The sequence below is a fragment of the Hyla sarda genome, chromosome 8 (genome assembly GCF_029499605.1).
Source record: "Hyla sarda isolate aHylSar1 chromosome 8, aHylSar1.hap1, whole genome shotgun sequence".
Classification (NCBI taxonomy): domain Eukaryota; kingdom Metazoa; phylum Chordata; class Amphibia; order Anura; family Hylidae; genus Hyla; species Hyla sarda.
The window spans coordinates 8370700-8442788 of NC_079196.1; the positions used below are offsets into that span (position 1 = coordinate 8370700).

Sequence of the window (72089 nt, forward strand, 5' to 3'; positions counted from 1 at the left end):
TGGGACAGAAGGACTAGGCAGAGGCAAGGTCAGACGTAGCAGAAGGTCGGGGGCAGGCGGCAAGGTTCGTAGTCAGGATGGGTAGCAGAAGTTCAGGTACACAGGCTTTGGACACACTAAACGCTTTCACTGGCACAAGGCAACAAGATCCGGCAAGGGAGTGCATGGGAGGAGGTCAGATAAAGGCAGGGAGCAGGTGGAAGCCAATTAAGCTAATTGGGCCAGGCACCAATCATTGGTGCACTGGCCCTTTAAGTCTCAGAGAGCTGGCGCGCGCGCGCCCTAGAGAGCGGAGCCGCGCGCGCCAGCACATGACAGCAGGGGACCGGGACGGGTAAGTGACCTGGGATGCGATTCGCGAGCGGGCGCGTCCCGCTGTGCGAATCGCATCCCCAACAGCCAAGACAGTGCAGCGCTCCCGGTCAGCGGGACTGACCGGGGCGCTGCAGGGAGAAAGACGCCGTGAGCGCTCCGGGGAGGAGCGGGGACCCGGAGCGCTAGGCGTAACAGTACCCCCCCCCCCTTAGGTCTCCCCTTCTCTTTGTCCGGTAACTGCCTCCCCTGGGATGAGGACACCGGGAAAGAATGGAGGGTTTCCTCAACGGCAGGCAGTACAGCAGGAGTGGGAATGGGGAGGGAGGGCAGAGGGCGAGGCCTGGCACGGGGCAGTGTGACACCAGGACGGGGGCCATGGGGAGGCACAGAGGCTTGCCTGACGGGACTGGGAGGGGGGGAGAGGCACTTCCTGTGGCAGGCAGAGTCCCAGTTCCTGATCTCCCCGGTGGTCCAATCAATGGTGGGGGAATGAAGCCGGAGCCAAGGCAGACCGAGGAGGACCTCAGAGGTACAGTTGGGGAGAATGAAGAACTCAATCCTCTCAAGGTGGGGTCCAATAGACATGAGGAGGGGCTCTGTGCGGTAACGCACGGTGCAGTCCAATCTGGCTCCGTTGACCGCGGAAATGTAGAGCGGCTTGACGAGACGGGTCACCGGGATGCTGAATTTATTAACAAACGACTCCAAAATAAAATTTCCAGAGGCACCGGAGTCCAAGCAGGCCACAGCTGAGAGGGAGGAGTTGGCTGAAGAAGAAATCCGCACGGGTACCGTGAGACGTGGAGGAGCAGACTTGGAACCAAGAGACGCCACACCCACGTGAGCTGGGTGCGTGCGTGCGTTTCCCAGGCGTGGAGGACGGATAGGGCAATCCACCAAGAAATGCTCGGTACTGGCACAGTAAAGACAGAGATTTTCTTCTCTACGTCGATTCCTCTCTTCCTGGGTCAGGCGAGACCGATCCACTTGCATGGCCTCCTCGGCGGGAGGCCCAGGCGAAGACTGCAAAGGATGCTGTGGGAGAGGTGCCCAGAGATCTAAGTCTTTTTCCTGGCGGAGCTCTTGGTGTCGCTCAGAAAAACGCATGTCAATGTGGGTAGCCAAATGGATGAGTTCTTGGAGGTTGGCAGGAATCTCTCGTGCGGCCAGCACATCCTTGATGCGACTGGATAGGCCTTTTTTAAAGGTCGCGCAGAGAGCCTCATTATTCCAGGATAGTTCAGAAGCAAAAGTACGGAATTGTATGGCGTACTCGCCAACGGAAGAATTACCCTGGACCAGGTTCAACAGGGCAGTCTCGGCAGAAGAAGCTCGGGCTGGCTCCTCGAAGACACTCCGGAGTTCAGCGAAGAAGGCCTGGACTGTGGCTGTGGCAGGATCATTGCGGTCCCAGAGCGGTGTGGCCCAAGACAAGGCCTTTCCTGAAAGAAGGCTTACTACGAACGCCACCTTAGACCGTTCTGAAGGAAACAAGTCCGACAACATCTCCATATGCAGGGAACACTGAGACAAAAATCCACGGCAGAGTTTAGAGTCCCCATCAAATTTGTCCGGCAGGGACAAGCGGAGGTTAGGAGCGGCCACTCGCTGCGGAGGAGGTGCAGGAGCTGGCGGAGGAGATGGTTGCTGCTGTAGCAGAGGCAGAAGTTGCTGTAACATGGCGGTCAACTGCGACAGCTGCTGTCCTTGTTGGGCAATCTGCTGCGATTGCTGAGCGACCACCGTGGGAAGATCAGCGAGACTTGGCAGCGGCACCTCAGCGGGATCCATGGCCGGATCTACTGTCACGATTCGGCTTCCAGGTAGTGGATCCTCTGTGTCAGCGAGGGATTGGCGTGGACCGTGCTAGTGGACCGGTTCTAAGAGGCTACTGGTATTCACCAGAGCCCGCCGCAAAGCGGGATGGTCTTGCTGCGGCAGTAGCAACCAGGTCGTATCCACTAGCAACGGCTCTACCTCGCTGACTGCTGAGAAGGCGTGGGACAGAAGGACTAGGCAGAGGCAAGGTCAGACGTAGCAGAAGGTCGGGGGCAGGCGGCAAGGTTCGTAGTCAGGATGGGTAGCAGAAGTTCAGGTACACAGGCTTTGGACACACTAAACGCTTTCACTGGCACAAGGCAACAAGATCCGGCAAGGGAGTGCATGGGAGGAGATCAGATATAGTCTGGGAGCAGGTGGAAGCCAATTAAGCTAATTGGGCCAGGCACCAATCATTGGTGCACTGGCCCTTTAAGTCTCAGAGAGCTGGCGCGCGCGCGCCCTAGAGAGCGGAGCCGCGCGCGCCAGCACATGACAGCAGGGGACCGGGACGGGTAAGTGACCTGGGATGCGATTCGCGAGCGGGCGCGTCCCGCTGTGCGAATCGCATCCCCAACGGCCAAGACAGTGCAGCGCTCCCGGTCAGCGGGACTGACCGGGGCGCTGCAGGGAGAAAGACGCCGTGAGCGCTCCGGGGAGGAGCGGGGACCCGGAGCGCTAGGCGTAACAGGGTGTTTGGGGAGCAGTGTTTGTTATGGTTATGTTGTCTCCTCTATGGCTGTATGATGGGGTGCAGGGTGTTTGGGGGGGCAGTGTTTGTTATGTTGTCCCCTCTATGGCAGTATAATGGGGTGCAGGGTGTTTGGGGGGCAGTGTTTGTTGTGGTTATGTTGTCTCCTCTATGGCAGTATGATGGGGTGCAGGGTGTTTGGGGGGCAGTGTTTCTTGTGTTGTCTCCTCTATGGCAGTATGATGGGGTGCAGGGTGTTTAGGGGGCAGTGTTTGTTGTGTTGTCTCCTCTATGGCAGTATGATGGGGTGCAGGGTGTTTGGGGGGCAGTGTTTGTTGTGGTTATGTTGTCTCCTCTATGGCAGTATGATGGGGTGCAGGGTGTTTGGGGGGCAGTGTTTGTTGTGTTGTCTCCTCTATGGCAGTATGATGGGGTGCAGGGTGTTTGGGGGGCAGTGTTTGTTATGTTGTCTCCTCTATGGCAGTATGATGGGGTGCCGGGTGTTTGGGGAGCAGTGTTTGTTGTGTTGTCTCCTCTATGGCAGTATGATGGGGTGCAGGGTGTTTGGGGGGCAGTGATTGTTGTGGTTATGTTGTCTCCTCTATGGCAGTATGATGGGGTGCTGGGTGTTCGGGGGGCAGTGTTTTTTGTGGTTGTGTTCTCTCCTCTATGGCAGTATGATGGGGTGCAGGGTGTTTGGGGGGCAGTGTTTGTTGTGGTTGTGTTGTCTCCTCTATGGCAGTATGATGGGGTGCAGGGTGTTTGGGGAGCAGTGTTTGTTGTGTTGTCACCTCTATGGCAGTATGATGGGGTGCAGGGTGTTTGGGGAGCAGTGATTGTTGTGGTCTCCTCTATGGCAGTATGATGGGGTGCAGGGTGTTTGGGGGGCAGTGTTTGTTGTGGTTATGTTGTCTACTCTATGGCAGTATGATGGGGTGCAGGGTGTTTGGGGGGCAGTGTTTGTTGTGTTGTCTCCTCTATGGCAGTATGATGGGGTGCAGGGTGTTTGGGGGGCAGTGTTTGTTGTGTTGTCTCCTCTATGGCAGTATTGTGGGGTGCAGGGTGTTTGGGGGGCAGTGATTGTTGTGGTTATGTTGTCTCCTCTATGGCAGTATGATGGGGTGCAGGGTGTTTGGGGGGCAGTGTTTGTTGTGGTTATGTTGTCTCCTCTATGGCAGTATGATGGGGTGCAGGGTGTTTGGGGGCTAGTGATTGTTGTGGTCTCCTCTATGGCAGTATGATGGGGTGCAGGGTGTTTGGGGAGCAGTATTTGTTGTGGTTATGTTGTCTCCTCTATGGCAGTATGATGGGTTGCAGGGTGTTTGGGGGGCAGTGTTTGTTGTGGTCTCCTCTATGGCAGTATGATGGGGTGCAGGGTGTTTGGGGAGCAGTGTTTGTTGTGGTTATGTTGTCTCCTCTATGGCAGTATGATGGGGTGCAGGGTGTTTGGGGAGCAGTGATTGTTGTGGTTATGTTGTCTCCTCTATGGCAGTATGATGGGGTGCAGGGTGTTTGGGGGTAGTGATTGTTATGTTGTCTCCTCTATGGCAGTATGATGGGGTGCAGGGTGTTTGGGGGGCAGTGTTTGTTGTGGTTATGTTGTCTCCTCTATGGCAGTATGATGGGGTGCAGGGTGTTTGGGGGGCTGTGTTTGTTGTGGTTATGTTGTCTCCTCTATGGCAGTATGATGGGGTGTAGGGTGTTTGGGGGGCAGTGTTTGTTGTGGTTATGTTGTCTCCTCTATGGCAGTATGATGGGGTGCAGGGTGTTTGGGGGGCTGTGTTTGTTGTGGTTATGTTGTCTCCTCTATGGCAGTTTGATGGGGTGCAGGGTGTTTGGGGGGCTGTGTTTGTTGTGGTTATGTTGTCTCCTCTATGGCAGTATGATGGGGTGCAGGGTGTTTGGGGGGCAGTGTTTGTTATGTTGTCTCCTCTATGGCAGTATGATGGGGTGCTGGGTGTTTGGGGGGCAGTGTTTGTTGTGGTTATGTTGTCTCCTCTATGGCAGTATGATGGGGTGCAGGGTGTATGGGGGGCAGTGATTGTTGTGTTGTCTCCTCTATGGCTGTATGATGGGGTGCAGGGTGTTTGGGGGGCAGTGTTTGTTGTGTTGTCCCCTCTATGGCAGTATGATGGGGTGCAGGGTGTTTGGGGGGCAGTGTTTGTTGTGGTTATGTTGTCCCCTCTATAGCAGTATGATGGGGTGTAGGGTGTTTGGGGGGCAGTGTTTGTTGTGGTTATGTTGTCTCCTCTATGGCAGTATGATGGGGTGCAGGGTGTTTGGGGGGCTGTGTTTGTTGTGGTTATGTTGTCTCCTCTATGGCAGTATGATGGGGTGCAGGGTGTTTGGGGGGCAGTGTTTGTTGTGTTGTCTCCTCTATGGCAGTATGATGGGGTGCAGGGTGTTTGGGGGGCAGTGTTTGTTGTGTTCTCTCCTCTATGGCAGTATGATGGGGTGCAGGGTGTTTGGGGGGCAGTGTTTGTTGTGGTTATGTTGTCTCCTCTATGGCAGTATGATGGGGTGCAGGGTGTTTGGGGGGCTGTGTTTGTTGTGTTATGTTGTCTCCTCTATGGCAGTATGATGGGGTGCAGGGTGTTTGGGCGGCAGTGTTTGTTGTGTTATGTTGTCTCCTCTATGGCAGTATGATGGGGTGCAGGGTGTTTGGGGGGCAGTGTTGTAGTTATGTTGTACCCTCTATGGCAGTATGATGGGGTGCCGGGTGTTTGGGGGGCTGTGTTTGTTGTGTTATGTTGTCTCCTCTATGGCAGTATGATGGGGTGCTGGGTGTTTGGGCGGCAGTGTTTGTTGTGTTGTCTCCTCTATGGCAGTATGATGGGGTGCAGGGTGTTTGGGGGGCAGTGTTGTAGTTATGTTGTACCCTCTATGGCAGTATGATGGGGTGCAGGGTGTTTGGGGGACAGTGTTTGTCGTGGTTATGTTTTCTCCTCTATGGCAGTATAATGGGGTGCAGGTTGTTTGGGGAGCAGTGTTTGTTGTGGTTATATTGTCTCCTCTATGGCAGTATGATGGGGTGCAGGTTGTTTGGGGGGCAGTGTTTGTTGTGTTGTGTTGTCTCCTCTATGGCAGTATGATGGGGTGCAGGGTGTTTGGGGAGCAGTGTTTGTTGTGGTTCTGTTGTCTCCTCTATGGCAGTATGATGGGGTGCAGGGTGTTTGGGGAGCAGTGTTTGTTATGGTTATGTTGTCTCCTCTATGGCAGTATGATGGGGTGCAGGGTGTTTGGGGGGCTGTGTTTGTTGTGGTTATGTTGTCTCCTCTATGGCTGTATGATGGGGTGCAGGGTGTTTGGGGGGCAGTGTTTGTTATGTTGTCCCCTCTATGGCAGTATGATGGGGTGCAGGGTGTTTGGGGAGCAGTGTTTGTTGTGTTGTCTCCTCTATGGCAGTATGATGGGGTGCAGGGTGTTTGGGGAGCAGTGTTTGTTGTGGTTATGTTGTCTCCTCTATGGCAGTATGATGGGGTGCAGGGTGATTGGGGGGCAGTGTTTGTTGTGTTGTCTCCTCTATGGCAGTATGATGGGGTGCAGGGTGTTTGGGGGGCAGTGTTTGTTATGTTGTCTCCTCTATGGCAGTATGATGGGGTGCAGGGTGTTTGGGGGGCAGTGTTTGTTATGTTGTCTCCTCTATGGCAGTATGATGGGGTGCAGGGTGTTTGGGGGGCAGTGTTTGTTGTGTTGTCTCCTCTATGGCAGTATGATGGGGTGCAGGGTGTTTAGGGGGCAGTGTTTGTTGTGTTGTCTCCTCTATGGCAGTATGATGGGGTGCAGGGTGTTTGGGGGGCAGTGTTTGTTGTGGTTATGTTGTCTCCTCTATGGCAGTATGATGGGGTGCAGGGTGTTTGGGGGGCAGTGTTTGTTGTGTTGTCTCCTCTATGGCAGTATGATGGGGTGCAGGGTGTTTGGGGGGCAGTGTTTGTTATGTTGTCTCCTCTATGGCAGTATGATGGGGTGCAGGGTGTTTGGGGAGCAGTGTTTGTTGTGTTGTCTCCTCTATGGCAGTATGATGGGGTGCAGGGTGTTTGGGGGGCAGTGATTGTTGTGGTTATGTTGTCTCCTCTATGGCAGTATGATGGGGTGCTGGGTGTTTGGGGGGCAGTGTTTTTTGTGGTTGTGTTCTCTCCTCTATGGCAGTATGATGGGGTGTAGGGTGTTTGGGGAGCAGTGATTGTTGTGGTCTCCTCTATGGCAGTATGATGGGGTGCAGGGTGTTTGGGGGGCAGTGTTTGTTGTGGTCATGTTGTCTACTCTATGGCAGTATGATGGGGTGCAGGGTGTTTGGGGGGCAGTGTTTGTTGTGTTGTCTCCTCTATGGCAGTATGATGGGGTGCAGGGTGTTTGGGGGCAGTGTTTGTTGTGTTGTCTCCTCTATGGCAGTATTGTGGGGTGCAGGGTGTTTGGGGGGCAGTTATTGTTGTGGTTATGTTGTCTCCTCTATGGCAGTATGATGGGGTGCAGGGTGTTTGGGGGGCAGTGTTTGTTGTGGTTATGTTGTCTCCTCTATGGCAGTATGATGGGGTGCAGGGTGTTTGGGGGGCAGTGATTGTTGTGGTCTCCTCTATGGCAGTATGATGGGGTGCAGGGTGTTTGGGGGGCAGTGTTTGTTGTGTTGTCTCCTCTATGGCAGTATGATGGGGTGCAGGGTGTTTGGGGGGCAGTGTTTGTTGTGGTTATGTTGTCTCCTCTATGGCAGTATGATGGGGTGCAGGGTGTTTGGGGGGCAGTGTTTGTTGTGTTGTCTCCTCTATGGCAGTATGATGGGGTGCTGGGTGTTTGGGGGGCAGGGCTTGTTGTGTTGTCTCCTCTATGGCAGTATGATGGGGTGCAGGGTGTTTGGGGGGCAGTGTTTGTTGTGGTTATGTTGTCTCCTCTATGGCAGTATGATGGGGTGCAGGGTGTTTGGGGAGCAGTGTTTGTTGTGGTTCTGTTGTCTCCTCTATGGCAGTATGATGGGGTGCAGGGTGTTTGGGGAGCAGTGTTTGTTATGGTTATGTTGTCTCCTCTATGGCTGTATGATGGGGTGCAGGGTGTTTGGGGGGCAGTGTTTGTTATGTTGTCCCCTCTATGGCAGTATGATGGGGTGCAGGGTGCTTGGGGAGCAGTGTTTGTTGTGTTGTCTCCTCTACGGCAGTATGATGGGGTGCAGGGTGTTTGGGGAGCAGTGTTTGTTGTGGTTATGTTGTCTCCTCTATGGCAGTATGATGGGGTGCAGGGTGTTTGGGGGTCAGTGTTTGTTGTGTCGTCTCCTCTATGGCAATTTGATTGGGTGTAGGGTGTTTGGGGGGCAGTGTTTGTTATGTTGTCTCCTCTATGGCAGTATGATGGGGTGCAGGGTGTTTGGGGGGCAGTGTTTGTTGTGTTGTCTCCTCTATGGCAGTATGATGGGGTGCAGGGTGTTTAGGGGGCAGTGTTTGTTGTGTTGTCTCCTCTATGGCAGTATGATGGGGTGCAGGGTGTTTGGGGGGCAGTGTTTGTTGTGGTTATGTTGTCTCCTCTATGGCAGTATGATGGGGTGCAGGGTGTTTGGGGGGCAGTGTTTGTTGTGTTGTCTCCTCTATGGCAGTATGATGGGGTGCAGGGTGTTTGGGGGGCAGTGTTTGTTATGTTGTCTCCTCTATGGCAGTATGATGGGGTGCAGGGTGTTTGGGGAGCAGTGTTTGTTGTGTTGTCTCCTCTATGGCAGTATGATGGGGTGCAGGGTGTTTGGGGGGCAGTGATTGTTGTGGTTATGTTGTCTCCTCTATGGCAGTATGATGGGGTGCTGGGTGTTTGGGGGGCAGTGTTTTTTGTGGTTGTGTTCTCTCCTCTATGGCAGTATGATGGGGTGCAGGGTGTTTGGGGGGCAGTGACTGTTGTGATTATGTTGTCACCTCTATGGCAGTATGATGGGGTGCAGGGTGTTTGGGGAGCAGTGATTGTTGTGGTCTCCTCTATGGCAGTATGATGGGGTGCAGGGTGTTTGGGGGGCAGTGTTTGTTGTGGTCATGTTGTCTACTCTATGGCAGTATGATGGGGTGCAGGGTGTTTGGGGGGCAGTGTTTGTTGTGGTTATGTTGTCTCCTCTATGGCAGTATGATGGGGTGCAGGGTGTTTGGGGGGCAGTGTTTGTTGTGTTGTCTCCTCTATGGCAGTATTGTGGGGTGCAGGGTGTTTGGGGGGCAGTGATTGTTGTGGTTATGTTGTCTCCTCTATGGCAGTATGATGGGGTGCAGGGTGTTTGGGGGGCAGTGTTTGTTGTGGTTATGTTGTCTCCTCTATGGCAGTATGATGGGGTGCAGGGTGTTTGGGGGGCAGTGATTGTTGTGGTCTCCTCTATGGCAGTATGATGGGGTGCAGGGTGTTTGGGGAGCAGTGTTTGTTGTGGTTATGTTGTCTCCTCTATGGCAGTATGATGGGTTGCAGGGTGTTTGGGGGGGCAGTGTTTGTTGTGGTCTCCTCTATGGCAGTATGATGGGGTGCAGGGTGTTTGGGGAGCAGTGATTGTTGTGGTTATGTTGTCTCCTCTATGGCAGTATGATGGGGTGCAGGGTGTTTGGGGGTAGTGATTGTTATGTTTTTTTCCTCTATGGCAGTATGATGGGGTGCAGGGTGTTTGGGGGGCAGTGTTTGTTGTGGTTATGTTGTCTCCTCTATGGCAGTATGATGGGGTGCAGGGTGTTTGGGGGGGCAGTGTTTGTTGTGGTTATGTTGTCTCCTCTATGGCAGTATGATGGGGTGCAGGGTGTTTGGGGGGCAGTGTTTGTTGTGGTTTCCTCTATGGCAGTATGATAGGGTGCAGGGTGTTTGGGGGGCAGTGTTTGTTGTGTTGTCTCCTCTATGGCAGTATGATGGGGTGCAGGGTGTTTGGGGGGCAGTGTTTGTTGTGGTTATGTTGTCTCCTCTATGGCAGTATGATGGGGTGCAGGGTGTTTGGGGGGCAGTGTTTGTTGTGTTGTCTCCTCTATGGCAGTATGATGGGGTGCTGGGTGTTTGGGGGGCAGGGCTTGTTGTGTTGTCTCCTCTATGGCAGTATGATGGGGTGCAGGGTGTTTGGGGGGCAGTGTTTGTTGTGGTTATGTTGTCTCCTCTATGGCAGTATGATGGGGTGCAGGGTGTTTGGGGGGCAGTGTTTGTTGTGTTGTCTCCTCTATGGCAGTATGATGGGGTGCTGGGTGTTTGGGGGGCAGGGCTTGTTGTGTTGTCTCCTCTATGGCAGTATGATGGGGTGCAGGGTGTTTGGGGGGCAGTGTTTGTTGTGTTGTCTCCTCTATGGCAGTATGATGGGGTGCAGGGTGTTTGGGGGGCAGTGTTTGTTGTGTTGTCTCCTCTATGGCAGTATGATGGGGTGCAGGGTGTTTGGGGGGCAGTGTTTGTTGTGTTGTCTCCTCTATGGCAGTATGATGGGGTGCAGGGTGTTTGGGGAGCAGCGTTTATTGTGGTTATGTTGTCTCCTCTATGGCAGTATGATGGGGTGCAGGGTTTTTGGGGGGCAGTGTTTGTTGTGGTTATGTTGTCTCCTCTATGGCAGTATGATGGGGTGCAGGGTTTTTGGGGGGCAGTGTTTATTGTGGTTATGTTGTCTCCTCTATGGCAGTATAATGTGGTGCAGGGTGTTTGGGGGGCAGTGTTTGTTGGGGTTATGTTGTCTCCTCTATGGCAGTATGATGGGGTGCTGGGTGTTTGGGGGGCAGTGTTTGTTGTGGTTATATTGTCTCCTCTATGGCAGTATGATGGGGTGCAGGGTGTTTGGGGGGCAGTGTTTGTTGGGGTTATGTTTTCTCCTCTATGGCAGTATGATGGGGTGCTGGGTGTTTGGGGGGCAGTGTTTGTTGTGGTTATGTTGTCTCCTCTATGGCAGTATGATGGGGTGCAGGGTGTTTGGGGGGCAGTGTTTGTTGTGTTGTCTCCTCTATGGCAGTATGATGGGGTGCAGGGTGTTTGGGGGGCAGTGTTTGTTGTGGTTATGTTGTCTCCTCTATGGCAGTATGATGGGGTGCTGGGTGTTTGGGGGGCAGTGTTTGTTGTGGTTATGTTGTCTCCTCTATGGCAGTATGATGGGGTGCTGGGTGTTTGGGGGGCAGTGTTTTTTGTGGTTATGTTGTCTCCTCTATGGCTGTATGATGGGGTGCAGGGTGTTTGGGGGGGGGCAGTGTTTATTGTGGTTATGTTGTCTCCTCTATGGCAGTATGATGGGGTGCAGGGTTTTTGGGGGGCAGTGTTTGTTGTGGTTATGTTGTCACCTCTATGGCAGTATGATGGGGTGCAGGGTGTTTTGGGGGGAGCAGTGTTTGTTGTGGTGGTGTTGTCTCCTGTATGGCAGTATGATGGGGTGCAGGGTGTTTTGGGGGGAGCAGTGTTTGTTGTGGTGGTGTTGTCTCCTGTATGGCAGTATGATGGGGTGCAGGGTGTTTTGGGGGGAGCAGTGTTTGTTGTGGTTGTGTTGTCTCCTCTATAGCAGTATGATGGGGTGCTGGGTGTTTGGGGGGCAGTGTTTGTTGTGGTTATGTTGTCTCCTCTATGGCAGTATGATGGGGTGCAGGATGTTTGGGGGGCAGTGTTTGTTGTGTTGTCTCCTCTATGGCAGTATGATGGGGTGCAGGGTGTTTGGGGGGCAGTGTTTGTTCTGGTTATGTTGTCTCCTCTATGGCAGTATGATGGGGTGCAGGGTGTTTGGGGGGCAGTGTTTGTTCTGATTATGTTGTCTCCTCTATGGCAGTATGATGGGGTGCTGGGTGTTTGGGGGGCCGTGTTTGTTGTGGTTATGTTGTCTCCTCTATGGCAGTATGATGGGGTGCAGGGTGTTTGGGCGGCAGTGTTTGTTGTGTTGTCTCCTCTATGGCAGTATGATGGGGTGCAGGGTGTTTGGGGGGCAGTGTTGTAGTTATGTTGTACCCTCTATGGCAGTATGATGGGGTGCAGGGTGTTTGGGGGGCAGTGTTTGTTGTGGTTATGTTGTCCCCTCTATGGCAGTATGATGGGGTGCAGGGTGTTTGGGGGGCAGTGTTTGTTGTGTTGTCTCCTCTATGGCAGTATGATGGGGTGCAGGGTGTTTGGGGGGCAGTGTTTGTTGTGTTGTCTCCTCTATGGCAGTATGATGGGGTGCAGGGTGTTTGGGGGGCTGTGTTTGTTGTGGTTATGTTGTCCCCTCTATGGCAGTATGATGGGGTGCAGGGTGTTTGGGGGGCTGTGTTTGTTGTGGTTATGTTGTCTCCTCTATGGCGGTATGATGGGGTGCAGGGTGTTTGGGGGGCACTGTTTGTTATGTTGTCCCCTCTATGGCAGTATGAGGGGGTGCAGGGTGTTTGGGGGGCTTTGATTGTTGTGGTTATGTTGTCTCCTCTATGGCAGTATGATGGGGTGCTGGGTGTTTGGGGGGCAGTGTTTGTTGTGGTTATGTTGTCTCCTCTATGGCAGTATGATGGGGTGCAGGGTGTTTGGGGGGCTGTGTTTGTTGTGGTTATGCTGTCCCTTCTATGGCAGTATGATGGGGTGTAGGGTGTTTGGGGAGCAGTGTTTGTTGTGTTATGTTGTCTCCTCTATGGCAGTATGATGGGGTGCAGGGTGTTTGGGGGGCAGTGTTTGTTGTGTTGTCTCCTCTATGGCAGTATGATGGGGTGCAGGGTGTTTGGGGGGCAGTGATTGTTGTGGTTATGTTGTCTCCTCTATGGCAGTATGATGGGGTGCAGGGTGTTTGGGGGGCAGTGATTGTTGTGTTGTCTCCTCTATGGCAGTATGATGGGGTGCAGGGTGTTTGGGGGGCAGTGTTTGTTATGTTGTCTCCTCTATGGCAGTATGATGGGGTGCAGGGTGTTTGGGGGGCAGTGTTTGTTGTGGTTATGTTGTCCCCTCTATGGCAGTATGATGGGGTTGTCAGGCCCAAGGCCTGATTATTGAATCCTACATGTGTATTATAATTGTATCTGTGTGTAATGTATTATCCAAGACATGGGTGAGGGGTCATTCAGACTGTGTATCCTTTGTTTTTGTGTATTGCATTTTATTGGGGGTCTGGCTGTTTGGTATATCCTTTGAAGTCATGCACGCTGGTCCCATCATATAATCAAACAGATAAGGGGTCAGGAAGAGAGATGCCCCACCTGGTGGGATCAGAGGGGAGGGGGGGTGGAGTTTCCCTCCAAAGAAGCAGAGATAAGACTTAAAATGCTGGACTCAACTGTTGTTCAAGGCTGTGACAAAAGCTGACAAGAGCTGGACTCTCACTGACAAGGACAGCTATATAATCATGTTGTAAGAACTTCATCTTTTGTTTTCTGAACTTGTCTTGCCAAACTCTTTTATATATTTTTATACCTGTATGTCATTTGTTTCTGTATTTTTATATATATAGCACTGTGATACCTTTTATCAGATTAAATGTTTAATTAATCAGCTCTGGTCTTTGATCTCTAAATATAATAGCTCACCTTTCTGAAGGAAGCTCTGGTGAAACACGTTTATCTAAGGGTTAATTTGGTGACTTACTGGGACTAGTAGTGGATACCCAGAGGTCTGGCGGCTTTAACCCTTGCACCATCACACTCTCTCTAGTGTCTTAGCTGGACCGATAGGGTGTGATCGTGACAACTGGTGGCAGCGTTGGGATATATTTAGAGATTTTTAGTGCTTGCTGGATTTTACCTGTAAGGAAATCTTAGCAATAAAAAAGAAATTACATACATCTTCTTGTGTGTAAATTCCAAAGACAGAGCTTAGTGCTGGTTTAAAAGACATACAAAAAGAGTGCAAGACAGTTCTGTCCTCCCCATCTCCTGTTTTACCTCCTCTGTCTCATTTCGGAAATATGGAGGCATATCGCAAGCAGTCGAAGCCTGCATTGGAGCTAATGTGCCAAGAAAAGGAGATCCCTACTGCAGGAAAGAACAAGGAACAACTTATTGCTGATCTTGTGGAGTATTATGCTCGTGCAGAAGAGCTGAGTGACATGAGGCAAAGTCCTACAGCTGGAACTGCCATCCAAGGACTGATATCTCCTGGGGAATACAACATCAGGACAGTCGCCACATGAGGCCTTGGACTCTTATATGCGGACTGCCTTACAACACCTTGGGAATGTGGATGCCAATATGAAACTCCAACTGCTTCTCCAGTACCAAACTGCAGAGAGAGAGGCCCAGGCACGAGCCGCAGAAAGAGAGGCCTGGCACGAGCCGCAGAGAGAGAGGCGGCAGAGAGAGAGGCCCAGACACGAGCCGCAGAGAGAGAGGCGGCAGAGAGACAGGCCCAGGTACGAGCCGCAGAGAGAGAGGCGGCAGAAAGAGAGGCCCAGCGAAGGCATGAACTGGAGGTTCTGAGGCTGAGAGGGGATGCTTCATCCGCACGGAGTGATGTGCAGGATCAAGGAGACCACAAACCCTGCTTGGAACATTTCCCCATGTTGGAGAAAGATGGTGATCTGGATGTGTTCCTGAGGGGATTTGAAAAGGTTTACCGGCAGTTCCATCTACCTATGGAACAGTGGGGACGATATCTAACCCCAAGGCTGCGAGGGAAAGCTCTGGATGTGTTTTCTTCGCTTCCCTCTGAGAGTGACCAGGACTATGAGGCAATAAAATCTGTCCTGCTAAAAAGTTTTAATCTGACTCCAGAGGTTTATCGGAAAAGATTTAGGACTTTGCAACAAAGCGCCACAGAAAGCTGCACTGAACATGCAGGTCAGCTAAGGACTGCATTCAGGCAATGGACTGGGGGCCTACAAGTCACTACCTATGAGGCCCTGGAGGACTTGATGGTCCTAGATCAATTTCTCCAAACACGGAGCTTTGAACCCAGAGAGTGGATTTTGGACCGCAAGCCCAAGACAGCCATGGAAACAGCAGAACTAGGAGATGACTTTGCCAACAACCGGGCGCCAGCAGCAAGGCGTGCATCTGCACAAGCTGGAGCAAGTACCTGGAGGGGAGCCACACAACCACAAAGCACCACCAGGTCAGCCAGGAAAATCTTGCCATCATTCCCAAAAGCAACAGGAGCCACATTGGGTCAGGGGGACACCCGCCGATGTTACAGATGCAACAATATTGGCCACCTGAGTGCCACTTGTTCCAACAAAAAGAATTCTCCACCAGTAGCTGGAGGACACACAGCCTTTCTTCTGGTGTCCCGAGCGGTGGAGAAAAGAGCGGATAACCTGCAGAGTGTAACTGTGGGTGACCGGGTGACAGTGGGTTTGCGGGATTCTGGAGCCTCCTTTACCTTGGTGCGTCCTGAAGTGGTGGATACAGAGGACATCATCCCTGGAAGAACCATGGCTTTAAAAGGAATTGGAGGTGTGCGGCCTGCTGTGCCCATGGCCCGTGTGTACCTGGATTGGGGTACAGGCCAAGGTTTGTGGGAGGTGGGGGTCTCTGAGGACATCCCTGTTAATGTTCTGCTGGGGAATGATTTGGGTCGGATGCTCTGTCATTATGCTCCAGAGGACACTACCTGCACACCAGAGGGGCTAGGAGAGAGCCCTGTTCATTCTGAGGTACTGTGTGAGACTTTGGGAGACACTGCGAAATGTGATAACTGGGAGGGGGTGCAGGGGATTGATAATTGTTTACCTGTGACTGAACCAGTAATGTTTTCCAAAAGTAGAATGGGGTGTATTGTAAAATGTGTTGACAATGAATTGCCAATGCCAAAACCTAGTGGAGACGGGCTAGGGGGAGGGGTTGGTGTGCCCCTGGTGACATGTAAGGATGAGGGACCAGCAGTGAATATGTCCTACTCCTGTGAGCCCAAGGAGGAGGAGGGAAGGAGTGATAGCCCTGTGTATGATGCCTGTATTGTTATGTCTGGAACTTGGAGAGAGGAAGGTAAACCCCAGGGAGGCATACCAATGGTGGCAGTAGTAACGCGTCAGCAGCATGCCAGGGCTGCAGCTTTAAAAAGAAGGGAGGATGGTGATACAAGAGGCAAGCTGTGTGACATGCAAACCCCAGCAGAGGAAGGTGGAGATGCTAGCTCACCTGGGGGAAATGTGCTCCCTGATACCACGAGATGGGGGGAGGGAAATGAGCATTTCCGGGAAGCTCTGCGCAGTGACCCTTCCCTTGAAGGGCTGAGACAACGTGCTGAACATACAGGTGTTGACACAGATGGGCATCGGGTATATTGGGAAAATGATATCTTGTACTGGAAGTCCCTTTCCAAAGGCATGCTAGGGGCCCAGGAGAGAGAAAGGCAGTTAGTGGTTCCTAGGCAGTACAGGAAAAAGCTGCTGAGGTTGGCCCATGAGACCCCCCTGGCAGGACATTTGGGAGTGGCCAAGACAAAGTCCAGGTTGGCACACAATTTCTATTGGGCAGGTATGGGTACTGCTGTTGCAAATTACTGTAGATTCTGTCATGTCTGCCAGAGGGTGGGTAAGTCCGGGGATGTAACTTGTGTTCCCCTAGTACCCCTACCAGTCATATCTGTACCTTTTGAACGAGTGGCAGTGGATATTGTGGGGCCTCTGGCTATACCCAGCAGCACAGGGAAACCATTTATTCTCACTGTGGTGGATTATGCAACTAGGTACCCTGAGGCTGTTGCCTTAACCTCCGTCCCAGCAGATAAGGTGGCAGCTGCTCTGATCAGTATATTCTGCAGGGTGGGGTTCCCCAAAGAAATGCTCACTGATCAGGCACCAAGTTCATGTCCAATCTCATGCAAAGTCTCTGTAAGAAGGTGAATGTACAGCACTTGGTAGCTTCTGTGGTAGAGTATGTTCTGAAGTTCAGGGACAGGATGCCGACATTGACTGGGCTGTTACATGACAACCTCACAGCAGCACAGTCCAGGCAGAAGTACTGGTATGATCACAATGCAAGGGACCGGGTCTATGAAGTGGGACAGAAGGGAATGGTTCTGAACCCCATCAGGCAGAATAAGTAGCAGGCTGCCTGGGAGGGTCCCTTCCCCATTCTGCAGCGCCTAGAACCCACCACATATGTAGTTGCCCTTGATGAGAAAGGTCAGAGGCAGAGACAGTACCACATTAATATGGCATACTATGACCCTAAGAAGGTGGTACTCAGTGTATGCAGTGCACCAGAGGAAGGGTAGTGATCCCCTACTGGACCTAGTGGAGGAAGCTAAGAGCCAGGGATCCCTTCAGGATGTGGAGATCAATCCACAGCTCCTAGCTGCAAAGAAAAGGCAGCTAAATGAGGAAATAGGCCCCTTCAGTGCCATCTTTGCCTGGGAATGCAGGGCCTGTGGTGTCAAGAAAAGAAATAGACGGTTAAGGGAGACAGATCTATCTGCCTGGAGAGGCAAGATCTCTCTGTCTCCATCTTTTGAAGTCATGCATTCTGGTCCCATCATATAATCAAACAGATAAGGGGTCAGGAAGAGAGATGCCTCCCTGGTGAGATCAGAGGGGAGGGGGGGAATGGAGTTTCCCTCCAAAGAAGCAGAGATAAGACTTAAAATGCTGGACTCAACTGTTGTTCAAGGCTGTGGCAAAAGCTGACAAGAGCTGGACTCTCACTGACAAGGACAGCTATATCATCATGCTGTAAGAACTTCATCTTTTGTTTTCTGAACTTGTCTTGTCAAACTCTTTTATATATTTGTATACCTGTATGTCATTTGTTTCTGTACTTTTATATATATGTAGCACTGTGATACCTTTTATCAGATTAAATGTTTCATTAATCAGCTCTGGTCTTTGATCTCTAAATATAGGAGCTCACCTTTCTGAAGGAAGCTCTGGTGAAACACGTTTATCTAAGGTTTAATTTGGTGACTTGCTGGAACTAGTAGTGGATACCCAGAGGTCTGGCAGCTTTAACCCTTGCACCATCATACTCTCTCTAGCGTCTTAGCTGGACCGATAGGGTGTGATCGTGACAGGGGTGCTGAGTGTTTGGGGGGCAGTGTTTGTTGTGGTTATGTTGTCTCCTCTATGGCAGTATGATGGGGTGCAGGGTGTTTGGGGGGCAGTGTTTGTTGTGGTTATGTTGTCTCCTCTATGGCAGTATGATGGGGTGCAGGGTGTTTGGGGGGCAGTGTTTGTTGTGTTGTCTCCTCTATGGCAGTATGATGGGGTGCAGGGTGTTTGGGGGGCAGTGTTTGTTGTGTTGTCTCCTCTATGGCAGTATGATGGGGTGCAGGGTGTTTGGGGGGCAGTGTTTGTTGTGTTATGTTGTCTCCTCTATGGCAGTATGATGGGGTGCAGGGTGTTTGGGGGGCAGTGTTTGTTGTGTTGTCTCCTCTATGGCAGTATGATGGGGTGCAGGGTGTTTGGGGGGCAGTGATTGTTGTGTTGTCTCCTCTATGGCAGTATGATGGGGTGCAGGGTGTTTGGGGGGCAGTGTTTGTTGTGTTGTCTCCTCTATGGCAGTATGATGGGGTGCTGGGTGTTTGGGGGGCAGTGTTTGTTGTGGTTATGTTGTCTCCTCTATGGCAGTATGATGGGGTGCAGGGTGTTTGGGGGGCAGTGTTTGTTGTTTTGTCTCCTCTATGGCAGTATGATGGGGTGCAGGGTGTTTGGGGGGAAGTGTTTGTTGGGGTTATGTTGTCTCCTCTATGGCAGTATGATGGGGTGCAGGGTGTTTGGGGAGCAGTGTTTGTTGTGGTTATGTTGTCTCCTCTATGGCAGTATGATGGGGTGCAGGGTGTTTGGGGGGCAGTGTTTGTTATGTTGTCTCCTCTATGGCAGTATGATGGGGTGCTGGGTGTTTGGGGGGCAGTGTTTGTTGTGGTTATGTTGTCTCCTCTATGGCAGTATGATGGGGTGCAGGGTGTTTGGGGAGCAGTGTTTGTTGTGTTGTCTCCTCTATGGCAGTATGATGGGGTGCAGGGTGTTTGGGGGGCAGTGTTTGTTGTGTTGTCTCCTCTATGGCAGTATGATGAGGGTGCTGGGTGTTTGGGGGGCAGTGTTTGATGTGTTTATGTTGTCTCCTCTATGGCAGTATGATGGGGTGCAGGGTGTTTGGGGGCAGTGATTGTTGTGTTGTCTCCTCTATGGCAGTATGATGGGGTGCAGGGTGTTTGGGGGGCAGTGTTTGTTGTGTTGTCTCCTCTATGGCAGTATGATGGGGTGCAGGGTGTTTGGGGGGCAGTGTTTGTTGTGTTGTCTCCTCTATGGCAGTATGATGGGGTGCAGGGTGTTTGGGGGGCTGTGTTTTTGTGGTGTTGTTGTCTCCTCTATGGCAGTATGATGGGGTTCAGGATGTTTGGGGGGCAGTGTTTGTTGTGGTGTTGTTGTCTCCTCTATGGCAGTATGATGGGGTGCTGGTTGTTTGGGGGGCAGTGTTTATTGTGGTTGTGTTGTCTCCTCTATGGCAGTATGATGGGGTGCAGGGTGTTTGGGCGGCAGTGTTTGTTGTGTTGTCTCCTCTATGGCAGTATGATGGGGTGCAGGGTGTTTGGGGGGCAGTGTTTGTTGTGTTGTCTCCTCTATGGCAGTATGATGGGGTGCAGGGTGTTTGGGGAGCAGTGTTTGTTGTGGTTATGTTGTCTCCTCTATGGCAGTTTGATGGGGTGCAGGGTGTTTGGGCGGCAGTGTTTGTTGTGGTCTCCTCTATGGCAGTATGATGGGGTGCAGGGTGTTTGGGGGGCAGTGTTTGTTATGTTGTCCCCTCTATGGCAGTATGATGGGGTGCAGGGTGTTTGGGGGGCAGTGTTTGTTGTGTTGTCTCCTCTATGGCAGTATGATGGGGTGCAGGGTGTTTGGGGGCAGTGTTTGTTGTGTTGCCTCCTCTATGGCAGTATGATGGGGTGCAGGGTGTTTGGGGGCAGTGATTGTTGTGGTTATGTTGTCTCCTCTATGGCAGTATGATGGGGTGCCGGGTGTTTGGGGGCAGTGTTGTAGTTATGTTGTCTCCTCTATGGCAGTATGATGGGGTGCAGGGTGTTTGGGGGGCAGTGTTTGTTGTGTTGTCTCTATGGCAGTATGATGGGGTGCAGGATGTTTGGGGGGGCAGTGTTTGTTGTGTTGTCTCCTCTATGGCAGTATGATGGGGTGCAGGGTGTTTGGGGGACAGTGTTTGTTATGTTGTCTCCTCTATGGCAGTATGATAGGGTGCAGGGTGTTTGGGGGGCAGTGATTGTTGTGTTGTCCCCTCCATGGCAGTATGATGGAGTGCTGGGTGTTTGGGGGGCAGTGTTTGTTATGTTGTCTCCTCTATGGCAGTATGATGGTATGCAGGGTGTTTGGGGGGCAGTGTTTGTTGTGTTGTCTCCTCTATGGCAGTATGATGGGGTGCTGGGTGTTTGGGGGGCAGTGTTTGTTATGTTGTCTCCTCTATGGCAGTATGATGGGGTGCAGGGTGTTTGGGGGGCAGTGTTTGTTGTGGTTATGATGTCTCCTCTATGGCAGTATAATGGGGTGCTGGGTGTTCGGGGGGCAGTGTTTGTTATGTTGTCTCCTCTATGGCAGTATGATGGGGTGCAGGGTGTTTGGGGGGCAGTGTTTGTTGTGTTGTGTTGTCTCCTCTATGGCAGTATGATGGGGTGCAGGGTGTTTGGGGGGCAGTGTTTGTTGTGTTCTCTCCTCTATGGCAGTATGATGGGGTGCAGGGTGTTTGGGGGGCAGTGTTTGTTGTGGTTATGTTGTCTCCTCTATGGCAGTATGATGGGGTGCAGGGTGTTTGGGGGGCAGTGTTTGTTGTGTTGTCTCCTCTATGGCAGTATGATGGGGTGCAGGGTGTTTGGGGGGGCAGTGTTTGTTGTGGTTATGTTGTCTCCTCTATGGCAGTATAATGGGGTGCTGGGTGTTCGGGGGGCAGTGTTTGTTATGTTGTCTCCTCTATGGCAGTATGATGGGGTGCAGGGTGTTTGGGGGGCAGTGTTTGTTGTGTTGTCTCTATGGCAGTATGATGGGGTGCAGGGTGTTTGGGGGGGCAGTGTTTGTTGTGTTGTCTCCTCTATGGCAGTATGATGGGGTGCAGGGTGTTTGGGGGACAGTGTTTGTTATGTTGTCTCCTCTATGGCAGTATGATAGGGTGCAGGGTGTTTGGGGGCAGTGTTTGTTATGTTGTCTCCTCTATGGCAGTATGATGGGGTGCAGGATGTTTGGGGGGCAGTGTTTGTAGTGGTTATGATGTCTCCTCTATGGCAGTATGATGGGGTGCTGGGTGTTTGGGGGGCAGTGTTTGTTATGTTGTCTCCTCTATGGCAGTATGATGGGGTGCAGGATGTTTGGGGGGCAGTGTTTGTTGTGGTTATGTTGTCTCCTCTATGGCAGTATGATGGGGTGCAGGATGTTTGGGGGGCAGTGTTTGTTGTGGTTATGTTGTCTCCTCTATGGCAGTATGATGGGGTGCAGGGTGTTTGGGGAGCAGTGTTTGTTGTGGTTATGTTGTCTCCTCTATGGCAGTATGATGAGGTGCAGGGTGTTTGGGGGGCAGTGTTTGTTGTGTTGTCTCCTCTATGGCAGTATGATGGGGTGCAGGGTGTTTGGGGGGCAGTGTTTGTTGTGGTTATGTTGTCTCCTCTATGGCAGTATGATGGGGTGCAGGGTGTTTGGGGGGCAGTGTTTGTTGTGTTGTCTCCTCTATGGCAGTATGATGGGGTGCAGGGTGTTTGGGGGGGGCAGTGTTTGTTGTGGTTATGTTGTCTCCTCTATGGCAGTATGATGGGATGCAGGGTGTTTGGGGGGCAGTGTTTGTTATGTTGTCTCCTCTATGGCAGTATGATGGGGTGCAGGGTGTTTGGGGGGCAGTGTTTGTTGTGTTGCCTCCTCTATGGCAGTATGATGGGGTGCAGGGTGTTTGGGGGGCAGTGTTTGTTGTGTTGCCTACTCTATGGCAGTATGATGGGGTGCAGGGTGTTTGGGGGGCAGTGTTTGTTGTGTTGTCTCCTCTATGGCAGTATGATGGGGTGCAGGGTGTTTGGGGGGCAGTGTTTGATATGTTGTCTCCTCTATGGCAGTATGATGGGGTGCAGGGTGTTTGGGGGGCAGTGTTAGTTGTGTTGTCTCCTCTATGGCAGTATGATGGGGTGCAGGGTGTTTGGGGGGCAGTGTTTGTTGTGTTGTCTCCTCTATGGCAGTATGATGGGGTGCAGGGTGTTTGGGGGGCAGTGTTTGTTATGTTGTCTCCTCTATGGCAGTATGATGGGGTGCAGGGTGTTTGGGGGGCAGTGTTTGTTATGTTGTCTCCTCTATGGCAGTATGATGGGGTGCAGGGTGTTTGGGGGGCAGTGTTCGTTGTGTTGTCTCCTCTATGGCAGTATGATGGGGTGCAGGGTGTTTGGGGGGCAGTGTTTGTTGTGTTGTCTCCTCTATGGCAGTATGATGGGGTGCAGGGTGTTTGGGGGGCAGTGTTTGTTATGTTGTCTCCTCTATGGCAGTATGATGGGGTGCAGGGTGTTTGGGGGGCAGTGTTTGTTGTGTTGTCTCCTCTATGGCAGTATGATGGGGTGCAGGGTGTTTGGGGGGCAGTGTTTGTTGTGTTGTCTCCTCTATGGCAGTATGATGGGGTGCTGGGTGTTTGGGGGGCAGTGTTTGTTGTGTTGTCTCCTCTATGGCAGTATGATGGGGTGCAGGGTGTTTGGGGAGCAGTGTTTGTTGTGGTTATGTTGTCTCCTGTATGGCAGTATGATGGGGTGCAGGGTGTTTGGGGGGGCAGTGTTTGTTGTGTTGTGTTGTCTCCTCTATGGCAGTATGATGGGGTGCAGGGTGTTTGGGGGGAAGTGTTTGTTGTGGTTATGTTGTCTCCTCTATGGCAGTATGATGGGGTGCAGGATGTTTGGGGGGCAGTGATTGTTGTGTTGTCTCCTCTATGGCAGTATGATGGGGTGCAGGGTGTTTGGGGGGCAGTGTTTGTTATGTTGTCTTCTCTATGGCAGTATGATGGGGTGCAGGGTGTTTGGGGGGCAGTGTTTGTTATGTTGTCTTCTCTATGGCAGTATGATGGGGTGCAGGGTGTTTGGGGGGGCAGTGATTGTTGTGGTTATGTGTTCTCCTCTATGGCAGTATGATGGGGTGCAGGGTGTTTGGGGGGCAGTGTTTGTTGTGTTGTCCCCTCTATGGCAGTATGATGGGGTGCAGGGTGTTTGGGGGGCAGTGTTTGTTGTGGTTATGTTGTCTCCTCTATGGCAGTATGATGGGGTGCAGGGTGTTTGGGGAGCAGTGATTGTTGTGGTTATGTTGTCTCCTCTATGGCAGTATGATGGGGTGCAGGGTGTTTGGGGGGCAGTGTTTGTTGTGTTGTCTCCTCTATGGCAGTATGATGGGGTGCAGGGTGTTTGGGGGGCAGTGTTTGTTGTGTTGTCTCCTCTATGGCAGTATGATGGGGTGCAGGGTGTTTGGGGGGCAGTGTTTGTTGGGGTTATGTTGTCTACTCTATGGCAGTATGATGGGGTGCAGGGTGTTTGGGGGGCAGTGTTTGTTATGTTGTCTCCTCTATGGCAGTATGATGGGGTGCAGGGTGTTTGGGGGGGCAGTGATTGTTGTGGTTATGTTGTCTCCTCTATGGCAGTATGATGGGGTGCAGGGTGTTTGGGGGGCAATGATTGTTGTGGTTATGCTGTCTCCTCTATGGCAGTATGATGGGGTGCAGGGTGTTTGGGGGGCAGTGTTTGTTGTGTTGTCTCCTCTATGGCAGTATGATGGGGTGCAGGGTGTTTGGGGGGCAGTGTTTGTTGTGTTGTCTCCTCTATGGCAGTATGATGGGGTTCAGGGTGTTTGGGGGGCAGTGTTTGTTGTGTTGTCCCCTCTATGGCAGTATGATGGGGTGCAGGGTGTTTGGGGGGCAGTGTTTGTTGTGGTTATGTTGTCTCCTCTATGGCAGTATGATGGGGTGCTGGGTGTTTGGGGGGCAGTGTTTTTTGTGGTTGTGTTCTCTCTATGGCAGTATGATGGGGTGCAGGGTGTTTGGGGGGCAGTGTTTGTTGTGTTGTCTCCTCTATGGCAGTATGATGGGGTGCAGGGTGTTTGGGGGGCAGTGTTTGTTGTGGTCTCCTCTATGGCAGTATGATGGGGTGCAGGGTGTTTGGGGGGCAGTGATTGTTGTGTTGTCTCCTCTATGGCAGTATGATGGGGTGCAGGGTGTTTGGGGGGCAGTGTTTGTTGTGTTGTCTCCTCTATGGCAGTATGATGGGGTGCAGGGTGTTTGGGGGGGGCAGTGTTTGTTGTGGTTATGTTGTCTCCTCTATGGCAGTATGATGGGGTGCAGGGTGTTTGGGGGGCAGTGTTTGTTATGTTGTCTCCTCTATGGCAGTATGATGGGGTGCAGGGTGTTTGGGGGGCAGTGATTGTTGTGTTGTCTCCTCTATGGCAGTATGATGGGGTGCAGGGTGTTTGGGGAGCAGTGTTTGTTATGTTGTCTCCTCTATGGCAGTATGATGGGGTGCAGGGTGTTTGGGGGGCAGTGTTTGTTGTGGTCTCCTCTATGGCAGTATGATGGGGTGCAGGGTGTTTGGGGAGCAGTGTTTGTTGTGTTGTCTCCTCTATGGCAGTATGATGGGGTGCAGGGTGTTTGGGGGGCAGTGTTTGTTGTGTTGTCTCCTCTATGGCAGTATGATGGGGTGCAGGGTGTTTGGGGGGCAGTGTTTGTTGTGTTGTCTCCTCTATGGCAGTATGATGGGGTGCAGGGTGTTTGGGGGGGGGCAGTGTTTGTTGTGGTTATGTTGTCTCCTCTATGGCAGTATGATGGGGTGCAGGGTGTTTGGGGGGCAGTGATTGTTGTGTTGTCTGCTCTATGGCAGTATGATGGGGTGCAGGGTGTTTGGGGGGCAGTGTTTGTTGTGGTCTCCTCTATGGCAGTATGATGGGGTGCAGGGTGTTTGGGGGGCAGTGTTTGTTGTGTTGTCTCCTCTATGGCAGTATGATGGGGTTCAGGGTGTTTGGGGAGCAGTGTTTGTTGTGTTGTCTCCTCTATGGCAGTATGATGGTGTGCAGGGTGTTTGGGGGGCAGTGTTTGTTGTGGTTATGTTGTCTCCTCTATGGCAGTATGATGGGGTGCAGGGTGTTTGGGGGGCAGTGTTTGTTGTGTTGTCTCCTCTATGGCAGTATGATGGGGTGCAGGGTGTTTGGGGGGCAGTGTTTGTTGTGTTGTCTCCTCTATGGCAGTATGATGGGGTGCAGGGTGTTTGGGGGGCAGTGATTGTTGTGTTGTCTCCTCTATGGCAGTATGATGGGGTGCAGGGTGTTTGGGGGGCAGTGTTTGTTGTGGTTATGTTGTCTCCTCTATGGCAGTATGATGGGGTGCAGGGTGTTTGGGGGGCAGTGATTGTTGTGTTGTCTCCTCTATGGCAGTATGATGGGGTGCAGGGTGTTTGGGGGGCAGTGATTGTTGTGTTGTCTCCTCTATGGCAGTATGATGGGGTGCAGGGTGTTTGGGGGGCAGTGATTGTTCTGTTGTCTCCTCTATGGCAGTATGATGGGGTGCAGGGTGTTTGGGGGGCAGTGTTTGTTGTGTTGTCTCCTCTATGGCAGTATGATGGGGTGCAGGGTGTTTGGGGGGCAGTGTTTGTTGTGTTGTTTCCTCTATGGCAGTATGATGGGGTGCAGGGTGTTTGGGGGGCAGTGTTTGTTATGTTGTCCCCTCTATGGCAGTATGATGGGGTGCAGGGTGTTTGGGGAGCAGTGTTTGTTGTGGTTATGTTGTCTCCTCTATGGCAGTATGATGGGGTGCAGGGTGTTTGGGGGGCAGTGTTTGTTGTGTTGTCCCCTCTATGGCAGTATGATGGGGTGCAGGGTGTTTGGGGGGCAGTGTTTGTTATGTTGTCTCCTCTATGGCAGTATGATGGGGTGCAGGGTGTTTGGGGGGCAGTGTTTGTTATGTTGTCTCCTCTATGGCAGTATGATGGGGTGCAGGGTGTTTGGGGGGCAGTGTTTGTTGTGTTGTCTCCTCTATGGCAGTATGATGGGGTGCAGGGTGTTTGGGGGGCAGTGTTTGTTGTGTTGTCTCCTCTATGGCAGTATGATGGGGTGCAGGGTGTTTGGGGGGCAGTGTTTGTTGTGGTCTCCTCTATGGCAGTATGATGGGGTGCAGGGTGTTTGGGGGGCAGTGTTTGTTGTGTTGTCTCCTCTATGGCAGTATGATGGGGTGCAGGGTGTTTGGGGGGCAGTGTTTGTTGTGGTCTCCTCTATGGCAGTATGATGGGGTGCAGGGTGTTTGGGGAGCAGTGATTGTTGTGGTTATGTTGTCTCCTCTATGGCAGTATGATGGGGTGCAGGGTGTTTGGGGGGCAGTGTTTGTTGTGGTCTCCTCTATGGCAGTATGATGGGGTGCAGGGTGTTTGGGGGGCAGTGTTTGTTGTGTTGTCTCCTCTATGGCAGTATGATGGGGTGCAGGGTGTTTGGGGGGCAGTGTTTGTTGTGGTCTCCTCTATGGCAGTATGATGGGGTGCAGGGTGTTTGGGGGGCAGTGTTTGTTGTGGTCTCCTCTATGGCAGTATGATGGGGTGCAGGGTGTTTGGGGGGCAGTGTTTGTTGTGGTCTCCTCTATGGCAGTATGATGGGGTGCAGGGTGTTTGGGGGGCAGTGTTTGTTGTGTTGTCTCCTCTATGGCAGTATGATGGGGTGCAGGGTGTTTGGGGGGGCAGTGTCCTCCTCGGTGATGGCTCATACATAATCTGGGACTCTGCCTTATGTATTATAGGAATCTCCTGTCCATCACTCCCAGTTCAGCGCCATTGGGTTCATTGTATTATATGAGGCCTGCGGAGTGTAACCATCCATCACTACTCACAGCTGAGGGTTTGTTACAGTTGTATCCTGTGGGTGGTAAACGGCCTGGGCTTCAGACAGATACATTTTATGTGCACTGATACATTGTAACAAACACCTCATTCCCTTGGACATCACTGCTGGAGCCGAATCCGCTCAGGACTGATACGATGTGTATGAGGAGAAATCTCCTGACTGCAGGCCACCACTGCGCATGCGCACGTCCCGGCTCTGGGCGAGGTTTGTCCCTTCTGCCGTCCCGTAGCTTCGACTTGTGGAAAATTGTCCCAGCCGGGAAACTGTAGCGGCTGCAGGAAGCGGAGCCGCACCCGGAGAACAGGAGACCGAGCCGGGAGCGGCGGAGAGGAGACACCGGAGGTGAGGAGACAGACATGACTACTATAGCCTCCATACTGACCTCCCTCCCCGGCCTCCACACTGACCCATCTCCCCGGCCTCCATACTGCCCTCCCTCCCCGGCCTCCATACTGACCTCCCTCCCCGGCCTCCACACTGTCCCCCCTCCCCGGCCTCCATACTGACCTCCCTCCCCGGCCTCCACACTGCCCTCCCTCCCCGGCCTCCACACTAACCTCCCTCCCCGGCCTCCATACTGACCTCCCTCCCCGGCCTCCACACTGCCCTCCCTCCCCGGCCTCCACACTGACCTCCCTCCCCGGCCTCCATACTGACCTCCCTCCCCGGCCTCCACACTGACCTCCCTCCCCGGCCTCCACACTGCCCTCCCTCCCCGGCCTCCACACTGTCCCCCCTCCCCGGCCTCCACACTGACCCATCTCCCCGGCCTCCACACTGACCTCCCTCCCCGGCCTCCATACTGCCCTCCCTCCCCGGCCTCCATACTGACCTCCCTCCCCGGCCTCCACACTGCCCTCCCTCCCCGGCCTCCACACTGCCCTCCCTCCCCGGCCTCCACACTGCCCTCCCTCCCCGGCCTCCACACTGCCCTCCCTCCCCGGCCTCCACACTGCCCTCCCTCCCCGGCCTCCACACTGCCCTCCCTCCCCGGCCTCCACACTGTCCCCCCTCCCCGGCCTCCACACTGTCCCCCCTCCCCGGCCTCCACACTGTCCCCCCTCCCCGGCCTCCACACTGTCCCCTCTCCCCGGCCTCCGCACTGTCCCCTCTCCCCGGCCTCCGCACTTTCCTCCCTCCCCGGCCTCCGCACTGTCCTCCCTCCCCGGCCTCCGCACTGTCCCCCCTCCCCGGCCTCCGCACTGTCCTCCCCCCCCGGCCTCCGCACTGTCCTCCCCCCCCGGCCTCCGCACTGTCCTCCCCCCCCGGCCTCCGCACTGTCCTCCCCCCCCGGCCTCCGCACTGTCCCCCCCCCCCCCCCGGCCTCCGCACTGTCCCCCCCCCCCCCCCCTCGGCACTGTCCTGTCCTGTCCCCCCCCTCGGCGCTGTCCTGTCCCCCCCCCCCCCCTCCCCGGCCTCCACACTGTCCTGTCCCCCCCCCCCCCCTCCCCGGCCTCCACACTGTCCTGTCCCCCCCCCCCCCCCCCGGCCTCCGCACTGTCCTCCCCCCCCGGCCTCCGCACTGTCCTCCCCCCCCGGCCTCCGCACTGTCCTCCCCCCCCGGCCTCCGCACTGTCCTCCCCCCCCGGCCTCCGCACTGTCCTCCCCCCCCCGGCCTCCGCACTGTCCTCCCCCCCGGCCTCCGCACTGTCCTCCCCCCCGGCCTCCGCACTGTCCTCCCCCCCCCGGCCTCCGCACTGTCCTCCCCCCCGGCCTCCGCACTGTCCTCCCCCCCGGCCTCCGCACTGTCCTCCCCCCCCCCCCCCCCCGGCCTCCGCACTGTCCTCACCCCCCCCCCCCCCCGGCCTCCGCACTGTCCTCTCCCCCCCCCCCCCCGGCCTCCGCACTGTCCTCCCCCCCCCCCCCCGGCCTCCGCACTGTCCTCCCCCCCCCCCCCCGGCCTCCGCACTGTCCTCCTCCCCCCCGGCCTCCGCACTATCCTCCCCCCCCCCGGCCTCCGCACTATCCTCCCCCCCCCCCCGGCCTCCGCACTGTCCTCCCCCCCCCCCCCCGGCCTCCGCACTGTCCTCCCCCCCCCCCCCCGGCCTCCGCACTGTCCTCCCCCCCCCCCCGGCCTCCGCACTGTCCTCCCCCCCCCCCCCCCCGCCTCCGCACTGTCCTCCCCCCCCCCCCCCCCGGCCTCCGCACTGTCCTCCCCCCCCCCCCCGGCCTCCGCACTGTCCTCCCCCCCCCCCCCCGGCCTCCGCACTGTCCTCCCCCCCCCCCCCCGGCCTCCGCACTGTCCTCCCCCCCCCCCCCCCCGCCTCCGCACTGTCCTCCCCCCCCCCCCCCCCCCGGCCTCCGCACTGTCCTCCCCCCCCCCCCCCCCCGGCCTCCGCACTGTCCTCCCCCCCCCCCCCCGGCCTCCGCACTGTCCTCCCCCCCCCCCCGCCTCCGCACTGTCCTCCGCCCCCCCCCGGCCTCCGCACTGTCCTCCGCCCCCCCCCCGGCCTCCGCACTGTCCTCCCCCCCCCCCCCGGCCTCCGCACTGTCCTCCCCCCCCGGCCCTCCGCACTGTCCTCCCCCCCGGCCTCCGCACTGTCCCCTCTCCCCGGCCTCCGCACTGTCCTCCCCCCCCGGCCTCCGCACTGTCCTCCCCCCCCCGCCTCCGCACTGTCCTCCCCCCCCGGCCTCCGCACTGTCCTCCCCCCCCCCCGGCCTCCGCACTGTCCCCCCCCCCCCCCCCCCGCCTCCGCACTGTCCCCCCCCCCCCCCTCGGCACTGTCCTGTCCTGTCCCCCCCCTCGGCGCTGTCCTGTCCCCCCCCCCCCCCTCCCCGGCCTCCACACTGTCCTGTCCCCCCCCCCCCCCCCCGGCCTCCGCACTGTCCTCCCCCCCCCGGCCTCCGCACTGTCCTCCCCCCCCGGCCTCCGCACTGTCCTCCCCCCCCGGCCTCCGCACTGTCCTCCCCCCCCCGGCCTCCGCACTGTCCTCCCCCCCCCGGCCTCCGCACTGTCCTCCCCCCCGGCCTCCGCACTGTCCTCCCCCCCCCCCCCCCGGCCTCCGCACTGTCCTCCCCCCCCCCCCCCCCCGGCCTCCGCACTGTCCTCCCCCCCCCCCCCCCCCCCCCCGACCTCCGCACTGTCCTCCCCCCCCCCCCCCCCGGCCTCCGCACTGTCCTCCCCCCCCCCCCCCCCCGCCTCCGCACTGTCCTCCCCCCCCCCCCCCCCCCCGGCCTCCGCACTGTCCTCCCCCCCCCCCCCCCCGCACTGTCCTCCCCCCCCCCCCCCGGCCTCCGCACTGTCCTCCCCCCCCCCGGCCTCCGCACTATCCTCCCCCCCCCCGGCCTCCGCACTGTCCTCCCCCCCCCCCCCCCGGCCTCCGCACTGTCCTACCCCCCCCCCCCCCTGCCTCCGCACTGTCCTCCCCCCCCCCCCCCCGGCCTCCGCACTGTCCTCCCCCCCCCCCCCCCCCCGGCCTCCGCACTGTCCTCCCCCCCCCCCCCCCGGCCTCCGCACTGTCCTCCCCCCCCCCCCCCCCCGGCCTCCGCACTGTCCTCCCCCCCCCCCCCCGGCCTCCGCACTGCCCCCCCCGGCCTCCGCACTGTCCCTCCCCCCCCCCCCCGGCCTCCGCACTGTCCTCCCCCCCCCCCCGGCCTCCGCACTGTCCCCTCCCCCCCCCCCCGGCCTCCGCACTGTCCTCCCCCCCCGGCCTCCGCACTGTCCTCCCCCCCGGCCTCCGCACTGTCCACCCCCCCCCCCCCGCCTCCGCACTGTCCCCCCCCGGCCTCCGCACTGTCCTGTTTCCCCCCCCCCCCCCGGCCTCCGCACTGTCCTGTTCCCCCCCCCCCCCCCCCGGCCTCCGCACTGTCCGGTTCCCCCCACCCCCCCCGGCCTCCGTAATGTCCTCCCCCCCGGCCTCCGCACTGTCCCCCCCCCCCCCCCCGGCCTCCGCACTGTCCCCCCCCCCCCCCCCGGCCTCCGCACTGTCCCCCCCCCCCCCCCCCGGCCTCCGCACTGTCCCCCCCGGCCTCCGCACTGTCCTGTTCCCCCCCCCCCCCCCCCCCCGGCCTCCGCACTGTCCTGTTCCCCCCCCCCCTCCCCGGCCTCCACACTGTCCTCCCCCCTCCCCGGCCTCCACACTGTCCTCCCAGCGTCCCCCCTCACTCAGTTTCCTCTTGGCTTCTCCCAGATCCTTCCTGTAGACCACCAGATGTTGACCCCCCCCCACCAGATGTTGACTCTTCCCCCCCCCCCCCCACCAGATGTTGACTCCCCCCCCCCCCCACCAGATGTTGACTCCCCCCCCCCCCCCCACCAGATGTTGACTCCCCCCCCCCCCCCCCACCAGATGTTGACTCTTCCCCCCCACCAGATGTTGACTCTTCCCCCCCACCAGATGTTGACTCTTCCCCCCCACCAGATGTTGACTCTTCCCCCCCACCAGATGTTGACTCCCCCCCCCCCCCCACCAGATGTTGACCCCCCCCCCCAGATGTTGACTCCCCCAGAAATCTTGTCTCCTTAGCTGCTGGTGGCTTTACACTCCTAAGGCTGCCGCCTGGCATTGAGCGCGGTGACCTCAGTGTTAGCTGCTCAGCCATGGAGACCTCAGTCCACAAAGGCCGTACGGATGGTCACATGATCATTTACGCCAATGTTTCCCAACTAGAGGCCTCCAACTGCTGCAAAACTATTTAGCTGTCCGGGCATGCTGGGAATTGTAGTTTTGCAACACCTGGAGGCACTTTGGTTAGGAAACCCTTGTCTATAGACACTGCAGGACTGTATGTGGAGCTCTAAGCTCCTTTGGGGCTATAACATGGGGTTCACATACTTTTTGCCCTTTTTATTTGTTTGCACATCTAAAATATGTAAATGACTTCTCAAGCAGCTTTCAATTTGGAGATCGGATCATGAATAAAATGTTGCGATGCACAATGTTCTGCAGCTTCATGGAGAGAAAACAGTTGGAGTGGCGTGCATTGTGGCGTCGGCCCGCGTTGTGGCGTTGACGTGTGTTGTGGCGTCGGCGTGCGTTGTGGCGTTGACGTGCGTTGTGGCGTTGACGTGTGTTGTGGCGTTGTGGTGCTGGCGTGCGTTGTGGCGTTGACGTGTGTTGTGGCGTTGTGGCGTTGACGTGTGTTGTGGCGTTGTGGCGTTGTGGCGTTGTGGCGTCGGCGTGCGTTGTGGCGTCGGCGTGCGTTGTGGCGTCGGCGTGCGTTGTGGCGTTGGCGTGCGTTGTGGCGTCGGCGTGCATTGTGGCATTGGCGTGCGTTGTGGCGTCGGCCCGCGTCGTGGCGTCTCAGTGGATACAGAGTCCATGTCCTGAGATGTAGCTGCAGCTTCGGTTCCTCTGCTCCGGTGTCAGGTCCATTTCGAGGTTCACCCCAATCCTCTGCGCCTCCTCGCCCCGGCGCTGTTCTTTCCTTCGTCTTGGAGGACTCATGAAGGGCAGTCACACGGCTGAGTGACTCATGGAGTGGCCGGCGGCTGTGTCGGTGACTGTTCTACCAGCTGATACATCACCGCAGAGATCGCAGGCTGATCCAGCCCATGGGGCCCCAGCTGATATCAGAAGTATGGCCATGCTGAGAGTTGTAGTGCAGGGGAGCCACAGGTTGCTGATCTAAGCAGAATACATTCCTGTGCTTTACATATTGGACAAAAGCTTAAACCATAACTGATACATTGATGCAAACTCTCAGCACAGGAAAAAGGTTTGTGCCGCCTCTGGATATCACCAATAATGCGCCTCCTTCACTGACAGCCGGCAGAGATCTTGAAGAAGGCTGCAGAAGTAAAATGTAGTGAATGTAAAGTAGATTAGAAAGTTAGAGAATGTTTTACGTGACGATAAATAAGAATGATTTACATAGGACTGCTGAATGGTTGTAATGTCAGCGCTGAGCCAGGATCCGCCCACACAGCGATACAGATGCTAAATAAAGATAAGGTATTAATAATAATATGGAGGCACTCCCTGCCGCCTCCCTCACTTATTCCTGGGGAGATACGTCAGCCCGGCGTCTGCTCTCGGTATGTGGCGGGTGTATATTTGTGTGTATATTTGTGTGTATATTTGTGTGTATATTTGTGTGTATATTTGTGTGTATACTTTTTTGTCCCCCTCATATTTTGGGCCTTTATTTGTGTCTTGTTCAGTTGCAGCTCCTGTAGGATATGTCAGTGCGGGGGGCTCTTCTATTCTACATGTGACCCCATAGGTGGTTGTTCCCCAATCTGTGGCTCTCCGGCTTTTGCAAATGTACAAACCCCCCCCCCCCATCAGGTCTCCTGGCCTCTATACTGCCCCACATTTATACTGCCCCCCCCTCTGTGGCCTCCATACTGCCACCCTCTGTGGCCTCTATACTGTCCTCCTCCTCCCTCTGGCCTCTATACTGTCCTCCTCCTCCCTCTGGCCACTATACTTGTCCTCCTCCATCCCTCTGGCCTCTATACTGTCCTCCTCCTCCCTCTGGCCTCTATACTTGTCCTCCTCCTCCCTCTGGCCTCTATACTTGTCCTCCATCCCTATGGCCTCTATACTGTCCTCCATCCCTATGGCCTCTATACTGTCCTCCTCCGTCCCTCTGGCCACTATACTTGTCCTCCTCCTCCCTCTGGCCTCTATACTTGTCCTCCATCCCTATGGCCTCTATACTGTCCTCCTCCTCCCTCTGGCCACTATACTTGTCCTCCTCCTCCCTCTGGCCTCTATACTTGTCCTCCTCCTCCCTCTGGCCACTATACTTGTCCTCCTCCTCCCTCTGGCCTCTATACTTGTCCTCCTCCTCCCTCTGGCCTCTATACTTGTCCTCCTCCTCCCTCTGGCCACTATACTTGTCCTCCTCCTCCCTCTGGCCTCTATACTTGTCCTCCTCCTCCCTCTGGCCTCTATACATGATGGGAGTTGTAGTTTCCAGTGACACAGGTCTGGGATCACTGCTGTTGTTTAGCAGTCGGATGTGAACAGAGGTTTATAGAAGTGTCGCTCAGCTGCTTCAGTATTTGTAGTTTATTTTTAGGCCTCATATGTGATCAGATTGTTCAGTGGGTGAGAAGTGAATCTGGTTTTATCAGACTTGTGCCCCCCCCCCCCAGCGATGGTCTTTCCCACCCTTAGGGCTGTGTTCACACGTCACGTGTTATTCTGCTGTAACCAGTGGCTGAGCCTTATATTCCGGCCCGGACTCTTCTGGGTTTGTGGAAGCGTCGGATGTGGATTGTGGTCGGATCTAACAGCAGGAATATGAGGCTGGAGTCATACGGGGGAGAATTGCGCTGTTCTGTGCAGAATAATGCAGTGCAGCAGATTCTAGGGATCGACCAATTATCGGTTTGGCCGATATTATTGTCCGATAATCACTATTTTGGACATAACTTTACCGATATTCCTGTATAAGTTATCAGCCATTGGCCTGAAATGTGACAGATTATCGGTATTGTCCTTAAAAAATCGATATTGGTCGATCCCTAGCAGATACTGTGTGTTTTGCACCACCACAAAGGAAGCACCCAAATAAAGTGCAGCGCGTGAGTACGGCCCTACGGGGAGGGGCTGGGGTCGCCGTCCTAGTCACATGGTCATTCTGAAGCGCAGTGGAGCTGGTGAGTCTGGACAGGTCGTCCGTCCCTTATAGCTGGTGGTGGCCGTGTGTACGGGTTATATGGATGACCTGCTCCCCGTCAGCCGTGGGTTAGTCCAGGCCCAAATCCTAGGACTATGTGAGTATCTGGGGTCTCCTAGTAAAATGACGTCCCCTCCCATCTGCTGTAGGTCACAGTTCTCTCTAGTGACGTCTGTTCTGCTCCAGGAGCCATCGCTGGGTCTTGAGAAGATTCTCTTTATAAAAGTTTCACACGAGACGTGAAATAATTAGGACACGGCCCCCGGGGCTCCGAGGATTTATTGTCCTGTTTGTGGACTCTACAGTGAAGGTCTGATGGCTGATAACAGGGAGCAACAGATTGTAGGGTGAGCGGCCTTATACTCCTTGTATTGGTGACGGTCACATTGTCATCTGCCCTTTTATGATTCATTCGTCTTATAGGACATTTATAGAAACTGCAGTAAATGAGGTGTCGCCAATTAGTCCGAGATCCGATCTGTATACAAGCCAGCGATGGGCCATGAGATGGGCAGTGACGCCATATTAAGGGAGAGGGGGGTGGTGAGTGATGTCATATGGGGGGGGGGAGTGATGCCATATTGGGGGAGTGATGTCATTTTAAAGGGGGTCAGTGATGCCATATTGGGGGGGTTAGTGATGCCATATTGGGGGGGTTAGTGATGCCATATTGGGGGGGTTAGTGATGCCATATTGGGGGGGTTAGTGATGCCATATTGGGGGGGTTAGTGATGCCATATTGGGGGGGTTAGTGATGCCATATTGGGGGGGTTTGTGATGCCATATTGGGGGGGTTTGTGATGCCATATTGGGGGGGGTTAGTGATGCCATATTGGGGGGGGTTAGTGATGCCATATTGGGGGGGGTTAGTGATGCCATATTGGGGGGGGGTTAGTGATGCCATATTGGGGGGTTAGTGATGCCATATTGGGGGGTTAGTGATGCCATATTGGGGGGTTAGTGATGCCATATTGGGGGGTTAGTGATGCCATATTGGGGGGGGTCAGTGATGCCATTTTAATGGGGGGGGTCAGTGATGCCATTTTAATGGGGGGGGTCAGTGATGCTATATTAAGGGAGAGGGGGGGTGGTGATGCCATATTGTGGGGAGTGATGCTGTCTCTTTCCAGGCCCCAGTTTCTATTCATCTGAACCCTGAGTCTTCTTGATGTTCCTTGATGAGGATTATTATAAGAAGCGTTCCCGTCTTGGCAGCCATGTTGGATGATGTGGAGGCGCTGGCTGTGCGGGGCTCAATACACTTCGGTTCTGTTGTTTGTAGGGCTGAGCTTCCTGCGTCACGTATGATCATCATTCCTCTCCCTGTCACTCGCCGGCACGGATCCCTCCCTGACCCCACTACCACAGCTGGGACTCCTCTCTCCCGTCCTACAGACTCAGTGACGTCCAGAAAACCTCTTGGTTTATATTTCCAGCCGATTATATCCAGAGAAATCCTTGTTTCTTGCTGTGGCCTCGTGCCAGGAATAGACGCTTCTTACAACAATCTCCGGCTCCTGTATCAATGAGATCCGCCGCACCGAGAGTTCTGTAGGGTAAGGCGCTTCTCTCCGGGGGGGACAGTATCTCTATTTAAGGGGGAGGGTTTTTACTCAATTTGGGTTTAAGTTTGGGATAAAACACAGGTTGTATTGAGGGGTCTTAATATCTGCTGTATGGGGTACAGATGGGCCCCTTATTCTGTATGGGGGGCTGCTGGAGACGCGTCCACTGTTTAGGGCACTGCCAGGGCTGTGTCTTCTGTGTAGGGCGCTGTCGGGGGTTATATCTGCTGTATTAGTATCTGATTCATAGGACCCTTCTGTAGTTTCATGCATTCTCATTGTCGTGTCTTGTCCAGGTCTTTGGCGCACTACACTTACCAGCTGGGCAGTACATAGTATCCAGTGAAGCTGTGATAGTAACTACAATGAGTCCTTTATCTGGTCTTGCAGGACCTCGGTCCCTGTTGACGTCCTGGTGTCTGGTCCGGTTATTGTTGGCCCATAGACTTGGGTAACATTTGGGTGATACATATTGGATTGGATACATATTGGATTGGATACATATTGGATCTGTCGCCTTATGCAGCTGCATCGTGAAACTCTCACACTTTGCTGATGACTTGTAGCTACAATATATCTGTTTGTTCCATAAAGAGTTAAAGGGGTATTCCGCTGCTCAGCGTTTAAAACAAACAGTTCCGAACACTGGAGTCGGGAGCTCATGACGTCATAGCCATGCCCCGTCACGCCCCACTCCCTCAATGCAAGTCTATGGGAGGGGGCGTGACGGCTGTCACGCCCCCTTCCATAGACTTGCATTGAGGGGGTGGGGCGTGACATCATGAGGGGGCGGAGCTATGAGGCCACGAGCTCCCGGCTCCAGCGTTCGGAACTGTTTGTTTTAAACGCTGAGCAGCGGAATACCCCTTTAACTCTATTGAAAAAAGTCCCATGATCTCGCAATCCCGACCACGCTGTCGCCCAACGTGTTTATTTTCCTTAGTGACTTATGGGGAAGGTGACTACATCCCGCCGCTTCTGCTTTTTCTTTTATTTTTTAGCAGAAGTCCAGACTGCCGTCCCGCACTGAAGATAAATTACATTTTATATTTTATCCTTTCACGGTCTATTCACATGTACAATATCATGTGCAGATTTGATGCTGTGTTAAGTCCATTTAGTTTACATTAAAATCTGCAGCTTCAAATTCTGCAGCATGAAATATACGCAGGATACGGTACATTTACCATATTATATTGTAATGTACAGAAATGGCTTCAATTATAGAGGAGCTAAGAGTAACAGATCTTATACCATGTATACGACCGACTAAAAACCTGGAGGGACCCTGATCCTTACACTATAGGACTAAACATCTTACAACACTCCAGGCTCTGCTGCACTTGTTAGGTTGTTGATGTATAATAGACGGTACAAGAAGGATGAGCTGCCACTAAACATTTATAAATCAATGACTAATCCTGAGTTATATCCTGTATTATACCCCGGAGCTGTACTCACTATTCTGCTGGTGAGGTCACTGTGTACATACATTACATTACTTATCCTGTACTGATCCTGAGTTATATCCTGTATTATACTCCAGAGCTGTACTCACTATTCTGCTGGTGAGGTCACTGTGTACATACATTACATTACTGATCCTGTACTGATCCTGAGTTATATCCTGTATTATACCCCAGTGCTGTACTCACTATTCTGCTGGTGAGGTCACTGTATACATACATTATATTACTTATCCTGTACTGATCCTGAGTTATATCCTGTATCATACTCCAGAGCTGTACTCACTATTCTGCTGGTGAGGTCACTGTGTATATACATTATATTACTTATCCTGTACTGATCCTGAGTTATATCCTGTATTATACTCCAGAGCTGTACTCACTATTCTGCTGGTGAGGTCACTGTGTACATACATTACATTACTTATCATGTACTGATCCTGAGTTATATTCTGTATTATACTCCAGAGCTGTACTCACTATTCTGCTGGTGAGGTCACTGTGTACATACATTACATTACTTATCCTGTACTGATCCTGAGTTATATCCTGTATTATACTCCAGAGCTGCACTCACTATTCTGCTGGTGAGGTCACTGTGTACATACATTACATTACTTATCCTGTACTGATCCTGAGTTATATCCTGTATTATACTCCAGAGCTGTACTCACTATTCTGCTGGTGAGATCACTGTGTACATACATTACATTACTTATCCTGTACTGATCCTGAGTTATATCCTGTATTATACCCCGGAGCTGTACTCACTATTCTGCTGGTGAGGTCACTGTGTACATACATTACATTACTTATCCTGTACTGATCCTTAGTTATACCCTGTATTATATCCCAGAGCTGTACTTACTATTCTGCTGGTGAGGTCACTGTGTTCATACATTACATTACTTATCCTGTACTGATCCTGAGTTATATCCTGTATTATACTCCTGAGCTGCACTCACTATTCTGCTGGTGTACACACATTACAGCTCACATGTCATTTATATAGGACACTGCTGTGACTTCTTATCTGTGTCTGTCCTGGTCCTGCTCATTTTCTGTCCCATATTCCCCATTCTCTCCTATAAGCCGCCTCCTGCAGTTTGTTCTGTTCCCTATATATCCGTTATAGATGTCGGCTGGGAGACCCCAGTGTGTTGGGTCCCTGTTATAGGATTGGGAGGTCACATGTCAGTGCTGGGGGTGATGGTCCGGAGTTCTCATCAGGCCGGATGTTGGGAAGGGAAGTTTACACTATATCCATGAAGGCGAACAATGACAGGAAGCCGGAGCCCTCCTGTAGGATTTAAAGGGACAGTGTTCTGTTTATATCACTGCTGGAACGTTATAAGACCCCGTTCACACTGCAGAGATTCCACTTGCAGCAGCCTCTTATTCACTCAGTGGGAATTCTGCTGCTTAGTTCACATGTCAGAAGTTCCGTAACCACTAAATCTTCTATAGGAGATCATTGATGGGTTGTGGTTCGTCTATACCCCGCACTGTCACTTGTTATGGATGTCATATTGTTATCGTTAGCTATAACCTATTATAAAACGGGAGAAAGAGCGTAATAGAATTGTTCACAGCAGAAAAATAAAGACACTTGAAAAATGTATTTTTGAGGGATTCTACAGCTGCTCTACAGGCCCCTCCCCATGGACGCAGGCCCCTCCCTGTCGATGCAGGCCCCACCCCATATACAAGCCCCTCCCAATTGGCGCAGGCTCCTCATGGAAGCAGACCCCTTCCCCATATACAAGCCCCTCCCCATCGATGCAGGCCCCACCCCATATGCAAGCCCCTCCCCATCGATGCAGGCCCCACCCCATATACAAGCCCCTCCCAATTGACGCAGGCTCCTCATGGAAGCAGACCCCTTCCCCATATACAAGCCCCTCCCCATCAATGCAGGCCCCACCCCATATACTAGCCCCTCCCAATTGACGCAGGCTCCTCATGGACGCAGACCCCGTCCCCATATACAAGCCCCTCCCCATGGATGCAGGCCCCACCCCATATGCAAGCCCCTCCCAATTGACGCAGGCTCCTCATGGACGCAGACCCCGTCCCCATATACAAGACCCTCCCCATGGATGCAGACCCCTTCCCCATATACAAGCCCCTCCCCATTGATGCAGGCCGCTCCCCATATACAAGCCCCTCCCCATGGATGCAGGCCACTCTCCATATACAAGCCCCTCCCCATGGATGCAGGCCACTCTCCATATACAAGCCCCTCCCCATGGATGCAGGCCACTCTCCATATAGAAGCCCCTCCCCATGGATGCAGGCCACTCTCCATATACAAGCCCCTCCCCATGGATGCAGGCCACTCCCCATATACAAGCCCCTCCCATTGCCCTATGTGTAGCAGTTTACTTATAATTGGTAGAAGTGGATTTGTAATTACCTCCCACTCAAATTAGACGAAACATCTTAGGGTGCGTTCACACTTCCTCTGTCCCTGATTCCCCCCCCCCCCCCCGTTTCGCTTCCGTTGTTGCAGCTTGTAAACGGATTACAAACGGTTGTAAATTAATCCTATTTATGTCAATGGGATTTTTTTTTTACAATCCTTTCACATCCGTTTGCACCTGTCTGCGCTCCGTTTCAATTTGTTTTTTTCTTTTACGAGAGAAAAGACGGTGCATGTAGTAGTTTTTTTTTTCTCCCGTCAAAAAAGTTAAAAAAAAACGGAAGAAAAAAGGATGCAGTAAATTTATCATTGAAGCCTATGGAAAACGGATGAGCCTTTAAAGGGTTACTCCGCTGCCACAGCGTTCGGAATGTTTTGTTCCGAACGCTGGGGGCAGGCGGCAAGAGGTTGTGACGTCATGGCCAGGATCCTTTTGATGTCACACCACGCCCCCTCAATGCAAATCTATGGGAGGGGGCGTGGCATATGCCACGCCCCCTCCCATAGACTTGCATTGAGGGGGCGTGGCCGAGACGTCAGTGTTCCCCAGTCGATCAGACATCTTATCCACTATCCTTTGGAAAGGGAATCAGATATCTAGAGGCGGAGTACCCCTTTAATGTCATCTGTTTGAATCCGTTTTTTGATCCGTTTTTACTTCTGAGCATGCTCAGAACAAAAAAAAAAAAAGTGTGTGGGGGGGGGGGTGTTATTTACTGAACAATAACAGTTCCAAATGGATAACAACCGCTTGCACCAGTTATTGTCGTTTTTTTTTTTTGCGAGAGAAGAACGAGACGGGTCTAGACGGCCGTGTGAATGCAGCCTTAGCGGGAGTTGTCCGTATTCTCTCTCCTTAAATCAAGCAGAACTGCAGTGTAAAGCGACGATGAGAAAATGTGCAGATTTTCGTTGGTCTCTGATTACAGACAGAAATTGGCAAATTTTTCCGATATGTTTGTCCGAAAATAACTTCTATAGATGTCGGTGGCAAAAAATCAGCAAGTTCTTAGTTCCCGACCTCGGCCGCAGTGATGGAGGATTTGTTTCCCTGTAGGAGATGTCGGGATTCTCTCCGGGGACGTTCATAGGAAACAAATCTGAATCATTGTAACATTGAATGTATTTAGGAGCCGCAGAGCAGAAGCCGCGGTCAGGACGCGAAATTATCTGCCGCACCAGATCTGGAGTAAACATGGAAAGTTTTATTCAGTGTTTACAGGAGTCCAGACTCACACTCCAGCCGTAGGATTTACTATTGTCTGAACACTAAACAAAATGATCTCCTCCATAAATACTGCACCAAGAGAGGGGCCCCAGAGGGTACAGAACCATGTGACCTACCTGTCTACTCTATACTCCAGAGCTCACTATTCTGCTGGTGAGATCACTGTGTACATACATTACTTATCCTGTACTGATCCTGAGTTATATCCTGTATTATACTCCAGAGCTGTACTCACTATTCTGCTGGTGAGATCACTGTGTACATACATTACATTACTTATCCTGTACTGATCCTGAGATATATCCTGTATTATACTCCAGAGCTGTACTCACTATTCTGCTGGTGAGGTCACTGTGTACATACATTACATTACTTATCCTGTACTGATCCTGAGTTATATCCTGTATTATACTCCAGAGCTGTACTCACTATTCTGCTGGTGAGGTCACTGTGTACATACATTACATTATTTATCCTGTACTGATCCTGAGTTATATCCTGTATTATACCCCAGAGCTGTACTCACTATTCTGCTGGTGAGGTCACTGTGTACATACATTACTTTACTTATCCTGTACTGATCCTGACTTATATCCTGTATTATATATCAGAGCTGTACTCACTATTCTGCTGGTGAGGTCACTGTGTACATACATTACATTACTTATCCTGTACTGATCCTGAGTTATATCTTGTATTATACTCCAGAGCTGTACTCACTATTCTGCTGGTGAGGTCACTGTGTACATACATTACTTATCCTGTACTGATCCTGAGTTATATCCTGTATTATACTCCAGAGCTGTACTCACTATTCTGCTGGTGAGGTCACTGTGTACACACATTACTTATCCTGTACTGATCCTGAGTTATATCCTGTATTATACCCCAGAGCTGTACTCACTATTCTGCTGGTGAGGTCACTGTGTACATACATTACATTACTTATCCTGTACTGATCCTGAGTTATATCCTGTATTATACTCCAGAGCTGTACTCACTATTCTGCTGGTGAGGTCACTGTGTACATACATTACATTACTTATCCTGTACTGATCCTGAGTTATATCCTGTATTATACTCCAGAGCTGCGCTCACTATTCTGCTGGTGGAGTTGTTGTGTATAGTAGTATGGCCTTTCTCATACTGTAGTGTCTGGACCAGGTCTTGGTTTTTGGTCTCCCTCTTGGGATCCTAATTGAGGAGGTGTCTCTCTTTTTGTCTTGTAGTTCCTGAGGTTATAGAAGCCGCCAGTTGGTGCATGACTGCAGCCGCCAGAAACATCCAAGATGGCCGCCAACAAGAACAAAACCCAAAGTTCTCTGGTCCTACACAAAGTGATCATGGTTGGTAGTGGTGGAGTGGGCAAGTCTGCGCTGACCCTACAGTTCATGTACGATGAGGTGAGTGCTGGGGGTCACAGGGGATCAGACCTAATCTGATATCTGTGGGGGCTGATGATGTGTAACATCTGGAGAATGGAAAGTGTCCAGTGTAAGGTGATGGGAGAGATGTGCACATACTGTTCATACACAGAATGCCCCTTTATTAGAGCCCGGGGCCCTCTCAGGATGGAATACGACATTCGACCCCAGATATAGCATAACATACAGGAATCAGTTTTCTGGGGATCAGTCTCTGAATCCACATGAGATGGTAAATGCAGTGATCTGGGTGACGTGGAGTGAGGCCTGGTCATCAGGGTAGACCACCCTGTATGGGCCAACTGAATGGGGGCCAGGATCTGACGGCCAACTGTATGGGGGCCAGGATCTGACGGCCAACTGTATGGGGGCCAGGATCTGACGGCCAACTGTATGGGGGCCAGGATCTGACGGCCAACTGTATGGGGGCCAGGATCTGACGGCCAACTGTATGGGGGCCAGGATCTGACGGCCAACTGTATGGGGGCCAGGATCTGACGGCCAACTGTATGGGGGCCAGGATCTGACGGCCAACTGTATGGGGGCCAGGATCTGACGGCCAACTGTATGGGGGCCAGGATGTGACGGCCAACTGTATGGGGGCCAGGATGTGACGGCCAACTGTATGGGGGCCAGGATCTGACGTCCAACTGTATGGGGGCCAGGATGTGACGTCCAACTGTATGGGGGCCAGGATCTGACGGCCAACTGTATGGGGGCCAGGATCTGACGGCCAACTGTATGGGGGCCAGGATCTGACGGCCAACTGTATGGGGGCCAGGATCTGACGGCCAACTGTATGGGGGCCAGGATCTGACGGCCAACTGTATGGGGGCCAGGATCTGACGGCCAACTGTATGGGGGCCAGGATCTGACGGCCAACTGTATGGGGGCCAGGATCTGACGGCCAACTGTATGGGGGCCAGGATCTGACGGCCAACTGTATGGGGGCCAGGATCTGACGGCCAACTGTATGGGGGCCAGGATCTGACGGCCAACTGTATGGGGGCCAGGATCTGACGGCCAACTGTATGGGGGCCAGGATCTGACGGCCAACTGTATGGGGGCCAGGATCTGACGGCCAACTGTATGGGGGCCAGGATCTGACGGCCAACTGTATGGGGGCCAGGATCTGACGGCCAACTGTATGGGGGCCAGGATCTGACGGCCAACTGTATGGGGGCCAGGATCTGACGGCCAACTGTATGGGGGCCAGGATGTGACGGCCAACTGTATGGGGGCCAGGATGTGACGGCCAACTGTATGGGGGCCAGGATGTGACGGCCAACTGTATGGGGGCCAGGATGTGACGGCCAACTGTATGGGGGCCAGGATGTGACGGCCAACTGTATGGGGGCCAGGATGTGACGGCCAACTGTATGGGGGCCAGGATGTGACGGCCAACTGTATGGGGGCCAGGATGTGACGGCCAACTGTATGGGGGCCAGGATGTGACGGCCAACTGTATGGGGGCCAGGATGTGACGGCCAACTGTATGGGGGCCAGGATCTGACGGCCAACTGTATGGGGGCCAGGATCTGACGGCCAACTGTATGGGGGCCAGGATCTGACGGCCAACTGTATGGGGGCCAGGATCTGACGGCCAACTGTATGGGGGCCAGGATCTGACGGCCAACTGTATGGGGGCCAGGATCTGACGGCCAACTGTATGGGGGCCAGGATCTGACGGCCAACTGTATGGGGGCCAGGATCTGACGGCCAACTGTATGGGGGCCAGGATGTGACGGCCAACTGTATGGGGTTCTCTCATGTAATGGTGTGGAGAATATACTGGGGAAGGAGAGATCAAGGAAAATTATCACAAGGGATCAGAGGAGGAGAATACAACTATGCATAAATATATCAGGACAGTACAGAGATCTCTCCATGATCTATTTATACCCAGGACTGTATATATATAACAAGGAGGTGACCTAATAATATATATAATATATCAGGACAGTACAGAGATCTCTCCATGATCTATTTATACCCAGGACTGTATATATAACAAGGGGGTGACCTAATAATATATATAATATATCAGGACAGTACAGAGATCTCTCCATGATCTATTTATACCCAGGACTGTATATATAACAAGGAGTTGACCTAATAATATATATAATATATCAGGACCGTACAGAGATCTCTCCATGATCTATTTATACCCAGGACTGTATATATAACAAGGGGGTGACCTAATAATATATATAATATATCAGGACAGTACAGAGATCTCTCCATGATCTATTTATACCCAGGACTGTATATATAACAAGGAGGTGACCTAATAATATATATAGTATATCAGGACTGTACAGAGATCTCTCCATGATCTATTTATACCCAGGACTGTATATATAACAAGGGGGTGACCTAATAATATATATAATATATCAGGACAGTACAGAGATCTCTCCATGATCTTTTTATACCCAGGACTGTATATATAACAAGGAGGTGACCTAATAATATATATAATATATCAGGACAGTACAGAGATCTCTCCATGATCTATTTATACTCAGGACTGGATATATAACAAGGAGGTGACCTAATAATATATATAATATATCAGGACAGTACAGAGATCTCTCCATGTTCTTTTTATACCCAGGACTGTATATATAACAAGGAGGTGACCTAATAATATATATATAATATATCAGGACAGTACAGAGATCTCTCCATGATCTATTTATACCCAGGACTGTATATATAACAAGGAGGAGATCTAATAATATATATAATATATCAGGACAGTACAGAGATCTCTCCATGATCTATTTATACCCAGGACTGTATGTATAACAAGGGGGTGACCTAATAATATATATAATATATCAGGACAGTACAGAGATCTCTCCATGATCTTTTTATACCCAGGACTGTATATTTAACAAGGAGGTGACCTAATAATATATATATAATATATCAGGACAGTACAGAGATCTCTCCATGATCTATTTATACCCAGGACTGTATATATAACAAGGAGGTGACCTAATAATATATATATAATATATCAGGACAGTACAGAGATCTCTCCATGATCTATTTATACCCAGGACTGTATATATAACAAGGAGGTGACCTAATAATATATATATAATATATCAGGACAGTACAGAGATCTCTCCATGATCTATTTATACCCAGGACTGTATATATAACAAGGAGGAGATCTAATAATATATATAATATATCAGGACAGTACAGAGATCTCTCCATGATCTATTTATACCCAGGACTGTATATATATAACAAGGGGGCGTCCTCTACGTCTAGAGGAAAGAAGGTTTCTACACCAGCACAGACGGGGGTTCTTTACTGTAAGAGCAGTGAGACTGTGGAATTCTCTGCCGGAGGAGGTGTCATGGGGAACTCTGTAAAAGAATTTAAAATGGGTCTGGATGCATTTTTGCATTTTAATAACAACATTACTGGTTATGTATAATACATTTATAGGGACAGAAGGTTGATCCAGGGATTTATTCTGATGCCATATTTGGAGTCGGGAAGGAATTTTTACCTCTAATATGTGTTGTGTTTTTTTTTTTTTTTTTTTTTGCCTCCTCTGGATCAACTCAGTAGGGACTCATTAGGGTTATAGGTTGAACTTGATGGACTCTGCTCTTTTTTTCAACTTCATGAACTATATAATGCTGGTGTCTGACCGTGATGATCAGCTACATCATGGTGTGGTAGGGGTTAAAAATCTCAGGAACATTGATACATTGTAACAAGCTCTTCACCTGTGTATGAAACAGATGTAGTTAAAGAAATACTGTAGTTGAATATAACTTATCCCCTATCGGAAGGCTAGGGGATAAGTTACAGATTGTAGGGGTCCGACTGCTGGGACCCCCCCACGATCTCCTGTACGAGGTCAAAGCAGTCCACAGGAAAGGGGCGTTCTGTCGCTGCATGACGCGGCGGCCGACACCCCCCTCCATTTATCCCATAGAGATGAGATCTCCCCGTACAAGAGATCGTGGGGGGGGGGGGGGTCCCAGCGGTCGGACCCCTACAATCTATAACTTATCCCCTATACAAAGGATAAGTCATATTCCAGTACAGTATTCCTTTAACAGCTGCAAAAGTCACTCTCCTGCTCTGGACTCCAAGCTGACCGCTAACCAACACTGATACATTGTAACAAACCCTTTTTACAAAAATGACTCCATAAATAAGTGTCTTGTGTTTATAAAAAAAAAATAATAATTATATATATATATATGGGGATATTAGTGTTACTCTATAGGTTATATATTGTAACAAAGCCATCAGCATCTTATAATGTCACCTGGAAGGTTCTGTTCACTGACAGTAAGCAGATATCCTAATAATAGTGAACTGAAACCTGTTATGAATCCATTACTGAGGCGGTGGATGAAGATCCATGTAAGCCGTCCATTAGGAGCTCAGTATAAAGCAGTGGTCTCAAACTGGGGCTCTCCAGATGTTGCACAACTTCAACTTCTAGCATTCCCTGTAAGCCAAACACCTGTCTGCCTCCTCCAGAGGATCCACACTGGTCATGAAAGGTAAATAAAGGCTTCCCTTTTGCAAAACTTCAACTCCCGGCATGCTGGGAATTGAAGTTTTGGAACATCTGGAGGCCCACAGTTTGAGACCACTGGTATAAAGCGATCGCTGGGATCGATACCACAGATTTCCTCCTCATAGACATGGCTGACTCTCTCTGCTTTCTGTCTTTGCCTCAGTTTGTAGAGGATTACGAGCCCACGAAGGCCGACAGCTACAGGAAGAAGGTGGTGCTGGACGGGGAGGAGGTGCAGATAGACATACTGGACACAGCCGGCCAGGAGGACTACGCTGCCATACGGGACAACTACTTCCGCAGCGGAGAGGGCTTCCTGCTGGTCTTCTCTATCACAGAACAAGAGTCATTCATCGCCACCAGCGAGTTCAGGTCAGTACAGGATAAGTAATGTAATGTATGTACACAGTGATCTCACCAGCAGAATAGTGAGTACAGCTCTGGAGTATAATACAGGATATAACTCAGGATCAGTACAGGATAAGTAATGTAATGTATGTACACAGTGACCTCACCAGCAGAATAGTGAGTACAGCTCTGGAGTATAATACAGGATATAACTCGGGATCAGTACAGGATAAGTAATGTAATGTATGTACACAGTGACCTCACCAGCAGAATAGTGAGTACAGCTCTGGAGTATAATACAGGATATGATCAGTACAGGATAAGTAATGTAATGTATGTACACAGTGACCTCACCAGCAGAATAGTGAGTACAGCTCTGGGGTATAATACAGGATATAACTCAGGATCAGTACAGGATAAGTAATGTAATGTATATACACAGTGACCTCACCAGCAGAATAGTGAGTACAGTTCTGGAGTATAATACAGGATATAACTCAGGATCAGTACAGGATAAGTAATGTAATGTATGTACACAGTGACCTCACCAGCAGAATAGTGAGTACAGTTCTGGGGTATAATACAGGATATAACTCGGGATCAGTACAGGATAAGTAATGTATGTACACAGTGACCTCACCAGCAGAATAGTGAGCACAGCTCTGGAGTATAATACAGGATATAACTCAGGATCAGTACAGGATAAGTAATGTAATGTATGTACACAGTGACCTCACCAGCAGAATAGTGAGTACAGCTCTGGAATATAATACAGGATATAACTCAGGATCAGTACAGGATAAGTAATGTAATGTATGTACACAGTGACCTCACCAGCAGAATAGTGAGTACAGCTCTGGAATATAATACAGGATATAACTCAGGATCAGTACAGGATAAGTAATGTAATGTATGTACACAGTGATCTCACCAGCAGAATAGTGAGTGCAGCTCTGGGATATAATACAGGATACATATTTTACTGTGTGAATAGATAATTTAATAGTGTGTGTGTAGATATATATATATATATATATATATATATATATATATATATATATATATATATATATATATATTTGTATGTTTATTAATGATGATAGGTGACAGATGTATATTGAAGCCACTAGAATGTTGACTATTGCAGCAATGATAGATTTAGCTGATAGACAATGTATCAATACCTCTATTATTCCTGACTGTACGATGTTCTGATGTTTCATAGACCTTTGCGGGGGGGGGGGGGGGGGGGGTCAGACAGGGGTCAGACAGGGGTCAGGCATGGGTCAGGCAGGGGTTACCTGTAGCTGCGTTGACTACTTTGATGGTTCTTTTGCTATTGAGGAATGTAGTTTCCTTTGTGGAGACAAGAAGAGACAGGAGGGCGATACATGTACGGAACGTGCCGCAGCCTGCAGCGCCGGGGATCGCCCCACGTTTGGTGTCATGTAGCATCATGAGAGATAAATGAATAAAGTAACAAGCTGTGACAGGTGGTGAGAGGGACAATGGGGGGGATCACTGATCGTGAGAATGAGTGGCCACTCATCTGTATTCAAGTGAGTGGGGCCGGCTGCCGTCTCCTCACTATGGCTGAGGGTCCCAGCGATCATGTACCAATCCCCTTTAATGATGCCCATAAGGACCAGTCAGACTCCGGCTTTTATCTGGTTTGGTTTTTGTACATAACTGATAGTTGTTCATTTCGGAGATTATTTTTTTATACATTTTGTGTAGATTATGACCCGTCCAGGGCTGTTTCTTCCTTTGTGAGGCTCCGCTATGATTATAAGGTGCGGTATCCCATATTGTTCATAATATCTGACACCTTCTCGTCTACAGGGAGCAGATCCTGCGTGTGAAGGCAGAAGAAGACAAGATCCCTCTCCTGGTGGTGGGGAACAAGTCTGACCTCGAGGACCGGAGGCAGGTCGCCGTGGACATAGCCCGGAGCAAGGCAGAGGAATGGGGGGTGCAGTATGTGGAGACCTCCGCCAAAACCAGAGCCAACGTAGACAAGGTGAGAGACTCCCATCATCCACTGGTAGAGACAAGACCCCTGACTACCCTTCCCGGCAGCAATATTGTCTTTTATGGAGCTCATTCTGCTGTCATCAGGCCATGTGCAGGACTGTATCTTATTTCTCCAATACTGATCACGGCAACTGAAGTATGCAGAGGTCATACAGAGACTCATCAGATCCCCACGGTGCAATCGCGGGGGGTCCGATGAGTAAAGCTGGCTGTCAGCACTCCACCTGCTCTTTATCTCCTGGGATCTTCTCTTCTAGTCTGCCTTCTATCAGACCAGAGAAGTAGATCACAGATAACACTGATTGTTGATATGCCTATGCAAAACACTGATCAATATATGCAACCAGAAGATTGCTATAAAAAGTCCCCACCCAAAAAAAAAATAACAAAAAATTACCATATTCATTGGGTACAAAAAAAATTAAATAAACATATTTGGTATTGCCGCGTGCGGGAATTTCTGATCTATTAAATATAATGTTAATGATCATGTATGGTGAATGTAAAAAAAAAAAAAAAAAAAAAAAAGCCCAAAATTGCTGGCTTTTTATTTTATCACATCTATCCGCAAACGTGGTACCGAAAAAAAAATGATAATGCAAAAATAAAAGCTCCTGTGGCCTCAAGACTAAAATGGTTTTTTCCTTAAAGGAGTAGTCCACCGCGCACTTTTTTCATGTTATCCCGTCCGGGCTGCAAAATAAAAGAAAACGCACTCTCTCTTACCTGCCAACGAGCCCCCGGAGCTCCGGCACAGGTGTTTGGTCCCCGGGCTGTATTCTTCTTACTTCCTGTTAGCCCGGCACGTCACACGGAGCTTCAGCCTATCACTGGCCGCAGCGATGTCCCGCCTCTGCTGGTGATAGGCAGAAGCTCCGTGTGACGTGTTGGGCTAACAGGAAGTAAGAAGAATACAGCCCGGGGACCGAACACCTGTACCGGAGCTCCGGGGGCTCGTTGGCAGGTAAGAGAGAGTGCGTTTTCTTTTATTTTGCAGCCCGAACGGGATAACATGAAAAAAGTGTGCACCGGAGTACTACTTTAAAGGAATACTGTTGTGGAAAATAACTTCTCATAGGGGATAAGTTGTAGATCGGGGGGGGAGGTTGCTGTGACCCGACCACTGGGAACCCCATCGATCTCCTGTACGAGGCCCCGGCAGACTGCAGGATCGGAGCGTTCTGTCCCACGCATAACGCCCTATGGGATACATGGGGAAGGGGGGTGTAGGCAAACGTGTCATGCGGGGACAGACACGCCCCCTTTCTGTGGACTGCCAGAACCCCGCACAGGATATCACGGGGGGGGGTCGCAGCAGTCGGACCCCCCGCAATCTATAACTTAAAGATCCCATAAGTTATTTTCAACTACAGTATTCCTTCAAGGGGTTTACAACGTGAGTGCGTGGCAGTATAGCACTGGGTATATCCGTTTTCTCCCGACCTGGGGCTATTGCAAAACTACAACTCCCATTATGCACTGTGTTGCATTACAGATGTTGCAAAATTCCTATCAGGAGGATTTGCAACAACTGGAAAACCACTGCTTGGCAATGTTTTCCAACCAGTGTGCCTCCAGTTGTTGCAAAACTAAAACAGCAAAAGGTTTGTGTTTCCCAACCCATGTGCCTTCAGCTGTTGCAAAACTATAACTCCCAGCATGCCCGGACAGCCAACGGCTGTCCGGGCATGCTGGGAGTTATGGTTTTGCAACAGCTGGAGGAACCCTGGTTGGGAAACACTGCTTTAGATGATCGCTGATTCTCAACCAGTGTGCCTCCAGCTGTTGCAAAACTACAACTCCCTGCATGCCTGGACAGCAAAAGGTTTGTGTTTCCCAACTAGTGTGCCGTTTTCTGTTGCAAAACTACAACTCCCAGCATTCCCTGACAGTCATTGGCAACACCTGGGGGCACCCAGGTTGGGAATAATACTGGATTGTATAAATAAGCAGTGACCTCACTATTAGCAAGGCATGCTGGGAAGTCTAGTTCATTGTGGGAGGAGCTTATAGCACGCAGGCGTTATAGACTCCACCCCCTCACAGCTTTTGTTAAGACCGGGGCCTTTTTTTAAAATTTATTTTTATTTTTTTAGGTGTTTTTCGACCTCATGAGAGAAATCCGAGCTAAGAAAATGTCCGAGAACAAAGACAAGAACGGGAAGAAAAGCGGCAAAAGCAAGAAGAGCTTCAAACAACGATGTTGTCTACTGTGACCGCCGCCGCCGCCACGCGCTGAGGACACCACCTGTGAAGGGCTGCTCTAACCCCCAATCTCTGATTTATTATTTTTTTTTCTAATGCGACATTTTAGTATGTAATTCATTTAGCGCTCTAAAGACTATGCGGCGAGGCCGGCGCCGGTCTCATCTCCACCATATAAAACTCTGGGGTTTTACTTTCTCTTCCTATAAAATTTTTTTATTTTTTTTTTATTTTTTGCCAAAAGAGAACAAATATTTTTTTTTTTTTGTATCACATCAGAAAGTAAACATTATACTAAAAGAAAACATTTTTTATAGCGGCCGGTGATTTTAACAGAAAACTGCGGAGTGTGCGAATGCTCCGGCGCCACGTGATTAGTGCCACATCCCTGTCCATATCTGAGAACGGGGGAATTACAAGGTCAGTATTTACCCCACCATGAGACCGCAGAGCGCGTACGATCACTCCTATCCTTCATTGGCTGTTAATGTGTAACTATGAATTTGTTGCGGCAGGAGTAGGGACACGCGTAGCTCATCCGCAGCGTATTTTTATGGTTTGGATGCGTCAGCTCCCTGCCGTGCCGTGTGCCCTGCGTGTCTGCTCGTAGCAGCAAGTCGGGACACAGGGATCTGCAAGTCTGTAGTAAACTGCGCGTGTGTGTAGTCTACTCAGACATTGCAGTCGCTCCCTTGCTTGCTAAACTAGGCCGAGCTCGCGCGCGCGATGTTGGAAAGTAAACTGCGCATGCCCTTGCAGTTTATTGCAGACTAGCAGATCCCTGTGTGTCTGCTGAAAGCAGTGGATTGCTCCTATGAGAAGACATGCAGGACACGTAGGTGCAGCTTGGAGCTTACTCTAGGGCAGTGTTTCCCAACCAATGTGCCTCCAGCTGTTGCAAAACTACAACTCCCAGCATGCCCGGACAGCAAAAAGTTTGTGTTTCCCAATTAGGGTGCCTTCAGCTGTTGCAAAACTAAAACTCCCAGCATGCCCGGACAGCAAAAGGCTTGTGTTTCCCAACTAGGGTGCCTTCAGCTGTTGCAAAACTAAAACTCCCAGCATGCCTGGACAGCAAAGGGTTTTTGTTTCCCAACTAGGGTGCCTTCAGCTGTTGCAAAACTAAAACTCTCAGCATGCCTGGACAGCAAAAGGTTTTTGTTTCTCAACTAGGGTGCCTTCAGCTGTTGCAAAACTAAAACTCCCAGCATGCCCGGACAGCAAAAGGTTTGTGTTTCCCAACTAGGGTGCCTTCAGCTGTTGCAAAACTAAAACTCCCAGCATGCCCGGACAGCCAACGGCTGTCCGGGCGTGCTGGGAGTTATGGTTTTGCAACAGCTGGAGGCACCCTGGTTGGAAAACACTGCTTTAGGGGCAGTCATTGGCGCATCCGGAGCATATTTTACGTGTTATACCCTACACTCCCGGCAGGGTAGGGGACTTCCAGCTGTTCCGTAGACGTCTCGCTTTAGTAGCGGGCTGCGGTGCTGCCGGACGTTTCAACGTGTACACTTCCGCCGCAACAAAATTACGGTCACCTACGTACCAATGACCGCTTCCTCTGCACCCCGGTAACGCGTCACTCTTTATACATGCAGCATTAAGTTGTACTTGTTGTTTTTTTGTTTTTTGTTGTTTCTTTGGTTCAGTTGCCAAATTTCCTCTTGGTGCAATTCTCTCTGCACTTTACAAAAGCCACTAAAATTTTGCAATGAATAAAAAACATTTTTCACTCACGGACGTGCGAGGAGAGACAGAGATGTCCGCTCCTCCCCCGGGAGAAGCTTTACTGTTGGCATTGTAGAAGTCAAATGTGTTATTAAAGGGGTACCCTGTAGGAAAATTATTATTATTTTTTTTTTTTATAAACTGGTGCCAGAAAGTAAAACAGATTGGTAAATTACTTCTATTACAAAATCTTTACCCTTCCAGTACTTATTAGCAGCTGTATGCTACAGAGGAAATTCTTTTCTTTTTGAATTTCTTTTTTTTTTTTGTCTTGTCCACATTGCTCTCTGCTGACACCTGATGTCCGTACCGGGAACTGTGCAGAGCAGCATAGGTTTGCTATGGGAATTTTCTCCTGCTCTGGACATTTCCTGATACGGGCATCAGGTGTCAGCAGAGAGCACTGTGGACGAGACAGAAAAGAAGTTCAAAAAGAAAAGAATTTCCTCTGTAGCATACAGCTGCTAACAAGTACTGAAAGGGTAAATATTTTTAAATAGAAGTAATTTACCAATCTGTTTTACTTTCTGGCACCAGTTGATTTACAAAAAAAATAAATAAATAAATTCCACCGGAGTACCCCTTTAATACGCGACTGAGGCTGTGTTCAGACGGTGCGTTTTTCCAGAGATAAAATAGCGCTATTTTATGCCTCATGTACACAACTCATCAACAAAAAAAAAACAGAGAAAAATGTAACGGTGTGAACACAGCCGTAGGGCCTTTACCTTGTGTCTTTACTCCGGGTTGACCTGCTCCTGACCTTATTCTGGCTGCTGCCGTACGTTTTCGTAGATGCCTTTGCCCCCTCTTCATCTCTTTTGCAGTGTAGACCAGCAAGGTAGGTCCAACAGAATTCTGAATGCAGCTTTGGATGTGACTGGAGTAAAATACATAACACATGTCAAGATCAGTACAAATCAATGATTTTGCCAAGTCTTTGGGGGGTATTTATGAAGCACTTTACCCTTGTTTTCTGGGGTTAATTTGGCGCAAAAATTTGAAGCAGTGCGTTTTTTTTTCGCTTTTCCATTTACGCACATTCCTTTCCTTGGCGGCAGTGTGTGTGTTTTCAGTCAGGTATTTGCAGTGGTCATGAATTTATGAAAATGCGACTTTTTAAAAAGGCACAAAATTTGGCGCAAACCCTTTAAAAAGGCGCAAATCACCTCCATAAAAAATTTTTTAAAAAAAAAGACCTGGCATAGAAAACACACATTACAAAAATGTGTTGAAATGACTCATTAATATAAGCAGGCCACCTTGTTATTGAAATCTATATCTATATATATTTCCTATTAAAAATTAAAACAAAAAATAAATCTTTAAAAAAAAAAAAAAATTGGAAACATTTTTCAATATGGTTAGGATGGACATGTTTGGACAAGTCTGGATATTTGGTACAATTAAAGGGGTACTCCACTGGAAAAAATTTTTTTTTAATAAATCAACTGGTGCTGGAAAGTTAAACAGAATTGTAAATTACTTTTATAAAAAAAAATCTTAATCCTTCCAGTACTTATCAGCTGCTGTATGTTCCAGAGGAAGTTCTTTTCTTTTTGAATTTCCTTTGTGTCTGACCACAGTGCTCTCTGCTGACACCTCTGTCCATTTTAGGAACTGTCCAGAGCAGGAGAGGTTTCCTCTGGGGATTTTGTTCTTCTCTGGACAGTTCCTAAAATGGACAGAGGTGTCAGCAGAGAGCACTGTGGTCAGACAGAAAGGAAATTCTAAAAGAAAAGAACTTCCTCTGGAACATATACAGCAGCTGATAAGTACTGGAAGGATTAAGATTTTTAAATAGAAGTAATTTACAAATCTGTTTAACTTTCTGGCACCAGTTGATTTATATATATATAAAAAAATATATATAATAATAATTTTTTTCCATTGGAGTACCCCTTTAAGTTGAACACACAAGGAATCACCTCTGAAAGAGCTTCCTATAACACTCACCTGTAAGGTGGGTAAATTCACACATTTTTGAAATTGCACCAAATTTAAAGCCCGACTTGAGCCTTTTTGTAAATCTGATGCAGTGAGTTAAAAAGCCACCCACAAAAAAGAGTAAAAAAAAAAAAAACACCTACCACCGCCAATATTCGTAAATACCCCCCTTTATTTTCAGATGGATCTGTGTTGTGCAACAGTTTTGTCAGGGCATGGTGGGAGTTGTAGTCCTGCTAGGAAGGCAAAAGGCTGATAGTCTCCCCTATGGAGTCTCAGATCTGGAAAATTGTAACTGCAAATTATTAAGCACTAAAATCCACAATTTGGCGCAGAAATATGGTGGTATTTCTTCTCTATCTTGCAGGATTTTTACCTTTTTACTATACAAATAGGAAGATGATGAGGAAATGAAACTAGAAAGATGCAGAGCTGGTATTTACCCAACGTACCCAATTTTATTTCTACTACAACTCCCAGCATGCCCGAACAGCCGTTGGTTCTTTATGGAGGGTGTCCAAACCTGCGAGCCTCCAGCTGTTGCAAAACTACAACTCCCAGCATGCCCGGACAGCCAACGGCTGTCCGGGCATGCTGGGAGTTGTAGTTTTGCAACAGCTGCAGGTCAGCGGTTTAGAGACCAGTGCTGTAGACTGTGCAGAACTACATACAGTTGCAAGAAAAAGTAGGTGAACCCTTTTGGAATTATACGGATTTCTGCACAAATTGGTCATAAAATGTGAACTGATCTTCATTTAAGTCACAACTAGAGATGAGCGAACTTACAGTAAATTCGATTCGGCATGAACTTCTCGGCTCGGCAGTTGATGACCTATCCTGCATAAATTAGTTCAGCCTTCAGGTGCTCCGGTGGGCTGGAAAAGGTGGATACAGTCCTAGGAAAGAATCTCCTAGGACTGTATCCACCTTTTCCAGCCCACGGGAGCACCTGAAAGCAGAACTAATTTATGCAGGATAAGTCATCAACTGCCGAGCCGAGAAGTTCGTGACGAATCGAATTTACTGTAAGTTCGCTCATCTCTAGTCACAACAATAGAAAATCACAGTCTATTTAAACTAATAACACACACAGAAATTAATTCTGACCATGTTTTTATTGAACACACCATGTAAACATTCACAGTGCAGGTGGAAAAAGTAGGTGAACCCCTAGACCAGTGGTCTTCAACCTGCGGACCACCAGTTGTTGTGAAACTACAACTCCCAGCGTGCCCCGACAGCCAATGGCTGTCTGGGCATGCTGGGAGTTGTAGTTTTGCAACATCTGGAGGTCCGCAGGTTGGAGACCACTGCCCCAGACTAAAGGGAGTGAGGTGTCATCCAACTCATCTCAAATCATTCACATCAGGCTATGCTTCTTGTGAAAAGCAAACCCAGAACTGGTGGGTGTTTTCTTTATAGGGCAGGGCAGCTGTAACCAACGCCTCCAATCTCATCTCATTTGATTGGACTCCAGTTGGATGACACCTCCCCCCAATTAGCTCTTGGTGATGTCATTAGTTAAGTGGTTCACATACTTTTTCCACCTGCACTGTGAATGTTTACATTGTGTGTTCAAATCAAAATGGTGTGTTATTCGTTTAAGCAGACTGTGATTTTCTATTGTTGTGACTTAGACGACCAGATGACATTTTATGACCAATTTGTGCAGAAATCCGTATAATTCCAAAGGGGTTCACATACTTTTTCTTGCAACTGTAAATATGGCAACATCTGACTGCTCCTTGTATCTTCTGGGACTTGTAGTTCTTATGTAAAACAGTATACAGATGACAGTCGTGAGGTGTGAGGCCATAGACTTTGCCATTTGCAGTATGACGTCTGAGGTGCAGAGATAGTTACACCCCCCCCCCTTGCTGTCATTGAATAGAAACTTTTAAGCTTTTATTCCCACTTCGAGACCTGTGCAGACCTAACAGATCTCACAGCTGAGGGTTTGTTACACTTGCCTCCAGTCCGGACAACATTTCTGTGAACTAAATGCGTCGGCAGCACAAATCTCCTTCCTGTTCTGTAGTTCGTTACAGTGTGTCAGCGCAGGTAAAATATATCACGTTTGTTTAGTTCTCACAGGAATCCAGACTAAATACTGAAACGTACCCTCAGCTGTGAACAGCATTCACTCTCTCCGGGCGTATTTCGCTGTTTACTTCACTTATGTTTGTGTATCGTGCAGGTAAACTATAGAGGACTGGAGTCCTGAATGTTTAGACTGGATACTGTTGTAACAAACCCTCAGCTGTGAGAAAGTTTTGGGTTATTGGTTTAGTGCTCGCTGACAGCAAGCAGAGATCTTGAAAAACCCCTGAAACTGCCCAGTGGGAAAAATGACTGTCAGTGTCTTTAGAACAGGGGGCCTACAGCTGTTGCAAAACTACAACTCCCAGCATGCCCGGACAGCCGTTGGCTGTCCGGGCATGCTGGGAGTTGTAGTTTTGCAAAAGGGAAGCCTTTATTTACCTTTCATGATCAGTGTGGATCCTCTGGAGGAGGCAGACAGGTGTTTTGCTGTCGGGGCATGCTGGAAGTTGAAGTTTTGCAACATCTGGAGGGCCAGAGTTTTGAGACCACTGCTTTATACTGAACTCCTAATGGACAGCCTCAGTAATGGATTCATAACAGGTTTCAGTTCACTATGCTTAGGATCTCTGCTTACTGTCAGTGTACAGAACCTTCCATGCGGAGAGTTGTAGTCTTGCAACAGCTGGAGGCACCCTGCTTGGAATACACTGCTTTAGGGGGATGCTTTATCTCGTTTGCTGCAGTGTGAGACAGAAACCCCCACCTTAAGGAAATATTCTGAGGCTGGAACACATCTCACCCCCGAGAACACTAAATGGGACCCCGATAAGGGGCGACGATCTCCATTATACCAGTATTATAAAGTGCTTAGTCCGTCGGTGCCCATAGACATTGTGCCAATCTGTAAAGAATTCCTGACCGTATGATGTAGCTGAGCCAAGGGCCCGGCTCATGTCAGAGGGGCCACTGTGAGGAGCCTGCTTCCCCCTTATGTGAACGCTTTCCCATGTTTACCTTCTGACATGGCGGCGCGGCATTTCCTACGTGTTTGGGGGGAGGGGGAAGGGAATATTCCACTTTTTTTCCTCTTCCATGCTAATCGCACTGATTTGTATTTTTACTGTATAATAATAAATTGGTACATTTTATCTTCTGTGTCCTGGTCAGATGGCGCTGCCCCATTTCATCTCTGGATGTACACACATTCACTCACTGGGTGCTTTATTAGGTACACCTTTCTAGTCCCGAGTCGGACCCCCTCTATGTACAGTGGGGATCAAAAGTTTGGGCACCCCAGGTAAAAATGTGTATTAATGTGCATAAAGAAGCCAAGGAAAGATGGAAAAATCTCCAAAAGGCATCAAATTACAGATTAGACATTCTTATAATATGTCAACAAGAGTTACATTTTATTTCCATCATTTACACTTTCAAAATAACAGAAAACAAAAAATGGCGTCTGCAAAAGTTTGGGCACCCTGCAGAGTTAATATCTTGTACTGCCCCCTTTGGGAAGTATCACAGCTTGTAAACGCTTTTTGTAGCAGCCAAAAGTCTTTCAATTCTTGTTTGAGGTATCTTTGCTCATTCTTCCTTACAAAAGTCTTCCAGTTCTTTGAGATTGCTGGGCTGTCTGTCACGCACTGCTCTTTTAAGGTCTATCCATAAATTTTCAATTATGTTGAGGTCAGGAGATTGTGAAGGTCATGGGAAAACCTTCAGTTTACGCCTCTTGATGTAATCCCCGTGGATTTCGAGGTGTGTTTAGGATCATTATCCATTTGTAGAAGCCATCCTCTCTTTAACTTCAGCTTTTTCACAGATGGCATCAAGTTAGCATCCAAAATTTACTGAAATTTTATTGAATCCATTTTTCCTTCTACTCGTGAGATGTTCCCTGTGCCACTGGCTGCAATACAACCCCAAATCATGATTGATCATCCCCCATGCTTAACAGTTGGACAGAGGTTCTTTTCATTAAATTCTGTTCCCCTTCTTTTCCAAACGTACCTTTGCTCATTCCGGCCAAGAAGTTTAATTTTAACCTCATCGGTCCACAGAACTTGTTTCCGAAATGCATCAGGCTTGTCTATATGTTCATTTGCAAAGTTCAAACGCAGATTTTTGTGGTGAGGATGTAGAAGAGGTTTTCTTCTGAAGACTCTTCCATGAAGACCATATTTGTACAAGTATCTCTTTATAGTGGAATAGTGTACCACAACTCCAGTGTCTGCCAGATCTTTCTGGAGGGATTGTGCAATCAAACGTGGGTTTTGAATAGTTTTTCTCACAATCCTGCGAGCTGTTCTGTCTGATATTTTTCTTGGTCTTCCAGATCTTGCTTTAACTTCCACTGTTCCTGATGACTGCCATTTCTTAATTACATTCCGAACAGAGGATATTGACATCTGAAAACGTTTTGCTATCTTCTTATAGCCTTCTCCAGCTTTGTGAGCGTCAACTATTTTCAGTTTCAGATTTCTAGACAACTGCTTAGAAGAACCCATGGTGCTGATTGTTGGGGCAAGGTCAGATGAGTCTGGGCATTTAACCTCTTCAGGACATAGGGCGTATGGATACGCCCTGCATGCCGAGTCCTTAAGGACCGAGGGCGTATCCATACGCCCGTGGGAATTCCGGCCCCCACCGCTAGCCGGTTGGGGACCGGAGCCGGATGCCTGCTGAAATCGTTCAGCAGGCATCCCGGCATATCGCCCAGGGGGGTCATTATGTCCCCCCATGTCGGCGATCGCCGCAGATCGCTGGACAATTCAGTCCAGCGATCTGCGGCGATTCCGGGTCAATCGGGTCTCCAGTGACCCGGTGACCCGGAATTACTGGCTGTTCGGGGCCGTCTCTGACGGCCCCGAACAGCCAGAGCCTGCAGGAGTGAGGTGGCACTGGTGCCACCTCACGATCGCCCTGATTCGTCGGCCGGATTACCGGCCGACCAATCAGGGCGCCTGCTGCGGGTGTCACTCCCGCACCCGCTCCGCCCCTCTTCCGGAGGACGTGAGCGGGTGCGGGACGTGCACCCCGGGTGCTGGGGACCCCGATCCCCGGCGCCCCTGTTGGGATCGGGGCCCCAGGAGCAGCTGCGGCGGCGGGACTGACCTGTGCGGCGAGGATCGTTGGAGGTGAGTGACAGCCTCCTGCTGTTGCTTAGCAACAGATCCCAGCATGCAAAAAGGGCATGCTGGGAGCTGTAGTTATGCAACAGCAGGAGGCAGACCACCACAACTCCCAGCATTCCCTTATGGGCATGCTGGGACTTATGGTTTTGCAACAGCTGGAGGCACATTCTTTCTATGGAAAAGTGTACCTTCAGCTGTTGTATAACTACAACTCCCAGCTTGCACAAACAGCTAAAGTGCATGCTGGGAGTTGTAGTGGTGCATCTGCTGGTTGCATAACTACAACTCCCAGCATGCCCGTTGGCTGTCGGTGACTGCTGAGAGTTGTAGTTTTGCAACAGCTGAAGGCACACTGGTTGTGAAACTCAGAGTTTTTTTTTACCTAACTCAGTGTTTCACGACCGGTGTGCCTCCAGCTGTTGCAAACTACAACTCTCAGCAGTCACCGTACACCATGCACCGTACATGCTGGGAGTTGTAGTTTTGCAACAGCTGGAGGCACACTGGTTGTGAAACACTGAGTTAGGTCACAAACTCAGTGATACATAACCAGTGTGCCTACAGCTGTTGCAAAACTGCAACTCTCAGCAGTCACCGACAGCCAACGGGCATGCTGGGAGTTGTAGTTATGCAACAGCTGGATGTCCCCCCCCCCCCCCCCCCCAATGTGAACGTACAGGGTACACTCACATGGGCGGAGGATTACAGTAAGTATCTGGCTGCAAATTTGAGCTGCCGCAAACTTTCTGCTGCAGCTCAAATTGCCAGCGAGAAATTACTGTGAACCCCCGCCCGTGCGACTGTACCCTAAAAACACTACACTACACTACACTAACACAAAAAATAAAATAAAAAGTAAAAAACACTACATATACACATACCCCTACACAGCCCCCCTCCCCTCCCCAATAAAAATGAAAAACGTCTGGTACGCCACTGTTTCCAGAACAGAGCCTCCAGCTGTTGCAAAACAACTCCCAGTATTGTCGGACAGCCGTTGACTGTCCAGGCATGCTGGGAGTTTTGCAACAGCTGGAGGCACCCTGTTTGGGAATCACTGGCGTAGAATACCCCTATGTCCACCCCTATGCAATCCCTAATTTAGGCCTCAAATGCGCATGGCGCTCTCACTTTGGAGCCCTGTCGTATTTCAAGGCAACAGTTTAGGGCCACATATGGGGTATCGCCGTACTCGGGAGAAATTGTGTTACAAATTTTGGGGGGTATTTTCTGCTTTTACCCTTTTTAAAAATGTAAAATTTTTGGGAAAACAAGCATTTTAGGTAAAAAAATTTTTTTTTTTTTTACATATGCAAAAGTTGTGAAACACCTGTGGGGTATAAAGGTTCACTTAACCCCTTGTTACGTTCCCCGAGGGGTCTAGTTTCCAAAATGGTATGCCATGTGGGGAGTTTTTTGCTGTCCTGGCACCATAGGGGCTTCCTAAATGCGGCATGCCCCCAGAGAAAAATTTGCGTTCAAAAAGCCAAATGTGACTCCTTCTCTTCCGAGACCTGTAGTGCGCCAGCAGAGCACTTTTCACCCCCATATGGGGTGTTTTCTGAATCGGGAGAAATTGGGCTTCAAATTTTTAGGGGTATTTTCTGCTATTACCCTTTTTAAAAATAAAAAAATTTTGGGAAAACAAGCATTTTAGGTAAAAAATTTTTTTTTTTTTTTACATTTGCAAAAGTCGTGAAACACCTGTGGGGTATTAAGGTTCACTTTATCCCATGTTACATTCCCCGAGGGGTCTAGTTTCCAAAATAGTATGCCATGTGGGTTTTTTTTGCTGTTCTGGCACCATAAGGGCTTCCTAAAGGTAACATGCCCCCCCAAAAACCATTTCAGAAAAACGTACTCTCCAAAATCCCCTTGTCGCTCCTTCCCTTCTGAGCCCTCTACTGCGCCCGCCGAACACTTTACATAGACATATGAGGTATGTGCTTACTCGAGAGAAATTGGGCTACAAATACAAGTAAAAATTTTGTCCTTTTACCCCTTGTAAAAATTCAAAAATTGGGTCTGCAAGAACATGTGAGTGTAAAAAATGAAGATTGTGAATTTTCTCCTTCACTTTGCTTCTATTCCTGTGAAACACCTAAAGGGTTAAAACGCTGACTGAATGTCATTTTGAATACTTTTGGGGGTGTAGTTTTTATAATGGGGTCATTTATGGGGTATTTCTAATATAAAGACCCTTCAAATCCACTTCAAACCTGAACTGGTCCCTGAAAAATACTGAGTTTGAAAATTTTGTGAAAAATCAGAAAATTGCTGCTGACCGTTGAAGCCCTATGGTGTCTTCCAAAAGTAAAAACACATCAATTTTATGATGCAAACATAAAGTAGACATATTGTATATGTGAACCAAAAAAAAATGTATTCGTAATATCCATTTTCCTTACAAGCAGAGAGCTTCAAAGTTAGAAAAATGCAAAATTTTCAAATTTTTCATCAAATTTACGGATTTTTCACCAAGAAAGGATGCAAGTATCGACAAAAATTTACCACTATGTTAAAGTAGAATATGTCACGAAAAAACAATCTCGGAATCAGAATGATAACTAAAAGCATCAGAGTTATTAATGTTTAAAGTGACAGTGGTCAGATGTGCAAAAAACGCTCCGGTCCTTAAGGCCAAAATGGGCTCCGTCCTGAAGGGGTTAAAACCTTTGAGATTGACATCACCCGGTCTTCCCAGATGATGATTGAGAACAATCCATGACACTGACAGGTCTCAGCTTTGCAAAGGGGGCAGTACATGCTATAAATTCTGCAGGGTGCCCAAACTTTTGTAGACGCCATTTTTTTGTTTTCTGTTATTTTGAAAGTGTAAATGATGGAAATAAAATCTAACTTTTGGTGACATATTATAAGAATCTCTAATCTGTAATTTGATGCCTTTTGATGATTTTTCCATCTTTCCTTGGCTTCTTTATTCACATCAATACAATTTTTTTACCTGGGGGGCCCAAACTTTTTATCCCCACTGTATTTGTGTATATAAATATATACACTCACTGGCACTATTTTAGATACACTCCTCTAGACCCGGATCGGACCCCCTTCATACGTTCTTCAATGTGCTGGATAGAGATGAGCGAACTTACAGTAAATTGGCTCCTAGCGAACCTCACAGCTCGGCTGTTGATTACTTTAATCTGTATAAATTAGTTCAGCTTTCCAAGGGCTCCAGTTGCCTGGAAAAGGTGGATACTGTCCTAGAAGACCTAAGATTGTCATCCCAGACTTTTCCAGGCAACCAGAGCCCTTGGAAAGTTGAACTAATTTACGCAGACTAAAGGAATCAACAGCCGAGCTGTGAGGTTCGCTAGGAGCCAATTTACTGTAAGTTCGCTCATCTCTAGTGCTGGACACCGTCTTTAGATTTCGCTCCATATGGACGAGAGCAACTGAGATGTAGAGTGACATGTGACCTCGGAGGGACGGTCCAGCCTTGAGTCCTGTCTGGTTGCTGCAGATCCATCTACTGTTCCATCAGGCTCTCAGTCCGCACATCCCATGTCCACCTACACCAAGCTTCAGTCCAAATATTCATTGTACAAGTTCAGGCTTAATAAGTGACAATCGATCTTGTGCCTAAGAGCAGTATGTACTTCCACCATCCTTTTCTCTGTCCTGAGGCATGCTGGGTGGATTCCACCCTTGTTACTGATGAGACCAATATGATTTGTATATTGCGCCGCTCCCCATCCTCTGGGTTGGCATCATTAATAATAGACATCGCCCACGTCTCCGCCGCTCATCTTGGATTCCTTTTGAGGGCGAGCGTCTTCGCTATTGATTTCCAGCAGCGGCCAAGTCCCCGGGATGCTGAGATCTGTAGGAGCAGAACATAAAGCATAATGTATAGGATCAGTGGGAGGATGGGCCCCGGACCCCTGACGCCTTTTGAAGAGCGGAATTTTCCTGGAATCTGGTGCTCGGTTCTGGAGACGACTTGTTACAATATTGATACTAATTATCATGTCCTATAGAGCCGACCCTGTAATTGGCTTAACCCCTTCACTCCTGCAGGAGTTGGGGGCATTCGGTGGTCTCATCCATCAGGGTCCTGGAGCTTCTATTCCTCCACGTGGCGCAGATTAGGACGTATAGAAGAACACATTACAGATTAGGACATCCTGAAGAACACATTACAGATTAGGACATATAGAAGAACACATTACAGATTAGGACATATAGAAGAAGACATTACAGATTAGGACATATAGAAGAACACTTTACAGATTAGGATATCCTGAAGAAGACATTACAGATTAGGACATCCTGAAGAACACATTACAGATTAGGACATCCTGAAGAACACATTACAGATTAGGACATCCTGAAGAACACATTACAGATTAGGACATCCTGAAGAACACATTACAGATTAGGACATCCTGAAGAAGACATTACAGATTAGGACATATAGAAGAACACATTACAGATTAGGACATATAGAAGAACACAATGTAGATTAGGGACATCCTGAAGAAGACATTACAGATTAGGACATCCTGAAGAACACATTACAGATTAGGAAATCCTGAAGAACACATTACAGATTAGGACGTATAGAAGAACACATTACAGATTAGGACATATAGAAGAACACATTACAGATTAGGACATATAGAAGAAGACATTACAGATTAGGAAATCCTGAAGAACACATTACAGATTAGGACATCCTGAAGAAGACATTACAGATTAGGACATATAGAAGAAGACATTACAGATTAGGAAATCCTGAAGAACACATTACAGATTAGGACATCGTGAAGAACACATTACAGATTAGGACATATAGAAGAACACTTTACAGATTAGGACATCCTGAAGAACACATTACAGATTAGGACATATAGAAGAACACATTACAGATTAGGACATATAGAAGAAGACATTACAGATTAGGATATCCTGAAGAAGACATTACAGATTAGGACATCCTGAAGAACACATTACAGATTAGGACATATAGAAGAACACATTACAGATTAGGACATATAGAAGAACACATTACAGATTAGGACATCCTGAAGAACACATTACAGATTAGGAAATCCTGAAGAACACATTACAGATTAGGACGTATAGAAGAACACATTACAGATTAGGACATATAGAAGAACACATTACAGATTAGGACATATAGAAGAACACATTACAGATTAGGACATATAGAAGAACACATTACAGATTAGGACATATAGAAGAAGACATTACAGATTAGGAAATCCTGAAGAACACATTACAGATTAGGACATCGTGAAGAACACATTACAGATTAGGACATATAGAAGAACACTTTACAGATTAGGACATCCTGAAGAACACATTACAGATTAGGACATATAGAAGAACACAATACAGATTAGGACATCCTGAAGAACACATTACAGATTAGGACATATAGAAGAACACATTACAGATTAGGACATATAGAAGAAGACATTACAGATTAGGATATCCTGAAGAAGACATTACAGATTAGGACATATAGAAGAACACATTACAGATTAGGACATATAGAAGAACACATTACAGATTAGGACATCCTGAAGAACACATTACAGATTAGGACATACTGAAGAACACATTACAGATTAAGACATCCTGAAGAACACATTACAGATTAGGACATATAGAAGAACACATTACAGATTAAGACATACTGAAGAACACATTACAGATTAGGACATATAGAAGAACACATTACAGATTAGGACATCCTGAAGAAGACAATACAGATTAGGACATCCTGAAGAACACATTACAGATTAGGACATATAGAAGAACACATTACAGATTAGGACATATAGAAGAAGACATTACAGATTAGGAAATCCTGAAGAACACATTACAGATTAGGACATCCTGAAGAACACATTACAGATTAGGACATATAGAAGAACACATTACAGATTAGGACATATAGAAGAACACTTTACAGATTAGGACATCCTGAAGAACACATTACAGATTAGGACATCCTGAAGAACACATTACAGATTAGGACATATAGAAGAACACATTACAGATTAGGACATATAGAAGAACACTTTATAGATTAGGACATCCTGAAGAACACATTACAGATTAGGACATCCTGAAGAACACATTACAGATTAGGACATATAGAAGAACACAATACAGATTAGGACATATAGAAGAACACATTACAGATTAGGACATATAGAAGAACAATACAGATTAGGACATATAGAAGAACACAATACAGATTAGGACATCCTGAAGAACACATTACAGATTAGGACATATAGAAGAACACATTACAGATTAGGACATATAGAAGAACACATTACAGATTAGGACATATAGAAGAACACAATGCAGATTAGGACATATAGAAGAACACATTACAGATTAGGACATCCTGAAGAACACATTACAGATTAGGACATCCTGAAGAACACATTACAGATTAGGACATATAGAAGAACACATTACAGATTAGGGCATACTGAAGAACACATTACAGATTAGGACATATAGAAGAACACATTACAGATTAGGACATATAGAAGAACACAATACAGATTAGGACATATAGAAGAAGACATTACAGATTAGGACATATAGAAGAACACATTACAGATTAGGACATCCTGAAGAACACATTACAGATTAGGACATCCTGAAGAACACATTACAGATTAGGACATATAGAAGAACACTTTACAGATTAGGACATCCTGAAGAACACATTACAGATTAGGACATATAGAAGAACGCATTACAGATTAGGACATATAGAAGAACACATTACAGATTAGGACATATAGAAGAACACAATACAGATTAGGACATATAGAAGAACACAATACAGATTAGGACATCCTGAAGAACACATTACAGATTAGAACGTATAGAAGAACACATTACAGATTAGGACATATAGAAGAACACATTACAGATTAGGACGTATAGAAGAACACATTACAGATTAGGACATATAGAAGAAGACATTACAGATTAGGACATATAGAAGAACACATTACAGATTAGGACATATAGAAGAACACAATGCAGATTAGGACATCCTGAAGAACACATTACAGATTAGGACATATAGAAGAACACATTACAGATTAGGACATCCTGAAGAACACATTACAGATTAGGACATATAGAAGAACACAATACAGATTAGGACATCCTGAAGAACACATTACAGATTAGGACATCCTGAAGAAGACATTACAGATTAGGACATATAGAAGAAGACATTACAGATTAGGACATATAGAAGAACACAATACAGATTAGGACATCCTGAAGAACACATTACAGATTAGGACATATAGAAGAACACATTACAGATTAGGACATCCTGAAGAACACATTACAGATTAGGACATATAGAAGAACACATTACAGATTAGGACATATAGAAGAACACAATACAGATTAGGACATCCTGAAGAACACATTACAGATTAGGACATATAGAAGAACACATTACAGATTAGGACATATAGAAGAACACATTACAGATTAGGACATCCTGAAGAACACATTACAGATTAGGACATATAGAAGAACACATTACAGATTAGGACATATAGAAGAACACAATACAGATTAGGACATCCTGAAGAACACATTACAGATTAGGACATATAGAAGAACACATTACAGATTAGGACATATAGAAGAACACATTACAGATTAGGACATCCTGAAGAAGACATTACAGATTAGGACATATAGAAGAACACAATACAGATTAGGACATATAGAAGAACACATTACAGATTAGGACATCCTGAAGAAGACATTACAGATTAGGACATATAGAAGAACACATTACAGATTAGGACATCCTGAAGAACACAATGCAGATTAGGACATATAGAAGAACACATTACAGATTAGGACATATAGAAGAACACATTACAGATTAGGACATATAGAAGAACACATTACAGATTAGGACATATAGAAGAACACAATGCAGATTAGGACATCCTGATGAACACATTACAGATTAGGACATATAGAAGAACACAATACAGATTAGGACATATAGAAGAACACAATGTAGATTAGGACATATAGAAGAACACATTACAGATTAGGACATATAGAAGAACATTACAGATTAGGACATATAGAAGAACACATTACAGATTAGGACATATAGAAGAACACATTACAGATTAGGACATATAGAAGAACACATTACAGATTAGGACATATAGAAGAACACAATACAGATTAGGACATCCTGAAGAACACATTACAGATTAGGACATATAGAAGAACACAATACAGATTAGGACATATAGAAGAAGACATTACAGATTAGGACATATAGAAGAACACATTACAGATTAGGACATCCTGAAGAACACAATGCAGATTAGGACATATAGAAGAACACAATACAGATTAGGACATCCTGAAGAACACATTACAGATTAGGACATATAGAAGAACACATTACAGATTAGGACATATAGAAGAACACAATGCAGATTAGGACATCCTGATGAACACATTACAGATTAGGACATATAGAAGAACACAATACAGATTAGGACATATAGAAGAACACAATGTAGATTAGGACATATAGAAGAACACATTACAGATTAGGACATATAGAAGAACATTACAGATTAGGACATATAGAAGAACACATTACAGATTAGGACATATAGAAGAACACATTACAGATTAGGACATATAGAAGAACACATTACAGATTAGGACATATAGAAGAACACAATACAGATTAGGACATCCTGAAGAACACATTACAGATTAGGACATATAGAAGAACACAATACAGATTAGGACATATAGAAGAAGACATTACAGATTAGGACATATAGAAGAACACATTACAGATTAGGACATCCTGAAGAACACAATGCAGATTAGGACATCCTAATGGATGAATTACGTAAGCCGACTCTTCTTTGCGTTACCATACCAGTAATTCACATACACATGTTTTAGGCCTAATAGGGGCGAGTTACAGACCGCCCAGATTACAGGGGTGTGGAAATAAAAAAAAAAAAAAAAAAACTACTTGTCCAAGGGACTAAAACGGAACACAATCCACTTGTCCTGGTAGACAAAATCATTTCAACCAAAGTAGTATTTTAATATGGTCTTTATTAGTATTTGCACTTTAGTTTTTTCCTCCTTGTCCTATAATATCCATAACTCTTATTTTTCCATCTACAGACTCATATGAGGCATACAATGTTTTTTATGCGACCAATTATACTTTTTAATGACACCTTTCATTTTTCCGCATTTTATGCTCAGAAACAAAAAATTCTAATTTGGGGGTTTTCTTTTTCCCCCGCAATTCCCCTTGTGGTCAAATTTACATATTATTTTAATACTTTAGGTCAGCCTGATTACACCAACACCAATTTTTTTTTTTTTTTTACATATACATAATAAAAATTAAGAGGGAAGTCGGTCTGACCCTTCTTGCCCGATACAGGGATAATTCTATGAAAAATTCACCGGCCGGGCGCAGACAAAGCCCTAGATGGTAGATGGACATGTCCCCCATTAGTTAGAGCTCCCCTATATGAAGACAGGCCCCCAGATAGATATGACCCCCATCAGCTCGGGCTCCCAAGTAGGTATATTGGCCCCAGATAGATATGATACCCATCACTGATGGGCATCATATCTATCTGGGGGCCTGTCTACCTACTGGGGAGCCCTACATGATGATCAGGTAGGGGTTCCCAATAGGTGGATTGGCCCCCAGATAGATATTACCCCGGCAGGTAGAGCTCCCAAGTAGGTATATTGGCCCCAGATAGATATGATCCCCATCACTGATGATCAGGTAGGTGTTCCCAATAGGTGGACAGGCCCCCAGATAGATATTGACATGGCAGGTAGGGCTCCTATTTAAACAATTACCCCTCTAAGAAGGTAGGTTATCCCTGGTGATAAGAAGGTCCTCCCTTATTGAGTCATTAGGCAGGTTAAGGTATTTCACATCTACAGTAGTGTTGCTCGCGAATATTCGAAATTCGAATATTATTCGCGAATATCGCATATTCGCGAATTTCGCAAATATAGCGCTATATATTCGTAATTACGAATATTGTTTTTTTTTTTTGTTTTTGTTTTTTCACAGTACACATCACAGTGATCACCCTGTGTGAGACTGGCGTGCGAAAACTAGCATATGCTAATTTTCGCATATGTGAATTTTCGCGAATGTTAATTCTCCCATATGTGCATTTTCGCATATGCGAAAATAAAACAAGCATATAACGAATATGCGAATATTCGCGAATATATGACGAATATTCGTCCATATATTCGCGAATATTCGCGAATTCGAATATGGCCTATGCCGCTCAACACTAATCTACAGTACTTACATCTCCCTGCTGCAGCCTATAACCATCCTTCCTTGCGTGGATGCGCGCGATTGGTGACATCATTACACGCGTCGCGCAGGACGTCAGCATCCCGGCATCCTGCTCTGCTGATGCGATGACGTCACCAATCGCGCGCACCCCTTCAAGAAGCCTCGTTATAGGCTGCAGCAGGGAGATAGAAGTACAGTAGCAGTGTGTGCCGACGTGTGTGAAGTCTTCCGGCATTTAGCGCTGCTTGCACGGACCAGGCTATATGCTGAAGAAATCACCTTCCCGGCGCCCAGAACTACAATAGTCTCCAATATGATTCATATTGGAGACGATCGCTGTGTTTTCCGCCACCCTAAAATGTGGACTTTTCACATCTTTTCGGAACCAAATAACCTGCGTGGCTGCAACGTTGGACGTTCCGAATCCTTTGTGTATTTTATAGCAGTGTCCTAGCAAGTCCTAGAAAAGCAACATTGTAAAAACCTGTCATTTCAGGAAGTGGGTGGGGCCACTGAAAGCGCAGCGTTACAGTGCGTTACAGTGTGTCAGGTGAGGGGCATATTGTTTCACACGGTTCTCACTGGCACAGCTCCCGTGTTAGGTGCCGTTCTCACGTGAACTATGTTGTTTGTGTCTTTTTACTTTTATTGCATAATTTTTGGGCTCCTGCCAAACCCAGAAAATTCACCACCATGTAAATCTCTAAAAAAACAAACAAACCTGCTTTGGTTAAAGGGTGACCTGAAATACTCTGTGCTGCTAAGAGGAGAGCACTGCGGTTCCACTTTCATTCTGTGACCCCCAACTTTCTTGTTGTTGCAAAACTACAACTCCCAGCATGCCAGGACAACGTTGGAAACTATTGCTCTTTATCTAGACCAGTTATTTCAAAACGGGGTGCCTCCAGCTGTTGCAAAACTACAACTCCCAGCATGCCAGGACAACGTTGGAAACTATTGCTCTTTATCTAGACCAGTTATTTCAAAACGGGGTGCCTCCAGCTGTTGCAAAACTACAACTCCCAGCATGCCAGGACAACGTTGGAAACTATTGCTCTTTATCTAGACCAGTTATTTCAAAACAAGGTGCCTCCAGCTGTTGCAAAACTACAACTCCCAGCATGCCAGGACAACGTTGGAAACTATTGCTCTTTATCTAGACCAGTTATTTCAAAACGGGGTGCCTCCAGCTGTTGCAAAACTACAACTCCCAGCATGCCAGGACAACGTTGGAAACTATTGCTCTTTATCTAGACCAGTTATTTCAAAACGGGGTGCCTCCAGCTGTTGCAAAACTACAACTCCCAGCATGCCAGGACAACGTTGGAAACTATTGCTCTTTATCTAGACCAGTTATTTCAAAACGGGGTGCCTCCAGCTGTTGCAAAACTACAACTCCCAGCATGCCCGGACAGCCGCTGGCTGTCCGGGCATGCTGGGAGTTGCAGTTTTGCAACGGGGAAACACTGGATTAGACACTGGGTCTTACCACAAGAGGGCGTAAAACAGGCTCCAACTCCTTGTAGTGCTGCTCCTCACAATGTGGAC

General features: G+C 49.1%; 1 protein-coding gene across 2 annotated transcripts; it reads left to right on the top strand.

Moving 5' to 3' along the window:
* The first annotated feature begins 26670 nt into the window (after positions 1–26670).
* On the top strand, positions 26671–53196 carry RALB (RAS like proto-oncogene B). Of its 2 annotated transcripts, none has more exons than XM_056534981.1 (5): positions 26671–26807; positions 41948–42121; positions 46873–47081; positions 48900–49077; positions 51188–53196. In XM_056534981.1, the coding sequence occupies exons 2-5, from the start codon at positions 42008–42010 to the stop codon at positions 51305–51307; spliced, it is 621 nt and encodes a 206-aa protein (XP_056390956.1). In that variant the 5' UTR covers positions 26671–26807; positions 41948–42007; the 3' UTR covers positions 51308–53196. The 2 variants fall into 2 exon arrangements, with proteins under 2 accessions (XP_056390956.1, XP_056390957.1); XM_056534982.1 differs by lacking the exon at positions 26671–26807 and adding an exon at positions 35378–35593.
* The last annotated feature ends 18893 nt before the right edge of the window (positions 53197–72089 follow it).

Coding starts and splice junctions, on each gene's coding strand:
- RALB (XM_056534981.1), top strand. CDS start 42,008: ATGGCCGCCAACAAGAACAAAACCCAAAGTTCTCTGGTCCTACACAAA. Junction 47,082..48,899: donor ATCGCCACCAGCGAGTTCAG/GTCAGTACAGGA, acceptor TCTCGTCTACAG/GGAGCAGATCCTGCGTGTGA. Junction 49,078..51,187: donor CCAGAGCCAACGTAGACAAG/GTGAGAGACTCC, acceptor TTATTTTTTTAG/GTGTTTTTCGACCTCATGAG.